The 72,089-nt window shown below is 32.7% G+C and overlaps 4 protein-coding genes and 2 long non-coding RNA genes across 8 annotated transcripts in view; 3 read left to right on the forward strand and 3 right to left on the reverse strand.

Annotated features, from left to right (window-relative positions):
• Positions 1 to 2,895, forward strand: part of LOC122604142 (aspartate aminotransferase, chloroplastic) — a 9,828-nt gene extending 6,933 nt beyond the window's left edge. For both annotated transcript variants that reach the window (XM_043777041.1, XM_043777048.1), the window contains exons 10-12: positions 1 to 35; positions 194 to 458; positions 2,496 to 2,895. The exon at positions 1 to 35 is cut by the window's left edge and continues 132 nt beyond it. In XM_043777041.1, coding sequence (XP_043632976.1) covers positions 1 to 35; positions 194 to 458; positions 2,496 to 2,627 — 432 coding nt within the window. In that variant the 3' untranslated portion in view covers positions 2,628 to 2,895. The remainder of the gene's footprint in view (positions 36 to 193; positions 459 to 2,495) is intronic.
• Positions 2,896 to 4,062: 1,167 nt separating this feature from the next.
• Positions 4,063 to 7,472, reverse strand: LOC122583420 (probable receptor-like protein kinase At1g80640). The gene is made up of 10 exons (XM_043755826.1): positions 7,112 to 7,472; positions 6,846 to 7,028; positions 6,511 to 6,764; positions 6,292 to 6,424; positions 6,118 to 6,181; positions 5,936 to 6,032; positions 5,746 to 5,845; positions 4,713 to 4,831; positions 4,526 to 4,615; positions 4,063 to 4,384 (listed from the first exon to the last, which is right to left on the reverse strand). Exons 1-10 carry the CDS (start codon positions 7,248 to 7,250, stop codon positions 4,229 to 4,231), a joined length of 1,335 nt encoding a protein of 444 aa, XP_043611761.1. The 5' UTR covers positions 7,251 to 7,472; the 3' UTR covers positions 4,063 to 4,228.
• Positions 7,473 to 24,858: 17,386 nt separating this feature from the next.
• LOC122585698 lies at positions 24,859 to 26,362 on the reverse strand. Its single transcript, XR_006321770.1, has 3 exons — positions 26,285 to 26,362; positions 25,093 to 25,151; positions 24,859 to 24,994 (listed from the first exon to the last, which is right to left on the reverse strand). It is a non-coding gene; the product is annotated as an uncharacterized LOC122585698 (long non-coding RNA).
• Positions 26,363 to 36,580: 10,218 nt separating this feature from the next.
• On the reverse strand, positions 36,581 to 38,810 carry LOC122585923. Of its 2 annotated transcripts, XR_006321822.1 has the most exons (7): positions 38,156 to 38,810; positions 37,982 to 38,077; positions 37,635 to 37,794; positions 37,426 to 37,546; positions 37,117 to 37,306; positions 36,954 to 37,021; positions 36,581 to 36,850 (listed from the first exon to the last, which is right to left on the reverse strand). It is a non-coding gene; the product is annotated as an uncharacterized LOC122585923 (long non-coding RNA). The 2 variants fall into 2 exon arrangements; XR_006321823.1 differs by lacking the exon at positions 36,954 to 37,021.
• Positions 38,811 to 45,298: 6,488 nt separating this feature from the next.
• Positions 45,299 to 46,323, forward strand: LOC122585223. Its single transcript, XM_043757338.1, has one exon. It carries the CDS (start codon positions 45,393 to 45,395, stop codon positions 45,966 to 45,968), a length of 576 nt encoding a protein of 191 aa, XP_043613273.1. The 5' UTR covers positions 45,299 to 45,392; the 3' UTR covers positions 45,969 to 46,323.
• A 21,848-nt stretch (positions 46,324 to 68,171) lies between these two features.
• LOC122581078 lies at positions 68,172 to 70,756 on the forward strand. The gene is made up of 5 exons (XM_043753226.1): positions 68,172 to 68,579; positions 69,728 to 69,778; positions 69,905 to 69,967; positions 70,087 to 70,155; positions 70,289 to 70,756. The coding sequence occupies exons 1-5, from the start codon at positions 68,283 to 68,285 to the stop codon at positions 70,487 to 70,489; spliced, it is 681 nt and encodes a 226-aa protein (XP_043609161.1). The 5' UTR covers positions 68,172 to 68,282; the 3' UTR covers positions 70,490 to 70,756.
• Positions 70,757 to 72,089: the final 1,333 nt, after the last annotated feature.

A 72,089-nucleotide genomic window follows, 5' to 3' on the forward strand; every position in this document is an offset into this window, starting at 1 on the left:
AATGTTTTATGCTCATCAGCTGATGCAGCTGTGAGGTATATATCTCAATTTTCTTCTGCATTTTATTTGGTTCCTTGTATAATACCAGATTTCATATAACATCCCTTGATCTTTATCCACATACAAAGTTAAATGTTAGAAACATGACTAGCATACAGCTACCTAACTTGTGTAAATGCAATTTGGTGTACAGGGTGAAGAGCCAATTGAAAAGAATTGCCAGGCCAATGTACTCAAATCCTCCCGTTCACGGGGCTCGTATTGTTGCTAATGTTGTAGGAAATCCAGATTTCTTTAACGAGTGGAAAGAGGAAATGGAAATGATGGCTGGAAGAATCAAAAGTGTGAGGCAAAAGTTGTACAATAATCTCTCTGCTAAGGACAAGAGCGGAAAGGACTGGTCTTTTGTTCTTAAGCAGATTGGCATGTTTTCTTTTACCGGTCTAAACAAAGCTCAGGTACAGTCTCTTAACCAAAATATTATTCCTCATGCGGTCAATCGGTCATGCCATATAAATATTTTCTGAATGTAGGATTTTAGACATGGCAGTATGAGCAGGTTGGGTAACATGTCAAAATTAGTTTAGGCTGTAATGCTTTTCAATTTATACTACAGGTCTTAGTTTGACCCAGCGAAAAGCTTTTTATCTTCATTTTTTATACTAACATAAATAAGTAAGTTGCTAGTGACAAAAACAAGAGAAAATTTCATTACATCACCTTGTGGTTTGCCATTTTATCAATTTTCTCCCCCGTACTTTTTTTTATTATTGCATCACCCTGTAGTGACTTTTTGCTTCATTAGGCACCCTTCACCCTAACAGACGTTAGTGACACTCCGTTAAGCCCCTCATGTGCAATGCACATGAGGGCATTTTCGTATGTTTATCACTTATCTTCTTCTTCCTCATTTGCTTTTCTTTTCATAATCTCAAAGAAAACTCATCAACTTAAGATTATGAAAACAAATCATTACAATTTTTATAAATTAAACAAGTCACTGAACAAAATCCCTAAAATATTAAATCCTTTTTGACACAAAATCTTTTGTTTCATTCAGATAAGATTTCAACAAAACTAATAACAATAACAATAACAATAACAATAACAATAACAATAACAATAACAATAACAATAAGTAAAAACTAAAGAAGCAACATATATCTGGTCGATTTCCAGATATATATATATATATTATATGATTTAATTTGATTTCGGAAAAACACATATACATATGTATACATCGACGGGCATGGGGTTTTTCCAAGGTGGGTTAGGCTCTAATGGTGGTGGTGGTGCTGTGGTGGTGTTTTGGAGGCGGTGGAGGGTTGTGACGGTGGTGGCAGGCGGTGGTAGTTCTGATGGTCCTTTGGGCTTGAAGCTAAACCTAAGAGGATTAAAAAAAAATGAGATTTGACGTGATTTAGACCAAAGTTTAGGATTGATTTAGTAGTTTGTAAATTTAATTTTTGTGAATGATAAATAGAGATATAGATGTATGTTTTTATTGTTGTATGAATTATGCATATTGAAGAAAAAAGTAGGTAAAGGGAGAGGAAGAAGAAAGTGGGTGGCAATAGACGTAAATACCCTCACGTGATATGCACATGAGAGGGGTAACGGAGAGATACAAACAGCATGTGGACGGAGGGTGATGTAATGATACAAAAAGTCATCATAGGGTGATGTAATAATAAAAAATAGTACAGGGGCGAAAATTGATAAAATGACAAACCATATGGTGATCTAGTGAAATTTTCTCCAAAATCCATAATATCACTGTTATGGAGTAAGACTTTGACCAACATATAACTCATTTGACCCCCTTCTTTGGAGCTATTTCAGATAATAACTGAAAATAAAGCCTGAATCAAGTCATTCATTAGTAAATGGGTCAGAGAATTTAACACCTTACGTATCTTGTCCATCAATTATGGGACAGGACAGTTGTAAAGTAAAATTAGCAATACCTTCAGAACTACTCCCTTCGCTAGAAAATGCAGCACTTTCTATTCTGCTTTCATAAAAAAATGTTGCATTTCCTTTGTTGGTAAGTTTTCGTTCACAATTTAGTTTTTTTTGTTACTAACAGTTTCTACAAGTTCATGGATCTTATTATTTATATCCATATTTAAGGTATTTTTGGACATGTTGATCTATAGTGAAACATTTTTATCATATCTTTCCTCTATGTCCAGTCAAACATTGCATGTTTTGGGGGGCATATGGAGTATCAGCGAGGGCATGTCAACTACATATATGCCCCACCGACATGCATTTTCCAGATAAAAATGTCTTTTCGAATATAGTCAACTATTATAACGTATATTCTGATGAGATGATTACAAATTTTTGGTCCATTGTTATATTGTAAACCTAATGCTCAGATTTTTGATGATCGGTTTATGGAAGTTGATATCGTTTCCTGATCTTGCTAGCAGTTTGTTTTGTTATTCTGGCCAAGCTCTTAACAGTTCAATTCTATTTGTTTCCAGAGCGATAATATGACTGATAAATGGCACATTTACATGACAAAAGACGGAAGAATATCATTGGCTGGGTTATCTGCTGCAAAATGCGAGTATCTGGCTGATGCCATCATCGATTCTTACCACAATGTCAGTTAGAAAATCACCACCAAAAGTTTAAGAAATAGCATCGATAATCGGCAGGGTATCCAATTTCATTCTGTCGCGATATAATTTTGCAGAAGCATTGTAATAATGTAACTTCTTCTTTTGAGAAAAACCCTTTGTAGTTGAAGTCATATACAGCCATACAGGTACTATCTATTCCCTTTGGGTTGGGGAAAAGTATGTTGGACTTTTTAGATGCAAGATGGACTGAGGTCTCTCGGAGTATTAATTGGAAATTTCCCAGGGTTTTATCCATTCATATCATTTTTTTGTATAAATTTATTCTTACTTTTTCTTTCATAAATACAGCGAGTAAACATATTGTATTGTTATCATGATGTCATCTATGGCTTCGAATATTGCGTCATCAACCGAATATTGGGTGTTCCAGTTAATTGACTTTTGTTACCGACACTTTAACCGAGTCATCTGGATGGTTTAGCGCTTAGTATCAACAACCGAAAAATACTTCAAGTAAGTATCGTAGTAAGAAAAGGGTAAACGGGTGAGAACCTTCTGGTCCCATGTACCGTTTTGGTACCCAGAGCGCACACTGGATAGTTATCATGCTCAGTAAATTATCATTTTCACACATGGGATCACAATAGTTTCTCCACTTGCCTTTGGCAAGTTTTGAACCTGTAACCGTCTTCATATGTGAGAAGTATCGTAGTAGTTAGGTGAATTTGGCACAACGTTTATGCATACATTATTAGTTCAACATTTTAGTGCATGTTTTAAAAGAATGGTATGTTTTGAATTATATGTACATGGTAGCCTTCAATAACCCGAGAAGCTTAAATGCATTGGTGGTGAAGCTAACAAACATTTCTTGATTAACCGTGGAGATCAAGGTATAAACTTGTTATGGATCGTTTACTTTTTGCAACTAAGATAATATTTCCGGACGATTTATGATTAGATATTTAAAATGAAATAGATGACGTCTAACTGATAAGATGTTGGAAGTAGTTGTGAAGAAACGGAAATCCATCAAGTAGGTCATCGGATAAATATTATCAAATGCCATGACATCCCATTACTAACTATACTAACTACTCTTGTAGATATGTTGTCGATATAGATAGATTTAAATAATCAAGTTGGGCAGCATAAAGTCTTAACATTATTCATATAGTTAACATGTGGTTTTCTCTTTGGTTTCTATGTCTATGTCTATCTATGTTTGGTCTTTTAGTTTTTATGTTTAAATTAAAATGCAACCAAAAACAATAAATGAATAGTTAATTCGTCGGTTCAAGTGTCACTTGAAATGAAATTGCTAGGTAAGGGTTAGATTCATCTGTCAACAAATACCAACTTCCAAATATTAAATTGTCATGAACCTTTTTTCTTTTGTATGGCTATGGATATGACGTTTCATCAAAGTTTAAACTATTCTAATGGCATTATTATATAACAGGTGTCAAAAACACCAAAAAGTATATTTATCATTGTTTGTTATATTAATTTAGTATTTAGCATGTTAACTAAATCCAAACAAAAATGATTTAACTGATATAATCACGAGATCACAACTATGTTAAATCAAGTTGTGAAGCTTGCTTAAATACGAAAACCAAAAACAAAATTTACGGTTCAAGTGTTGCAGCAACCTTGATTTCTCCTACTCGTAAAGTCCCCCCTAGTTCAATAGGCACCAGAGGAACTAGAGAATGTAAAACGTCAGTTATCAGTGGACGGTAGCTTGGTTCAGGTTGAACGCACAACACAGCCACAGCAGCTACCTACACACCACATTTCGACTTTCTTTAGTACAAAGAGCATATTGAAATTACTGTATTGAAACCAAATGGAATAGTTTGATTATAGTGCATTGGTGGTTTGTACTCATTCAATCATTCATGTATAAATTGCGGTTAACGTACTTGATAAAGGTGTTTGAGATCCATTGTATCCCTGATCACAGGATCAATGGCATTCGGAAGTTTTGATCTGTCTGTTAATTGTGGCATAGCCTGCAAGAAATTATGAACAATTATAGTTTCAAAAAATTTAGAGAATCGTATCATTTAGAGCCAATAAATCGTTTTATTAACAAGCAAAAAGACGAACCCATGTGACGATAGATTGACACTCGGATGATGTAAGTTTTTCAACAGGCCGTCTTCTGAGTAGAAGCTCTAAAAGTACTACTCCAAAAGCATAGACGTCACTTTTATCCGTCAGTTTTCCTGGCAACAAGTAATTAACTTTATAATCAAAAGAAAATAACACACTCGAGTTTGCGTTGTTTTAAGAATTTGTTTCAAAATTTGAAAACTGTAAAATATTTCTCAACATTATATAAACATGACCCAAAAATTAAACATTACTAGAAACTTTTTATGGTCACCATTTTATGATTTTTGGGTACTACAGCCATTGCTGCATTGTATTTCATGGACCATATCTATCTTTTTGACATTATAGAAACATGACCCAAGAAATAAATACACATAAAGAAATGTACATACAAAAAAGATGAGAAATAAATCCTGTTTTCATGAACTTTACAAGTTAAAGCATTGATGCACTTAAAGTAGTTACATGTGAATTAAAAAGACCACCCACTTTTGCAAAACCTTAGATTCTCAAAGCCAGAGCAAAAAGAAACTTGTAGCACATGTAAAAGGAGTTGTATGCTTATTCTGGAATTCAAAACTAGGCTCCACAGATATGGATTTTGCATTTAAAGGCAATATATAAATTATAAATAATTTTGGCTTCTTCTTTCCAACTAATTAGATGGAAAAAAAAATGAGGCATTATTCGGGCAATTGTGAAAATCTACCTTTTTCATTACAAAAGGCACATGAAGTACAACAGAAAAGTCATTCTTACGGTAGAAAGTGTAAGAAAGATTTTGAAAATGAAACTTGTCTGATACAACTTCTTTTCTTTCTAATTTTTCACTTTGGTGTGCCTTTATACAGATGCACCAAAAATAATTGGTTCATCAAGGTTTCAAAAAGGATGCATCAGACACTGTAAGCCTTCCTAAATTTGCTCACATAAAAAAGAAATTGCTTTTGTCTTAACCCTTCTCCTATAACACAGATTTATAACATAAGACATTAAGTCGTAGTTAAAGATTAGTTGAGTATACCGTCTAAAAGATACTCTGGAGCTACGTAACCCAATGTCCCTGAGAGCTTGATGTTTTTACTATTTGCCCCTTCTGTAACGGCAAGACCAAAGTCTGCAAGCTATATGGAAAATGACCAGAATCGAGTATAGTTAGAGAATGAGATAAAATGCATTATACACTCATGTTTATATATAGTGCAAACTAATACCTTAGCGTTGAATTTTGAATCGAGAAGGATATTAGATGTTTTTAAGTCTCTGTGAATTACAGATGGTTTGCAGTGTTCATGTAAATACTCCAATCCTCTGAGTAAAAACCCAAAAACAAGTTAATAAAAGAATGAAATCTCATTAATATAAGAACATTAAAAGCTTGAGAAAGGAGTCTAACCTTGCTGTATCTAGTGCAATTTTCATCCTGCAATGCCATGTTAAATTGGATCCACTCGCAGGCCCTATGAGGAAAACACTCAAATTAAATTCTCAAAACACACAAACTTCAATGCAAATTTGGTAAAAGTTATGGTTGCGAAAAGATTTAAATGGGGTCAAAAAAATGGCTTACCGTGTAACTGAGAGTCTAAAGAACCATTTTCCATTAGTTCATAAACAAGTAACTTGGTTTCATTATGAACACAATATCCCAATAAGTTAATTATGTTTGGATGTTGAACTCTACTCAATATATCAACTTCTGTCTGCAAAACCCCGAATCACAAACCATTAAAAATCGAACCTTGATGATCAAGTGATCACGAATTATCAAAGGGAAAACTAAAGTAACCTGAAACTCTTTAAGGGCATCTCGAGTCTGATTATCTAGTCGTTTAACAGCAACGAATGACTTATCATCCAGTTGACCTTTATACACACACCCGAATCCACCAGAGCCTAATATTTCACTTTCCTGGAAATCATTTGTTGCGGTTTTTAGTAACTCGTATTCCATAACATCTACTGATGGCCTTTGGCTATTGGGTTTGAAAGTACTATTAGTTCTGCTAATGAATGAACTCAATGGAAGCCCTCTTAATGAATCTTCAGAAACAAAACAAAAAATTATACAGTAATCAATAAACAAACCCCTTTACTTAAAATTTAGTGGGTAATGATAATTACCTAATTTTTTTGAGCCAAATTTTCTGGATTTGAATATTTTCTTTCTGCAGCATATTAACAAACAAGTTAAAGGCAATAAAATGAGACCCGTGAATGACGAAGCTGCAATGAGGCCTATAACAAGCTTTTTATTTGAATGTGATTGCTGTTGGCTTGGGGTTGGGCTATTACCAACTTGAGTTCCTGATAAAGTTTTCAACTTTGTTAACAAATCTTTACAAAGATCATAACCAAAAAATAATAACATAATAATAAAGAAAGTGTACCTTGAGAGATATTGGGCATTGAAGGGATTGGGGCAATTTCATGAAAAGATGTGTGAAAAAGATTTGTGGGTCTTGCATAAATGGTGGTAATTTGAAAATTTGAATTCAAGATTAGTAGAAAAGCCAAGAAAAGTTTCATGCTTTATCTGTATATCTATGTATGTATGTGTGTATATATATTTAATAAGAAGGCATGAGAAATTGAGAGGAATGGAAGTGTTGTAAAGGTGTTGGAAAATGAATACTGATTTTTTGGATTGAATATGTGAAAATTTCTTTTGGTGTTAAGTGGTTTGTTTTAGGTGATGAGGAGACAACAGCTATATAGCTAAATTTTAGTACTTCTCTTTTCAAGATAGAGAATTTTGATATACATAGCCAGAATAACGAAAGAAGAAGATGGCTATCAGCTATGGGCTAAACCTTTGATAAAGATATTTCTCTTACTCATCTTAAAAGGAAAGATTGTTAAAGTATAAATTTATTTCTGACAAGAAAAAAGTTTGATAACTGTGAACCGACCAATAGTTCTCAAACTTAAACCGACCCATCCAAAAATAACGACCATAATACTCGTGCATTGCGACGGATTGTTGTTTTAAGAATGAGATAGATTCGGGGATAGTTTAGTCTAACTGTAGAGGTGAGTATAGAAAGATGTATTAAGGTAAGGGACATTTTAGACTTATCAGGTTCTTAATGACTTATAGCTAATTTGCTTTATAAAGGAGTATAGATAATCGTAATCGGATTCAATAAACATCCTGATTTGACCCGTTATTAGTGAATATGAATAACACTAAATAGATAAATATTGGATGTAGAGTGAATTTAAATATTTAATGGAATAAATATCGATAAAAATTAATTTAATTTGAACAAATCTAAAAATCTTGTGAATCATGATTTTTATTACACATTTTTGTTATAAAAATAAGGGGAAATGCTAAATTTAGAGCTGTATTTAACATGCATAAAAAAACTTGTACCTTCCATATTAAAAGTCCGCTCCCTGATTTTCATGGTAAATGTACAAACAATTTATGCACTTTAAACACAACCCTTAAGCTGTATTTAGCAAACCCTAAAAATAAGTTAAAAAAATCCATTAGATACTCATTTTATTCCTTGAATATGGATATAAATAGATGCCATTTTTTAAATAAAAATATATTTAAATGTTTAAAAAAATAAATAGATGTAGATGGATATGACAGTATCTTATTCATATCCATGGTTAAATATATTGTAAAATAAGTAAACGGGTTGACAACTTGACTGTTTAAATCTAGGTCTCGGGTCAAATAAATCTTCAAGTATTCAGTTATGTCAGTATTGCCAAACATATAAAAGATCACAAACTATTTAATTTTAAGATTTTTTTTTTACTTTTCATTAATAATGACTTAAAAATGTAATCATAAACTTCAAGATGCGAAAATAAACTTGTTATTTTGCATAATACGAGTATTAAATAATGGCAACTGCCAATTGTCTGAATGAGTAAGCCTGAGTATATTTGTATGGATTTTCGTTACTTTATCATAACTTTTTGGTATACATAATCGACCTCATCCCCATTTTTATCATTGATCTTTATATCAAAGTGTTTGGGGGAGGAAGTGGGAGGCAGTAAACGAGTTTGCCAAGCGGCGTCACTCGGTAACACCGCCACCAGCTCTTTACCAGAAGAGAGAGAGAGAGAGTGTGTGTGAATTTCGGGGATGTTCACTGAGGGAAAGAGAAGTAGAAAGAGGATGGAGACGCGCGTTGATTGGCTAGAAAAGAAAGTGGGGCGGTGTAATACTCGTGACTTCTAACTCGTAGACTAATAAAAATTATTATTTGTTAAACTTGTAAGAAATTATGTTTAAGAAATAAATGTTTGAGGGCGTTAGTGTAATCTATGTCTTTACGCATTTACATTATACATTTATACTTGTGTCAAGGTAACTAGCTATTTGTGTGACTTTAGTGGACTAAAAATCCACTTATTTTCTTATCCCTAAAACCGGCCCCACATTCCTACATTACTATATTTTTGGCTCTCTCACTCCCACTCATTCCTTATCTTCTTATCTCCTTTCTCTCTTACATACTCATTTATCTCTCTAATCTTCTTTTTCTTCTATAGATTTTTGCAAGAACACCATTTTATTATCTTCATCTTCTTAACTTCTTTAATGTTTTCGGACTTAATCATTAGGGTGGTCAAGAAATCACCAAAATTTTGTTAATAAAAATAATCATCATCAAAAGTTTAAGTTTTTCTTCCACTTCAAGTGTTTATTTTTCCTCTTTGCTTCAGTTACGGATTTCTTGCTTCAAGGAGATTTTGGTAAGTGCTTTTACTTTATAAATACTTGATTTATGTTATTGTATGTCTTAGTTACTAGATATTTTGATATATTGGTCAAAATCCTTAAAAATATAGGGTTAGGATTAAAAACTTTAAATCAAAAGAGGGGTTTTCTCTTTGACAAGCATGTGGTTAGAAAATGGACATAATTTTCCTTGTTTTATGTTGTGTAACCAAAAATGATGTTTAATTAGTGTCTAGCTTGGGCAAATCATTAAGTTTTTGTAGGAGTCAATTTAAATTTAGGGTTTGAAAAAAAGGTTTTGCGATTTTGAAAGTGGGTTGAAATGAATTGATATTTTTCTTAATTATACTTGTAACAACCGTCTTAGAAATGTAGTAAATAAAACCCACAAATTTCATCAAAGTTCTAGACGTGCTTTAGACTTAAGATATATGCTCACATGTAGGTCAATTCGATCTTAAACCTTAGAATTATATGACGAGTTTATAATTTAATACGATAAAATACTAGATTTTGAGTCGTAAACGATCGTATTTAAGGAAGTTCTAGTCCAAAAGTGTTCACAAATAGTCCCTACATTTGTTAGGTTCATTTAATATTGGAAACCTATAAATAGAAGATCTTAGAGAGAGAAACTCATTCTTCCATCTTCTTCATCTCACCTCTCTCTCTCTAAAACACTCTTGCAGCCACCATTTTCACACACAAAATCCATCTCTTGATTTTGGGTTGTTAAACCAAAATTTCTTGTACTTTTAGCTTTCTTGTGATAATCAAAACATATTTCTAGCATCAAATTTCAGGTAACAACAACAAATTTTGAGTTTTTGATCAAAATAAAAGTGTACTTTTTCAAGTTTATGTTCTTGATGATTTGGTCCATTTTTGATATGAAAAACGTGTTAAAAGCTAATGGGTTTGTGTCTAAATGTGTTTAGTAACCTTTTTATGCACGAATTTGGGTCATAACATGCTTAAATCTACAAAACCCATTTTTGAAAATGAGGGAAAACTTGTTCATAATGTGCCACGTCTTATTTGTGTTATAGATGGTATTGAAATCGTTAAAAGTGTTAATGGTTAGTGTTATTATGTATATATGTACTAGTTTGATGTTCTAACAAGTCCCGGAATCGATCTGGATCTTCGTGTATTGATTAAGTGTTGTTTTCAGCCGTCCTGGAGACTAAGACGATCTCGTAAGACGATCTCTTAGGACGATCTTGTTAAGATCGTCCTAGCAGCCTTCTCAATTCTTGTTTCGTGCTCGTTTGTTCTTGTGTGATGTTGTGTTATGTTGGAATGTTTAATGGGTAACCGATCCTTTGGATTGGTTTAGCTCAAACACTTGATCGTGAAATGATCTTGTGACTTGTTCATGTCCTTAAAATGGGACGATCTTCATCCTTGGTGGCCAAAACGATCTTGAGAAACGATCTTGTGAAACGATCTTGACCCCCCCCCCCCTTGCACCTCAAACGATCTTGAGCAGACTCCTAGGACGATCCTGAGCAAACAGCTAGAACGATCTTGAGGCTTGACATCTAAGACGATCTTGACTTGAGAACAAAGACGATCTTGACTTCCAAACCCTAGAACGACTTTGTTCATTCCTTAAACAACTTGAGCTTATTCTATATCACACCACACTTGATCCTTAATCACCTAATCAGTTCATAACAACATTTTCACTTGATTAAACACCTCAAAGGCTGATCATTGACACCAAGGCTAGTTCATAATTCGATCTAAGACAACGTACAAAGTGCAAACCCTAATTAAAGTACAATTAAGACATGTTTTATCTGGATCATCAAAGTACGAGTTCTATGACTGATTGAATTGAGATCCTAAAGACTAAAGTTCATTACTAAAGGCACATACAACTTATTATTACGATAAGTACTTATGTGTGAGTTCAAAGATGTTCATTTCGAGTCTGGTTTATGTAAAACACTTTGGAGTCAAAACGTTCAAAGATCTTTAAATGACCAAATTATCAGTTCATCAAGGACCACTCAGTGAATAATTTATCACAAAAACTAATACATGTATTCATCTATGCTCAATAACTTGTGATTAGGTTGACGTCAAGACATACTTGGATTCAATAGATATATCTTACTTATATCTGTGCTCATACTCTGTGCTTGTAAACTACGCTTGTTGCAGATCACTGTGAGTCTTCGTAGCCCCCTTTTTCTTTACTTATTTTGGGGTGAAAGGAATACTACATACGCTTTTATATGTGCCGTAACTGCTTTTACTATTCTATGGCTATTTGACTACTTGTGACATTATTAGCCGGTCCTGTTGAGGATTGTGTGCGCTCGCTTATACATATTAGCCGGTCCTGTTGAGGATTGTGTGTGCTCGCTTTATACTATTAGCCGGTCCTGTTGAGGATTGTGTGTGCTCGCTTTATACTATTAGCCGGTCCTGTTGAGGATTGTGTGTGCTCGCTTACTTATGTGCAAGATGATCTTTAGCCACTACATACTACTTTATACTTGAATTCTAGTGACGACATAAAACGCTTTCATACAACTTGTTTATACACAAACCTACGAACTCACCAACCTTTGTGTTGACACGTTTAAGTATTCCTTTCAGGTAATCAAGCTAATCGTGGCTAGGATTGGTAGCATGGGACTCTTAGCAGACTGCAGACTAGGTTTTGATGTTTGCATGCTCTGGTTATGCTTGTTGGCAATATGCCTAACCGTTTCCCCTGCGTGGGAACTTATCGTACTTTTATTTGAATGCTTGGTTGAAATTGTGTGAGATGACTTCTATCTTGCTATTTGAACTATGTAATCGACTATTTATGCCTAATTTATGCACTCATTTAGTATTCCTATGTAACATCCATGTGCGCGTGTGCTATATCTTACATCCCGAGTTTTCCGCCGCTGTCGGGGTGTTACAATACTCGTATAAAGTTTTGTAAAAAGAATCGGGCTTTAATTTGGTGTGTTGAGTGGCCAATTTCGTGTCAATGAGCTTCACATCCATATTTCAGTTTCATATTCATATTTGCATTCTCATATGTATATTTATTCATTATATGCAAATCTCAAAAAGTTCATATACAAATCTCACATTTATATGCAAATCATATAAACTCATATGTAAAATCATCACAAGCATTCTTATGGGCATATATGGATGATAGCTAAAAAGTTAAACCTTATTGCTTGTGATACTTGGTAATGAATTGATGTCGTAGTAGGTGGTAATCGTTGAGCTTTGGTGTTGCGCTCACTTACCTTTGGAGGTTATATTTGCTCGTCACAGGTGATATTCATAGTCCTTGCTATATGTTGCATGTTTTGGGGTGGAAAAATACCCACTAATTGTTACCACTAAGTGTTATGACCATACCCATAATTCAGTTTCATATACTTTTATTTGTGTAACAAATTATATATATATATACTTTTTATCTACGTCATAACTTATATATATATACTTTTTATCTACGTAACAACTTATATATGTATATATATACTTATATAGATGTGGATCATTAGCCGATGTTTACTTTTTAGTCTTTAATGTATGTTTTATGTTTTAGTTTATATAGTTTTTGAAGTTAAATATAAATGAAAAAGAATTGATGAGGTGAAGATTTTAGGAAGTTGACGCAAGTGATTAGGAAAGTTTGGTAAAATTTGAAAAAAATTAAGGTTGAAAAGTTTTTATCAAATAAATGATGACAAAATTTAGTGAACTTTGGAGAAAGAATGACCGCTTCCCCCTTATTATTCTCCTATTTGCTTCGTGAGGCTACGATGTCAATGTTTTCCCAATGATTTAAATCTTTTGCTGGACTATTTTCACATTAATAATTGATTTATTCTATAAAAAGAAAAAGAAAAACACGTCACAAACCTAATTCGATATAAAAAAAACGTCGTGCTAATATTTATGCATCATATCATAAGGTATACTCGTCACTTGTGGTTGGCCAATTGTTGTCCGTTATACGCTGTTTAATTATTAAAATAATCCACGTGAAAGTATAGTCATCTAAAGAAATCCAAACATAATAAGAAATTGATACTTCAAATGAATAAGCTCATCCTTTTTACTTTGACTGGTTACGTGTCATGTGTCCGCATGATGCAATAGTATTGTGGTATCAATGATGGTGATAACGGTATATAACAATAACAGAGTGGTTATTAATGTAGAAATATTTGATATAGAAAGAGATTTATGTGATGTCAAAAATTTTGATATACCCAAACAATATTGCTATTGTTAAAAGTGACATTCAAAACCATTTTTATTTTATAAAAATGATTTTACAACATCCAGCTTCCAAAGTGTACAACTGTACATCTTATAATTAAATATATTTATATTAAAAAAAAATCCAATGTGAAATTTCTAAAAGGCCATATGATGGCAGAAATAATCCCAGACAAGCGAGGGACGTAAGTACATTCCTTAACCATATTTTTTTCTTTAGACATTCTTTCAAAGGAAAAAAAGAAAAAGAAAAAAGAAATACGACATTCTTTCTGGCTAATATTAATGTGAGCAAGATAAAGAAAGAGATACAAGGTGAGCAATTGAAATTCTGATATTCGTTTCGGGTTTTGGATGTACCTAGCTAATTATTAATTAGAATATAGCTAGTAGTTTTTATATGTATAAACCGGACATTCAATACATAAAAGCTATAATTATATATGTGCATCCTATAATTGTAAGGAACCCAAAAATGACATAACATATTAACATGCATGTTACAAAGCAAGAAAACCATTCTACATTACCCAATATATATAGGAATATTTATGGAACTAGGATACATATATAGTTGTACTATTTAATTAGCATTTAATCCACCAATTGCAAAATAATCAACATCAAGTAAGAAAAGAAGAGGTCGGTCATAACTAATACGTATTTAACAGGGATTTTTAAACATAATTCGTTATTGATAATCCTTGTGCGTCCTATCGTGCCAATGTGGGTTGAACGGTTGAAGTCAGTCGCATTGACGAATAAACTGTAAATATGTGTTATATATATATATATATATATATATATGGAAAAGTTCTAGCATGGTATCCGCGTTGGTCCAGGCTTCTCATGTTGTGATTACCAAAAAACGTAGGTGTGGACAATTAATTACGTAACATCATACAATAATGTGTATTTTGTTTATGGTAATTATTGTCAAACTATCAAAACAATGAAAAGATATTTTAAAAAAATCTGGTCGTTCATATATTGTTGCAAAAAATGGTTGTATTTACATGATTATGTGAAAGAAGAAAGATTTTGAGGAATTAAAGAATTGATAATTAATTAAAAAAAATAATTACTATATATGGATAATAATTTAATAAGAATTTAAGAGAAATAGGCATGCACAGGGTGTTAGTTCACATGGTATTTTGTTTTTTTTTTAACTTGTGTGAGGGCATTTCTGACATTTCCCCCTGTGTAACTTTCAACAGGGGGCTATAATTTTAAATATGTAATATAGATATATATGGATATATATATATGAAAAAGTTAAATTAGGGACTCCTTATTTTAAGGACCATTAGGACACTTCTCAATCATTCATTTTTCATCATCTCCGACCCACCACCACCACACCATCATCTCCGATCACCACCAGGATCCTCCGGCGACGACGACCACCGCCACCACGACTTACACATGTGTAAGTAGAACTTACATTGTACTTACACATGTGTAAGTTATACAACCACCATCACCACCACCACCACCACCATGATCCGTGATCCGTTGTCCATTTAGGGTTCTCGTTTAGTTACTTATGATCTTAGTTGTAATGCCTTGTTTTTAGTCTCATTCATGACTCCTTGTTCACCTTGCATTCTTGCACCTTAAATGTTGGTTTGGATTCCCCGAATCCTTTATTTTCATGTAGTATATATTCTACGATAATTCCACTGTGTGCTATATAATATCAGTGATATTTCGGGTTCTAGCCCGGGTGTTACACATCAACTTGGGGGGAAAAATGTTCAAAGTGATGAACCTCAAGTCGATGATGATGAAGCGATTCCACTTCGTATGCCTGATGGTAGAAGAAAACGTTTTAGGAGATCTCGATGAGCCTCCGCATTTCAAATCTGCATTATCAGATCCGGAATCTGACAAATGGCTTGAAGCTACAAAGGTGGAAATGAAATCCATGAAAGACAATCAAGTATGGAGCTTGGTTGATCTTCCACAAAATGCTCAAACTGTTGGGTGTAAGTGGATCTTCAAGAAGAAGACGGACATGGATGGAAATGTACACACCTATAAAGCTCATCTCGTGACGAAAGGTTATATTCAACGTTTCGGTGTTGACTATGATGAGACCTTTTCTCCAGTTGCGGACATTAGAGCTATTAGGATTCTCTTAGCCATAGTTGCGTACTATGACTTTGAGATATGGCAAATGGATGTTAAGACTGCCTTCTTAAATGGTTACTTGTATGAAGAAGTCTATATGGATCAACCTGAAGGTTTTATTGATCCAAAACATCCCAACAAAGTATGCAAGCTTCAAGGGTCCATTTATGGACTAAAGCAAGCATCAAGAAGTTGGAACAAACGGTTTGATGAAGAAATCAAAAAGTTTGGTTTCGTTCAAAATCCCGATTAGCCATATGTATATCGCAAAGCTAGTGGGAGTAATGTTACTTTCCTTGTCTTATATGTTGATGACATATTGATCATAGGAAAACACATTCCAATGTTGCAAGATGTTAAATCCCATCTTGGAAAGTGTTTTGCCATGAAAGATTTAGGAGAAGCAACATTTATTCTTGGAATCAAGATCTACCGAGATAGATCAAAGCGGTTAATTGGACTAAGTCAAAGTGCTTATATTGATAAGGTCACTCATGCAAGGACTTGACTTATCTAGCAAAGAACGGTGCTTCTACACCTATTGAGTTGGAGCGTATGCGAAAAATCCCTTATGCTTCAGTTGTGGGATCTATTATGTATGCGATAAGATGCACTAGACCTGATATTGCGTTCGCACAAAATATAGTTAGCTACTATCAGCAAAATCCTGGAGATGATCATTGAATTGCTGTAAAGAACATTCTTAAGTACATGTGTGCTACTAAAGAATTATTCTTGGTGTATGGTTGAAATTTCGATCAAAAATTCAAATAGTAATTGAATTTGTGATGTTGGATTTCAGACTGATAAATATGATTAAAAATATCAGTTGGGATACATCTTCATTATTTAAATGAAGGCACGGTGGAATGCTATGAGTTATAAACCACAGTTGCCATGTCTGTAACAGAGTCTGAGTACATTGCCGCCTCAGAAGCCGCAATGGAAGCAGTCTGGATAAGGAAGTTCATTAGCGGGCTTGACGTGATCCCTTCGAGTGACTTACCCACTCATATGTACTGTGATAACACTGGTGCATTAATAATTGCCAACGAGCCCGGAGCTTAGAAAGGTGCCGGACATTATGCTAAAAGATATCACTATGTTCGTGAGCAGATCGAACTAGGAGAGATCATATTACTCAAAGTTTACACAGATTTTAACTTAGATGATCCTTTCACAAAAGCTTTGGCTAGGCCCAAGCTTGAAAGGCATGCCGAGGGCATAGGACTTAAATTAGCTAGTTATTTCATGTAAATTTGTTGTTTCGGTATTTGGATAAGCGATGTTAAACAATTTATATTTTTCATAATGAAATAAAGTACTTGATATGTTTAATTTCATTTAATATTAATTGTATCCTATATTTGCATGTTTAATCCTTCAATATTTTATTAAATATTCTAAATTGACCATTGTCGATTACCATATAATTAAACTAAGACAAATCTGAGTGATTGGTTATATTCTTTGAATATATAATGGCTGGTCCCACCAAACTCACATGGTATCCATACGATGCATATCGGACTACCCCACTAACGAATTTATCACTTTATGGATTGACGTCATTAAGTAAAATTCATAAATGGTTACTTTATTGATCCTTTGACTTGAGATACAAGCAGGTCAGTATGTATGGTTTGCACTTACTTGATATAGTTCTAACTCTTTTGAATAAGGGAGTACATAAAGGGCTATTTTCGAAATATGTAATGAAGTATGATGACTGACACGTGTAGTCAATACAGGATTTGTTCCTCTAACTGATAGTTGCAGAATGATACCACTAGGCCCCTTATTTGGACTATTTAAGATGTTTACATGGTCATGTCCAAATGAATCCAGATGTGTCTCGATTATGTTTGGTAATCTTAAGTAGTGATTAAATGAGAAACATAATCGTTAAATCATGAAATGAAATTGATCCATATTCATGTTTAACACGGTATCTGAACAAAGGGATAATAAATGCCTCAAACATTTAAATATACTTTAAGAAACTATACTTAAATATTTATGGGAGCATTGGCGTGTTGCTATACGCTAACCAGTGTTATTACCTTCATTTATTACGAGCTCAAGTGGGAGCTGTTAGTATATGATCACATAAAATGAACGTATGTCCGGAAATGATTTAAGCCTACGGGGTCACACGAAATGACACGGTAACTCTATATTATTAATTAATATATTAAAGTAATATACTAATTAGTTTAATCACGAAATGATTAATTTAACTAAGTTTAAGGCCTTGGAAAGCCTTTGAAGTTACTTGCCCATCAAGTTTAAACCCTAATTAATTAGCCTATAAATAGAAGGCTAATTCTAATTACACAAGCAAAACTTTCCTCTCTTTTTTCTCTTATTTGGTTTGATCGAAACCCTCAAAGGGTATTCGGTTTTGTTCCATTCGACAATACATATGAACATTACATGTAATTAATGCTTGCATTAATTATGGTGTATTTTGGTTAGACAACAATTTTGTTTTCAGTTGAACAATTTTGTTTTCAAAGTTCATGGGTTTCGAATGAAAGGGAGATAAACAAAGGGTTGTTTGGACCGTGATTCGGGACTAGCATACGCTATAAGAGGTGTCTAGTGTGCGATCGTAGAGGGATTTACTTCAAATCCTTTAAAGTTTTTCACTTTATTCATCTACATTATAAGGTAATCCTTAATCCTATTTCAAGGTTAATTATTTGATTACATCGTTTTATTTGCTTCCGTTGCGTACTCGTATTTAATGATATTTGTTATATATTCCAACAGTATGTACATACATACATATAGTTCGTTTAGGTTTTAGGCCTACAATGATTAGACAAACACTATAAATGGACGGATGTATGTGTGTGTGTCTCTCTTGACTTTCAAGAGCTTCGTTTATAATGTTCCTTTTTGTCATTGGGTCAATGGGCCCAATATATTTCTCAATCATTCGTTAAAGTATATATGTGACATGTATGTATGTGTGTATAAGGTATGCATGCTTAATGTGTGTCTTTTGTTATCATATAGTGAGATTTTGTGCTTAAAATGAACCTTATCCTGGTACTACAATTAGATACACATTCACTCACCGCGTACAACATGATACCGGTACTAGGGATGAGATCGGTATCGGAACCATACCAAACCAGTACCGAACCGATTAGTACCGATACCGAAATCGACTCAAAGTGAGAACCGAATACCGTACCGATTACTTACGTACGGTACCGGTGGTATTTCGGTTTTGTACCGAATAGTACCGAATTTCAAGTGGATTTTCGGGTTTGACAAGTAACTATATGTAGATAAATCATATTTTGGATTTGGAATCATGTATATGATGTTATCTGGGAAAGTCGAAGTTGATTTGCTAATTTATTTCCTTGCTTACAGTAAATTAAAAAAGTTGAATGCATTATCATCATGTGAGGTTGTGATCCATAATAGTATTTTAAAGGTGTTAGATAGACTGCTGCCAAGTTGAAAATTATCCACATTGCACCTTGGCCCAGATGTTTTTGTTAAGGAACAATCGTCATTCACATATTAGTACTTCTATTGAGTAGATTAGTAGGATAGTTACTAGTTAGTACTTAGTAATTTGCAATTACATGTATCTATACAATTAAGTTGTCTATATATATGTCAACATTCAAAATGTAGTATAGTCCTTTGGGGTTGAAACTGATGTTCGCAGCTAGTAGAAAAGTTCTAGGTGGAGGGAGTTTAGGCGGAGGAGGAACAAATTTTGATACCATTAGTTACTCTTACTGAATTTCATAACTAGTGACTTGCTCTTATTGGAGGTGGAAACATAATTGTGTTTGAACTTTGGGTAATATATTATTATTATGTATATGTCTGCTAGTAATATGCAAAATTTGAAGGTAAGCCTTTAATGATTTTCGGTACAAATTTCGGTGTTCTTGTACCGAACCGCTGGGTACCGAAACTGGAAACCGAATCCCCATCGGTTTCGGTAAATTTGCCCACTCTGGACATCCAAAAGGATCAAACTCGCGTCTTTAGAACTTTATTTGTGGGTTTAAGCTTCATTAATAACGGGTACTTTAAAGAAATTATTTTTGTGGCAAACGAGGATCGAACCTGAGACCTTAAGGTCACTAAATGCTCCCCTTACCACTAGGCTAACTCTTTATTGGTGTGAGACTTTGCGTTTAAAATCATACTAAAAACAAATGAAGGTTAACATCAAGGGCTATCATAAATGAAGGTTAACGATATAACCTTCTGTTGTCATGTTGGATAGTTTATATATAAAGTGATTCACATGGACCTTTTATATATCAAAGACACCATAACCTTCTACATCTACGTTCTATTATAATGTTCTCATATTTATAGTAAAATTATACATACAATATTAGATAACCGTTAGATCTACATATATACAATATTGTGTATGTAAGATTATTATATACTCTATTGAAAATGGAATGAGGAATACGTGGCGAGTTACTATTCGTCACCGGTTAAACCTCATCTACTATTCGGATTTTGTCATATCGCATTCCGTTCGGATTTTCAACTATGAGTTAGTTATTGGTTTTTTCCATAGCTTTTTTCCTTTCAAGTTTCCAACTAGTACATTATAACTTTTTCGTGTCCATGTTCTGTACAATTCAAATTTTGTCATATCGCATCTTTTTCAAATTTTAAACTACAGGTTAATTATTGGTACTTTACACATTTTTTTCTTTAGGGTTTCCAACCAATTAATATATTGCAACTTTTGTGGTTATATCCTATACCATATGTAACGTTATTCGGTTATTTTCACACTAATCTCCTTTTTTAACTAATATATTGAAATCAAACTTTTTAACTAACATATAAAGTTATAAAGTGACTTATGATCAACAACAAAGTATAATCACAAAATTTGAAACCTTGCGACGGTTAGAATGAAACTAAAATGGTTTTGTCTTTTAATAAATATATATTTGAAACAAACCTATTAATGACTATAACTTTTTAACTAAGTCGGAGCAAAATACACTAAAATAAGCAATCGTTTTAACACGACAATTGAAGCCCGGATCATAATACGGGGCCGAAGCTTACTAGTTACAATACGTGTTTATTTAATAATAAATCTTTATTGTATTCTTAAATATTGTTTTAGCGTTATATTTATTATTTCATCAAAGAAATAAATTTAATTATCATTAAGTTATTTGTTATTAACCTAAAAGTTATTAAATAAACATATTTATCTAAAGAATTATTAAATAACTAATATTTTGAAAAATAATATTTTGAGGTATATATACGTGATGTACGATCTATCATGTATGTATGTATCATTCCACAATATACGTTTATAATAATTTAAGAAATCGATTAATTTATTTATTAGCTATCATTTGAATTATTATTATTTATCGTTTAATTAAAGTTTTATAAAATTTTATACATTATTCTTATTTATCAAAAGATAATTAGTAGTAAATTTAATTACTAATTAGTAGATACACTACAAGAAAACTGTCGTTTAAAGACAAATTTAACGACTCGCACTTAAAAGTCGCAATTTTGCGATGTAAGTAGAGACTTATTTAATAACTTAGACTTACTAAAAAATACAAATGATTAATTTTGAATACTAATAAATATTAAATAGTTATTTTTATATTCTGAAATTTTTAATTTATCATTTAACTAAATTTTTTTTAAATAATAACTTTTTATAAATACTTTAAAATTAACAATTATTTATTATATAAAGAAAGTCACAAAGTCGATTTTCTTTTTTGCAACCAGAATTGCAAACTAGTTTCGTCACCCGGGCGTTGCCCGGTTTCGGATGATGGCTGTTAACACTACCTATAGATGATGGCTGCTCTCACTCTCACTGTTTACTCTGAATCGCAACCTCAGTTCCAGATCGCTTTGTTATTTTCCACCCCGCTAATTACAACTATATATGATCATCAGGTGTTTCTCTATTCTATTCTATATATATATATTGAGATTGAGTTGTATATACGGAGATCGAGTACGTATAGTAATGAAACTGGAAGATATGTATGTGAGAGGGAATAACATTTCGAAAGTCGATATAGCTGATGATCGAGCTAGGGGAATCATATATGAACCAAATAGAGACGCGCGTGGTAATGCTTCGATAATTGAGCCGACTGTATATTACGAGTGCTAGCTTTCTGTTATTTTTGATAAAGACCAAGTGTAGTAATAATTAACTCCTAATTCTTCTAGTCACAACCTATTTCTGTTAATTACGAGTGCCTAAGCCTACGTAGTGCTCACAAGTGATGGTACATATCTTTGAATAGCAGCCAACATTGGCCCACTTGAGTGATCTATGCATCAGAAATCATGGTTTAGGTGTATCTTCAACATTAGAGAGAATGACCAATAAAGGCAAATATGTCTTCTCTCCTGTTTTGTTTTAGCTTTTAATCACAGATTAACGAAGATATGATGCGCACATGTTTAAATTGCAACTATAGTATTAGAAGATGGGAAGATGATTTTATTATATGTATTAAGTCCGGTAAATAACTAGTTAGCACTGTTAAGGTATATTGTCTAATCAACAAGAAACAAAATCAGTCGATCTGAACTTGCTTTGGGTAAACTTGCTTATGGACCTTTCAATGATATTGTCTTTCTCGTCAGCCTTGACCAGCTGAATCCCTTTAATTAGAATAATTGGCAGGATCACTAGTCATTTTGATATCCTCCTATACGCAAATGAAGGGAACCGATAATTATAAATTATGAAATTATATCAAACCGGACACAAAAACAGATCACTTCAGAATTTGTAGGTTAACAATGATATTATTGTGAGCAAGGAAACAACCCCTAAAAAGACTCATGTTGGTTATTTATTATAACTAACATAATTTTAGTGATATTGGATTGACTTGTTGATCGACCAAGTGAATTTTACAGTTTAATTAACGAGTTGAGAGATGCGGAGTGTATGCTTAATTAATTATAATAAAATTCAATATAGATTATTCAAGTTATGTACATAATATGCGGTTTATATTTATATAAACGTTAGTTATATAAATTGGTTTAAGTCGAATGTGGCAAAACATGTCAGACAACATGTGCATGACTTTTTGGTCAACATAAAAAGAAAAGAGGAAAATAATGTTGTCAAGGGAATATGAATAAAAGAATGGAACGGTTCTATGGACGGTTTTAGTTCTAGACGTACAGTCACAACTATTCCCACTTTTATGAGTTTTATCTATATAGATATCCCTTGTACAAAAAGATGTACCGGTTCTTTCTTTCTCTTGTATTCTCAATACGAAAATTTCCAAGTTCTGTTCTTGAACATTTCACATCTAATCCGATTAAATCATTTGTGTATAGTACCCACAAATAGGTTTAATTTGACAATGACTACACGATTTGTAAAATAATCCAAGCAATATCATCTTTGTTCGTTATTTATTTTCCTATTCTAAACTTGTATATCACGTCCATATTCGATCAACAACTCGGAGAACAGGAGGAAATAGTTACTACGCAAACAGATCTTATTAATCTTCTAAACTCCACAAATACCCTAAACCATAATGCGACCGAAAACTGCACGCGCACATCATCTGATCATCTCATTCTTATCCAACCACCCTTTATATACATAGCGGAGGTGATTTAAACCTACTTTAATCAAAGCGGGTTATTCAGATTGTGTTTAATAACAATGAGTCAAACAGGTTAGAAATTTAAAAATACTAGCTACACCTGAAACGGGTTTAAATGGTTAGAAGTCAGTAAACATGTATTGAAATGTTTAGGGCGTTTAATTAACAAATATATGTGCCGGCTCTAGCCAACATACTTTGACACACATGCGGACATTAAAGTTACCTGGTTTAACCCAATCCCATTATGACCCACCCTGAGGTCCCAAATGCGAATCCTAGGAGAAAAAGATACACCCCCTTGTGGCCACGGAGGTTCACCAGTGAGTCAGCGACGACTCCGGGAAACCCGTAAATCAGGTGGTAGCCTTGGGATTAGTTGGCTCGCAAAACGGGTCAAATGCCTAAATTAACCAAACAAACCCTGCTTTTTTTGCCGCCTTACATTTATGATCTGACATTTAACAGTCCATAAGCCTTCTCTTTCAGGGACCATGCTCTTAAGGAACTGAGAATATAAACTACTAACAAGGTTTAAAGTACAATAACAAGAGAACCTCTTCATTCTCAGAGCATTTTGCACTTCTTTAGACTCGCCTTTCAAGTTGTTTCTTAATAATTCAAACCGCTGGATCTCATTTAAATCCAGTACACTTGTATAGTTGTATCATCCTGCAGGAACGTGATTAATTTAGATTTTCAACTGACAGATATGTGCAATATAAAAGATAACATAATCAGGCTTGTATAAACCAAAATGGCTCGAGCAAAAAGAAATGTGGGGAAAAAAAAACATGAGAACTTCTTTCGATGTTTGGAAGTATATCTATTTGCCATCTAGACCACATACCCTTAGGCCTAAACAAATACAAGGTTCAAAAGAGAATGGAGAAACACATAAAGGTTAGATATCGCAAAAGTTGGTTCAAAAATGATCAAGTCCATCAACAAGTGAAAAGAGCGAGGGGTTCACATGAGAATAAAAAAAAAAGATGAAAACATGATAGTTGATATGTGAATGGATCTAAGCGCGTGTTAAAAAGTAATTTCTCGGGTTTCAATATTATTTAAGTCATTTGAACATCTATCATTTATCACATGTGAAAGAACTTGATCCCATGAGAATTCACAAGCAACTAGTAGTTCTCATTCCCCTCTCTGGCAGATAATAAGAGCTGAAACAAAGTGAACCTTGTCGCTAACATGAACTTTATAGGACATATAGCCATATTATCACTAGTTGCCCAAAACAATGTCTTTTCATTCATTTAAATTTATTCACAAAATCCAACTCGGAAGTCAACTATCAGATAAGCTTTTTCCATCAAGAAGAAACAATCATATAACAGAAGGGATTGACCTACACAAGACGTGCAGACAAACCTTTATATATGTATATAATCTTAAAAAGGTAATGATAAGACATACACTTCTGTAGGCAGTTTCTGACTGGAGGTCGGCAGATGGGATTGGACGGGGTAGCAGAAAGTTCCACAAGCCATCAGAGTTACGTACTACAGAAAATAAAAAGAAAAGGACACATTCAAAGTTTAGAAAGAGACATGAACAAGCCAAAACATTGTGCTTGAACCTACTTGGTAAAGAACAATACCCGCTATCAGATTTCCTTTTGATCCTAACAGGAGATTCCACGCGACCATCATCAGTTCCCTGGATACAAACAAGATAAAGTCAGATGCAAACCAAAATCTTAATTTAGATAACAAACTTGAGTCTCAAGCATTTCATTGAACACCTTTAGTGTAACCTCCAATTACCAATGAGGCTGCAAATTAGAAACTGCGATAGTACAATTCAAATAAAAAAAATCATATCAATAAAAATATTATCAACCAAAAGTGGTTGAATAAAAAACTCATCAAATAGATGAATAAATCAAGGAGAAGAAATAGATGAATAAGAAAAGATAGAAAGAATAAATCTCTGGAAAACCTAAAAGGCTAAAGGAAATAAATAGATAAAAAGGCTCACTTTCATGGTAAACCCTTCATACATAGCTGAAAGCAGATGATGAAGAAAAAGGAGTATAGCTGGAAATGCCAACTTTTATGTAGATAGATAGATAGATAGATAAGATATAGATGGAAATGCCAACATTAAAAGAATATGAACTCTTAATCTCTTATTGCTGGCAATGACTAGAAGACCCAAACACCATGAGTACATACTACATGTAACAGATTCAAAAGCTAGTACGATGACAAGTCATTCAAACACTTGTCGCCAAGTGACAAATACATAGAGGGACACGATAAACATAAACAAACATAAACCATCCGACAACATAGACATGCATTAAAACAATTAAACAGCCTTCCGCTTGCCCAACTTCACCCCTTCATTCTCAAGAGGTACTGCTTCGGATCCGACATGTTTATTATCCCCAGCAGCAGGACTCTTCCCTTTTTCTTTTTCATGATGATTTGTCTTACTGGAGGGACTGAAAATAGACTTGGATAGAACCTCGCAAATAGATGGAGATACAGGTTTCACGGCATTAGGTTCAACATGTTTAATGTGGCTGTTGCCAGAGTTAGCAGCACCAGACAATACATCAAGCTCCATTATCCCACACTGCTTATTAATGAACGGATTATTGAGATAAAAGGTGACAATATCAACAGCTATAGAGGCGTCTCTCAACATCAATCCATCCATCTTCATTTGCACACTAGTCGTATATACAGGACTGGCACCAAAGAAACACACGTAATTGATTAGCGCCCGCACATATACATATAATACACGTATACACACATTTTAAGCATAGAAGTATTACATACCTTCCAACAAGAAAAAGTATCCTATTTTGCTTATTTGGGGGACATTGGGAAATACATATGTCAACGGCATCGAGTAGTACTTCTTCAAATCGCACGGAGCCTGCTCTAGGATGGATCTCTGGAAAACAAGCATATACGCATATATTTATAATTAAATTGTGCACTAAAATAAACATTAAAAAAATACATGTACAAATATATACATAAATGAAAAGATAATATGATATAAAATTTATATAGCAAAATAAAGAATCAGAAAGAAGGCAACATATCTATATATATATATATATATAGGGTAACACTCCGGTGAGAACACTCTTAAAATAAGAACGGTGAGAACACCTTAAAAACATCATTTTGATGCATTAAAAGTCCATAAAACTAACATAGTGCATAACTAATTATCATTATTTAAGTGTTTAACAACACATTGATTCATTAAAATCGAAAATATCATGTTTTTTGTATATATATATATATATGAAAGATTTGATATAGGAAGACAATAATTTTAAAAAAATAAATAATAATAAAAGGAACAATATAAATAGATAGATACCTCCCCATCAGCATGATTGGAGGGACTGAAAATAGACTCGGATAGAACCTCGTGAATAGATAAAGGGCAAGGTTTCACGTCTTTACCTTCAACATGTTTAATGTGGCTGTTGCGACAGTTGACTTCACCAAACAATGCATCAAGCTCCTTTGTCACATATTTGTTAATGATCGTACTTTCACGCTTTCCCCCTAGATAGAAGCTGACAATATCAACAGCTATATTGTTGATTTTCAATTTCTCTCCATACGACTTCATTTGCTCAACATTCGAATCTATATCACTGGAAGCAAAGTAACACAGATAACTGATTAGCGCCCACATACATACATATACATTGTAACGCCCCAATTTTTAAACGGTAATATTTTAACTATGATATTATATTTTATAGTTAGTAAGGATAAATGAGTCATTTCCTTATAAATATGTTTGTGCCTAAATAAAATGTTAGATAAACAATAGGGGATAAAGTGTAACTAATAGTATAAAATACCTTTAGTTAAATCAAAACTTAATTAAATACATAAAATATTCTTGTGAATTAGAAGGGTGTGGGTGTGTGTGGTGCGACGTGAAAGAAAGAAAGAAATAGAACAGACCAGAGATGCAAATCATGAAGGAAAAAGTCCACCAAAATCAAATGGGGATTTAATTCTTTTTAATCTAAATCAAGTTTCTTAACTAATAATAATAACAATATTCCTTTATAGTGTATTTGGGATTATTAGAGAAGTTATAACTAGGGTTCATCAAGAGGAGATTTGGGGATTTCAAGTTTAAGAGTAGTGATTTCTAGTAATTCAAATAAAGGTAATATTTTAGTTGTTATTGTTATTTTCTATAACTTTATTGCTAATAATACTATGGAATTAGATGAAATTTGTATGATGAATATTTATCATCATCAGTTTTAAGTAATTTTTTATGAAAACCCATATTGTTATAATTGTTATTGTTGTTGTTTGGCTAACTAGAATTGAAATTGAGATAACAAAGAAATATTGTTAAAAGATGGTATAGTAAAGTTGTATTATGTACTTGAGAATTTTATAAGAAAAGTGTATTATGTAGTTAGCCAAACACAACAATATATGTATGTTATGGGTTAGTTGGAAAGTTAAGTAAGCTATATAAGTAATCATATATTTTGCAATTTTAATAGGTTTTGAGTTCGAGTTATCTTAAGGATTATTTGCAAGTTGTTGTTAATAAGGTTAGTACAAAGTATCTTTATGTTAGTAGTTAGACTACAAGAATTGGCATTGTCCATTCTTGTAGGTAGTTAGATTACAAGAGTTGACTTTTGGTTTAACTCTTGTAGGTAGAGTTAATAGTAACTATGGATCCATATGCTTGTTAGTTGGCTAGTACAAGTAGTTCAAGTAATATGATAAAGTGTTATGATAGTGCTAGCCTAAGATAATTGATATGATGAAAACTTGCATAATTGTATTTTGTACTCACTAAGCAAAATTGCTTATCTTTTAGTTGTTTATATTTTATAGGTTCATGTGGATCAAAGGATAAAGCCAAGTTGGAGTAATTAGTTAGAGATTTTGAGGTGAAGGTAGTGTAATTTTGGTGATAGTAAATCCCTTTTGCGAACCAAGCTCTTGAACAAATGTTTGAAAGTGTTATTTTTTGTGTTGTGAAATGATCAAATATAGTTTGTAAAGATGTAGTATGTAATATGTTTTAGTTATGATCATTTGACTAGTTTATATGATAGGTCAAATGATAGTTGGCAAGTAAAATTATGTTTTAGTTATGTTTGGTAAGTTGGAGGTAAATTTTAGTTTGAAAAAGCTTGAGTTGGTCTTGCACAAGGATTTTTGGAAAATTTTTACAGGTTGGGTTGTTGAATTTACGATAAGGTCATGGCGAAATTTTTTAAAATATAATAGAGTTTGTCGTTTTGTATTTGAGTCGTTTCATACATATACGAGAGAAAGTACCCGCACGTTGCGGCGGTGAGATGGTGGGGGTGATAGGTCATAGAGAGTAATAGGTCATAAGAGGTGATATGTCATAGAGTGTGATAGCCAAATGCCTTGGCTCCTTGGATTTAAAAATTCGTCGAAAGTATATCGAATGACATCTCTAATGAAAGAACATAGAATTTTAATAAACCCATATAAATTTTATAATGATTTATAGAAATAAAATTATCTATAATGGAGAGAGAAAAACAAGTGGTTGATATTTATGGAGAGAGAAAAAAATGAGTGGTTGAGATTTCTTATAAGAGTATTATGAATAAATGATATAAGTATTTTGGGGTTTTCAATTACTTAAAGTTGAAAAACTCGATGGAACAAATACATATATAAGCATATACATATAATACACACATACATATACCCATATTTTAATAGTTAAATTGTGCCCTAAAATAAACATAAAAAAAAAATCATGTACAAATATATATAAATGAAAGAATAATATGCTATAAAATTTATATAGCAAACTAACTAATCAGAAAAAAAGCAACATATATATATATATATATATATATATATATCAAACTAACTAATGAGAAAAAGCAACATATATATATATATATATATATATATATATCAAACTAACTAATGAGAAAGAAGGCAACATATATATATATATATATATATATAGAATACATACTTGATAAGTAAAGCTTGATTGCTTCATAATTAGTTTCAGGAATCGGCATCTTACTGAAAGTATGTGAAGCCATAGATAAAACGGTAACCACAGTGTTAGGCTTACCCTGCAGTAACACATTACATTAAGTATACTGATAGAGCTGTAAAAATTTAAATAATATTTTTAATTTTTATGGGGAAAAGAAGCACATACAGCCAATTTAGTTTGGCAATAATGTTTAAGAGCAACAATTTGAGCATCATAGGTACCACGAACATATGCCTCCGTTGAATTGTTGATACAGGCAGCTATATACTGTATGTCATCAAATCAAATCAAATAAAAATTAGTTATTGAGAAATTGATATATAATATATATACAAGATTTAATATAGGAAGACAATAATTTTTTAAAAATAAAAGAAACAATATAAAATAGATAGATACCTCGCCATTCGCCATGGGGATGATTCTGCAGGATAAATGTAACAGGTGAATTTGAGAAATGAGAGAAAATCGGAGAAGAAGAAGTGATTACACCAAAATTTATGTATTTCTATATATTGAATGAATATATATACAATAGACAAAAGAACGGCTAGTAACCGTCTTCAACTAAACAAGTTTCCTTTTTAACACTTCTAGTCCCTGACCTTTCTATTTTACAAATTGTCATATTCAGTCCTTGGACTTATTATTCGAATATTATTTCTATTTACATAAGCTATGTAACAATACCTTCCCCTCAATTGAGATTTTTGCCCCAAAAATCAAAATCAAGGAAACGTTTTTGCAAGTCTTCTGCATCTTCCCATGATGCCTCTTCCAATGGCAGACCCTGCCAATGAACCAACAATTTAACACCAGAAGATTTGCCCTTTTTAATCAACTGCCTATCCACAATGGACCTTGGATATAAAAGAGTCGAAACAACTTCCGGCAATGGAGTAGGAACAACAGCTGGGCCAGAAGCTTTCTTGAGCAAAGAAACATGGAAAGTGGAATGAATCTGTGATTCTGCAGGCAATTCCAACTTGTATGCAACTTCACCAATTTTCTGCAGTATTTTGAAAGGGCCAAAATACCTTGCAGACAATTTCCTGGAATGGTGAGCTTTAAGAGAACTCTGAGTAAAAGGATGCAGCTTGACAAGCACCCAATCACCTTCCTCAAACACCCTTTCAGACCTGTGTTGGTCTGCCATTTGCTTCATTCTGTTCCTGGCCAATTCCAAGTTCTTTTTAAGTTGGGCAATCATAGCTTCTCTATCCCTGTGGATTTCTTCTACTGCAGCATTTGTTGTGTCACCAGGAATATAAGGGATATGGATATTTGGTTTAATCCCAAATAATGCTTCATAAGGTGACATCTTAATGGTTGAGTGCCATGTTGAGTTATACCACCATTGGGCCAGTGGCACCCATTTTACCCATTGACCAGGAGAATCCATACACATGCTTCTAAAATAGGATTCCAAACATTTGTTGAGTGCTTCAGTTTGACCATCAGACTGGGGATGGTAAGCAGTAGACATTGCCAAATCAATGCCCTGTAATTGCATAAATTCCCTCCAAAAATGACTCAAAAATATTGGGTCTCTGTCAGATACAATTGTAGAGGGGCATCCATGGAGCTTGTAGACATTATCCATAAAAGCTTGAGCAACAGTCATAGCAGTGTAAGGATGACTTAGCAAAATAAAGTGTCCAAATTTAGTCAACCTGTCTACCACTACAAAAATAGTGTCTTTTCCATGAATTCTGGGCAACCCAGAAATAAAATCCATTGAAATATCACTAAAAATGGTTTGTGGGACTGGCAAAGGCTGCAATAAACGAGGATATGCCACAGTTTCATATTTAGATTTCTGGTAGACTGTGCAATTTTTCACAAAAGCTTGAACCTCCTTATGACTCCTTTTCCAATAAAAAAAACTCCTTCAATCTAACCCAAGTAGGTACAATGCCAGAATGCCCACCACTTGCAAAAGCATGACACATAGCCAAAATCAAATCTCTTAATTCCTTATCCTTAGGAATGAACAATTTCCCTTTTTTCCTTAAAAAACTTCCATCCCATGTAATATTAGGAATGAGATGCCCTTGCTCTAATTTAGCAATCATTTCCTTAGTTTCATCACAATGCTGCCAAGCAGCTTTAATTTTTTCCCACAACACACCATTAAGGGAACTTAGACCTATCTGTAACAATGTAGACCCTTGAACCCTAGACAAAGCATCTGCCACAATATTTTCAGCTCCCTTCTTGTACCCAATATCATAATCATACCCAAGCAGTTTAGATAGCCATTTGTGTTGTAATGGAGTGACAACCTTTTGATCAAGCAGATACTTCAAACTCTGGTGATCAGTCTTGATAGGGAAGTGATGATTGGCCAAATAATGATGCCACTGTTTGACTGCCAATATGATTGCCAGTAATTCTTTTTCATAAACTGACCAAGCCAATTGTCTTTTAGACAATGCCTTGCTAATAAAAGCCAATGGATGACCTTCCTGCATTAATACTGCCCCAATACCAGTGGATGAAGCATCAGTTTCCACTACAAATTCCTTGTCAAAATTGGGTAGTTGTAGGACAGGAGGAGTACTGAGGACATGTTTAAGTTCCTCAAAAGATTGTTGAGCTCCAGGGGACCATAGGAAGTTATCTTTCTTCAACAATTCAGTTAATGGCTTAGCTATCACTCCAAAATTTCTGATAAATCTTCTATAATATCCTGCTAAACCTAAAAACCCCCTCAATTGCTTCACATTCATAGGTATAGGCCACTCTTGAATAGCTTTGATCTTGGAAGGATCAATAGAAACTCCTTCTTTAGTAATAATGTGACCCAAATATTCAACTATATCCCCTGCAAATGAACACTTTGATTTTTTTGCTTTCAAATTTTCTGTCATAATGGACAAAACAATATCCAAGTCCTTTAAGTGTTGATCCCAACTGCCACTATATACCAGGATATCATCAAAGAAGACCAAAGCACACTTCCTTAGAACAGACTTGAATGTTGTATTCATCAATGCTTGAAAAGTTGCAGGTGCATTAGTCAGACCAAATGGTAACACCAAAAACTCAAAATGCCCTTGATGTGTCTTGAAAGCTGTTTTGTACACATTAGATTCATACATTCTTACTTGGTGGTACCCTGACCTCAAATCCAACTTAGAAAATACTACTGCCCCATGTAATTCATCCAACAGATCTTCTATTAAGGGAATGGGGAATACATCCTTGACTGTGGCTTCATTTAAATGTCTATAATCAATGCACATCCTCCATGAACCATCTTTCTTCTTAACCAACACCACTGGGGCAGCAAATGGACTGGTACTATCCCTAATGACACCACTATCCAATAACTCTTGAGTCATCTGTTCAATTACATCTTTTTGAGCTTTGGGGTACCTATAAGGTTTGATATTAAGATTGTGTTGTCCCTCCTTTAGCACTATCTTATGGTCAACTTCTCTAACAGGGGGCAATCCTTTTGGTAATTCAAAAACTTCCTCATATTTCATCAAAACAGATTCTAAATCTTGTGCACCCTTACTTGCATTCACCATTGGGGCATATGTACCTTTTGGTTGGCTAGAATCCTGAATAGCAAATAATTGTGCTTGAACTAAACTGGTTTGGTTAGCCAAATAACTACCCATTTCTCCATTGAACAAATGCTTATTTGTTGTTTATTTCCCCTCAATATACATTCCTTTCCATCCACCTGAAAACTCATGGTCAGGGTCTCAAAATTCCACATAATATTCTCTAATTTAGCCAACCATTGAACCCCCAAAACTAAATCATAGTTAGATAGATCTATAACCAACATATCATCTGCAAATTTGTTTCCCTGCATTGACCACAAGAAATTCTTGCATAAGGTGGCACACTCCATACTATTTCCATCTGCCACAGTCACTTGTACATATGGAATCTTAAAGATGGCACCCTGCAGTCTATTAGAAAGCCTGCTACTCAAGAAATTGTGTGTTGAGCCACTGTCAATCAAAATATGCAGGTCTCTTGTCCCCATAGTGCCTACTACTTGCATGGTAGTATATGAAGGGATTCCCACAATTGCATTTAATGAGATTTGAGGGGCTCCTTGTACTGCAACATCTAAATTCTGCACTGCTGCATCTAATACTTGTTCTATCTCTTCCACTTCCTCATAAGTATCCTCTACTTCTACTAAAAACAACTGTTTCTTCCCCTTACACACTCTTTGATGCCCAACTACAAACTTCTCATTGCAATAAAAGCATTCTCCCTTAGCCCTCTTATCCTCCATGAACTTATTGGTAACTCGAGTAGGTTGAATATTATTTTTGGGAGGTGCAGGGAGTGGTAACAGTGGTTGTTTGGCAATACTAGTGAGAGTATTGGTTCTAGGAGGAATATTTCTATTATTGTATTGAGAAGTATAACCAAAACCCTTTCCTACAATCTTATTGGCTTGATTTTGCATTTTTGCCAGTGAATATGTGTCCCTTAGTGTCTTAGGCTTGAACATTCTAACCACACACTTAATTTCAGGCTTGAGACCTTCTATAAACAGGCTAATAGCATATTCTTCACATATGGAGACCTTATTAAGCAAAGCATCAAATGAGTCACAATAAGGATCGAGTTCACCTGTTTGATGCAAAGCCTTCAATGCTCTCATAGCATCTTCAATCATTGTTTGAGCAAATCTAGCAGTAATGGATCTGGAGTATTCATCCCAATCTATTTCTTCAATACTTTTGCCACTAGATTTCATATAAGCCAAATGCCATGACGAAGCCCTGCCTTCCATATGTAATGCAACATATCTCACTTTTTTATAATCTAGAGTATTGTCAATAGTGAAGAAATGCTCACATCGGTAGTTCCAACCTTCTACATCATCTACTTCAAATTTAGGAAAATCAAGCTTTGCCAGACGATGAGTTTGACTGCGTTCATCCTCTCCATTAATGAGTGGATTTTTTGACTTCTTTAGATCCGCCATTTCCGCTGTGAGGAGCATGATTGCATCTTGAGTTGTTGCCAACTCTCTCGCCATTCTCTCCACGTCATGTTCTGGTGTTGGAGGTTGTGTTTAAGCTTGTGATTGATTCCGAGTCATCATGAGGAAATTAGGTCAAAAATCCCCAAATTGTGATGAATTAGTGATGATTTCAGTGAATTAGAAGAATTAATTGAATATACGAAGTGGATTATTGTTGAATTGAAGGAATTTGTGAACAAATTTTCGAAAAATTAGGGTTTTGAGGTATTTTTGTTTATTATTATTATTATTATTTATTTATATTTTTTCAATGAACAGATTATTCACCGGAGAAGACAGCCTTAACAAGAGCACACCGGAGAAGAGGCGCGTTTTGGCTCTGATACCACTGTAACAGGTGAATTTGAGAAATGAGAGAAAATCGGAGAAGAAGAAGTGATTACACTAAAATCTATGTATTTCTATATATTGAACGAATATATATACAACAGACAAAAGAACGGCTAGTAACCGTCTTCAACTAAACAAGTTTCCTTTTTAACACTTCTAGTCCCTGACCTTTCTATTTTACAAATTGTCATATGCAGTCCTTGGACTTATTATTCGAATATTATTTCTATTTACATAAGCTATGTAACAATAAATAATCACAAACAAATGAAAACACGATTAAGAAAGCGAAAAAATCAAGATGAGATCAATTTTATAAAAACTTACAGTGAGCAAGCCGGTCCAGAACACGAATTGAGGATCAGCGATTCAAGATCAACCTACAATTTCTCTGCAAGAAATTAACGAATGAAATCAACAATTTGTCGGCCATCGAATCGAATACTAATTGATGATAAAACCACATACCGACTGATTAATTGTTAAAAGCCAACGAACAAAAACAATTAAGAGGGTTATTATTATTTTATTTTTTTTACGCCAATGAAACCCTAGGTGATGATGATAATAAGCGGATCTTGTTGGTAGACCGCAAGCAAGAGGATAATTCATGATTTAGGTGGAGGTGAAAGGCGAAGAAGGCCTCTTTCCAGAGGCCCAAGCGAGATACAATCTTTGGGTTGTACCAAGTCTAAAACCAATTGGAATTTTTTTTTTTTGTCTCACGAGCATGGTACTCGCGTAATGCGACGGCGATGGCGAAAAAGACGATCTAATGATGTCGGTAAGTTGATGTCGGTAGTGGTGGCGGTGTCAAGTGGTGTAAGTTGATGTAATTGCGATAATAGAATTTTTTAAAAGATAAGGGCTTAAAATTAATTATTAAAATAAAAGTTTTGGGTAGTTACGTAAAAAAGAAAAAAATCCAAGGGCAAATAAGGTATTTCAAAGACAGAAATATTTAATGGGGAGGTTTGCTTTATTAGGGAGTAGAGATATTTCCCCACAAGCAAACTTTTGCTTATTTCGAAGAAACTCTCAAACCATTTGAGTGTTTTTCTGAACAAGCAAACTTTTGATTGTTCTCAATAATTCTCAAATGACACTTTGCTTGTTCCCAAGAACTTTCAAATGACACTTAGGAATATTTGAGTTAATGTTTCTACTGCTGTAAAACGCAGAAACAACATTGTTTATATTACCTATTGGAAGTGTATATTAAGTTAATGTTTCTCCTGTTGTTAAACGCAGAAACAACATTAACTTATCTTCCCTTTGGAAGTACATTAAGTTAATATTTCTATTGTTGTTAAACACAGAAACAATATTAACTTAATTATTCTTTACATGTCAAGTACCTGCAAAACATAAATAATAAACAAACACATAGACATATATAAATGGATCCCAATATGATCACAATATATGCCAAGGTAATATCATTGACAAACGGTAATTTACAAGAAAAATTACAAGGCTTGAATATAAAAACATGACACATCTAAAATGCTCTTGTCACTGAGAAACATGCACCAACAGTTTATGATATTTTTAACAAACAATGGGTTTTTCTTATTCATAATACTAGCTAATCAACCTGGATGATTATCCGGGTATAAGAAGTAAAATACCAAAAACAATTATTTAACCAACCACCAACATTGTTAAATATAAGCTATAACGAAGAAACAATAGTTTTGTGCGTCGTTTGAAGATTCATCAAAAACAACAAAGAATGAAAAAAAATAACAATAGCCAAACAATCTCACCCTGACATGTAAAGTCAAAACATATAAAAATTCTCAATTAAACATGAAAACATGAAACATGATATTTGTGGTAATGAGAAGTATTTAAAACTTCTCTAGCTTTGGGATTTCCATTTTATGAACATCTAGGTCTATATCATCACATTCAGTCACTTTCTTTGAACTTGCACTTGAGGCATTACTTTTAATTGCTTCAACATAATATCCTGTGTACGTTGAAAACCAAAGCTCAGTAAAATAGAGATATAATAATTTCCTAGTATAGATATAAGGTTGAATATAGAAATCTTGGCATGTCAAAAAAGATACCTTTACAACAAGGCCAGTATGACATGGTTGTTCATTCAATACTTAGTGATCAACATTAGATGGATCGTCTATATTAAAATGTTATAAGTAAAAATATGTGAAGATTATTTAACTCAAGGTAAGTTATTTTCAACTTGAATGGGGTACTATATTTGATGAATACCTTACGTTTGGCTGCCTTTTTAAGGATAGCCTTAATAACATTATCATCACCAGAGAACTTATTCACCGTGTGTGCATCGGAGTTGTTCTCGATGTTGTATCTTGATACCTTGATTCTCCAAGCAAACCTCTTGGCTCTTGCCGACAAAGAAAAAGTTAAATTCAGCTGGGTATATCTGAGAGTGTTCACCCTATACATGGAATATAAATGAAGCTCAGTCATTGTAAGCAAGTGCAAACTCATCCTATCATGATAATATATACATCAATAAGTTTTTCTGAGAATAATGTGCAAAAAGGTGTTACATACATTGATAGCATTATTCACCAGCACGAAAGCCGGCTTGTTGACATAACGTGTTACATGACTCTCAAATATAACACATAAGATGCATCCCGTATCATCTTGAACACAAACCCGAACTTGAATTCTAAGTTTTAAGAAAGTAACATTAAATTTTATCCATTGTGGAATAGATGGAAATTAAATGAAATAATAAGACAAATAATAAGACTTACTTAGGGTACATATCGGTTACCACACCACATTTACCACATACAAACCTTGCATTTGTGTGAGATTCGGTATCGTCCTCCAGTTGACGGTTAAACTTCTTTGAGCATTTGCTACAAGCATGGTAGAACCAACCATTTTCAGTGTCAATCTTCATAGCAGTTGCTACAACAATGCATCCAATTATCCACCGTAATAGTAGGTCAGTAGCAAAATTAGAACTAAAACACGTAAATTTATTTTTTAATGTACGTATAATATGGCGAGTTGTGCCCATTTTTTAATCCATCTGCTTTGAGTCTTTGCCAAAACTTAAGTAATAAAGGTAAATAAAATAATGCATTTTACTTACTCTTCAGTATGAAACAACACGACTTTGAAACGTACTTCTCTTTCTTTGACAATCATAAGATCGGTATTTGACAATGGATTACCTCACCAATGGCATCTACAATTAAAGGTAGTTATTTATTAGTGTTTATTAAAAATTAAAGGAGTACATAGTTGTGTATATGTTTGTACATACCAAAAGAATGTAGAGAATCAAAGTCCATAGCCAGAATCATGTCAACAGGAACGTACCTTCGTTCTCCAGTATATAAGCAACAAATGTTTAAAACGTATGGTTGAAGAATTCTTCAATTAAATAGCCTTGCTTAAAGGTGCTACGTAATTGATACTGCCGCATTAGGCTACATAATTGATACTGCCGCCAGGAATATTTTGGACTTTAAGGTGCTAAAAGTTGGTTATTTTTAAGAGTAATTAAGTCAACAGGGTTAGTAAAACAATATATGCGAAAGAGGTTACCATACCTTATCAACCGCATCAGTCAAAGTTCTAAATTAGTGTTTCCAATACTATATCCCTTTTATCAGCGTCTATGTCACCGATAGCAGCTACTTCGCAAAATTTATACGAGTATCATCTCAAAATTTAGGGTTTTTTTAACCTCCCAATCAAATCATTACCCTATACCTATTTCATCCATAATCATCCATAAAACTAAATCATATAGATAAATACAAATAGATTGACTTACATTACCGTATAAAACCTGTAATTTTACTTTCGGTCATCACTGATCGATATCCGAATAGTGTGTGAAAATAGAGCTTTGAGTCTTTGTACAACATCGATGATAATAAAGATTGATCCAAGATAAATATTAAATATGCATAAAAAATTGTTTAATGTCATGTTGAAATTAAAAAATCTGGAAAAAAAGAAATTAAGAGAAAAAAATGAAATAGGAAATAAGAAAAAGAACATAAAAAAGAAAAGAAATAAGTGAAAAGAAACGTAGGTGTGGGCAAGGTTTGTGTGGGGTACTTTGGAAAGATATGGGTCAGCTGCCACATGGCAAGCTGTTGAAGGTTTTCTTATTTGGGATCTTGTTTTATTAGAAAAAAATGATGTACGGGATTTTTAAAATTTTTTTTATAATATGTTTGATTTTGTTAAATATAAAATATTGTTAAAAAAGTTTGAAGATGCCACATAAAATAAATCATACGTGCCAATTTTTTAGTCTAGTATTAAGTTCAAAGAGTGTTTTAAATGTTTAGGATTACTATTCTTTTTTAATATATATATATATATATATATATATATATATATATATATATATAGGGGTGAGTTATTTTAAGACCACCTTCTATTTTAAGACCAATTAGGACATGTGTTTTTTTGTAACTTACACACTACCATCATCATCTACTACGATATACAAGATTTTTTTGTAAAAACACTAAGACTTTCTGGCGACGGGCCCACCGGAAAATCATATGTAAGTTAACTTACACATGTTAACTTACATATGATTTTCCGGCGACGCGGTGGCCGGAAAATCATGGTGATGGTCGGAGATGATCATGGTGGTGTAGTTAAAAAAAACACATGTCCTAAAATTGGTCCTAAAATAAGTGGTTCTAAAATAACTTGCACCTATATATATAGATATCCAAATGATTTAGTGTTGTTATTTTGGGTCAATACAAACAATATCTATTAACTTCAATGGCACTAACTAAAATTTTAAAATAAAAATGGTTAATAGATTATATATAGTTTTTATAATTGATATATCATAACTTGGTTTAGAGATATTAAGTTAGCTAACATAATATATATGTATGGGTATTTATTGCATTAACAAAACATAAAAAAGAAGTTCACAATCAAAAAGTAAGAATTTAAATTAAACATTTAGTAAGCTAGCTATTTATCTTTAAATATATTACAATATTAAATATGACATATGATATCATAAATAAAATAAAACTTTTTGGAAAAAAAATATAGACTTGTCACATAATATTTTTTCTAAAAATAGTTTTAGAATACTATTTAATAATTCAAAATATATCGCCATATAAAAACTATATATAGACAACATTCGTATAATAATAGCTCATACCAAAAATGATAAATTATTATTATCTCATAAGTTTGTTATTAAAAAACTACTTAGAGGGTGTTTGGGATTGAGTTATAAAGTGAGTATCTGATTATTGCGTTTGTAGTAGAAAAGTGCTTGTATGAAAAAGTGATAATCGGCTATGAAAACGCAGTTTTGAAGAAACATGTATCTATTTAACATATATAAAGATATGTTAAATTTTTTAATTGATTAATAATTAGTTAGTAAATTGTATTTTAACATATATAAAGATAGAAATATATTTAATTGATTGTGGTCATTGTAGAAACATCGAACCAATGTGTAGTTTTGGGATAACATTGCAACAAACGATGACCTATTTATATTGTATATGTTTCGTTTATTTGGATTAACACAAGTTGTAACTTTTTTTTTCTTGAACTGTGTAGCAAATTAACCTGAGTCATATGACGTAGTTTTCTCTTACTCGGGTGTTTTGCCAGAATATTTAGTAACAAATTTAGCTGTTTGAACAGAATTTATTTAAAATGGATACCCTTGTCATTTTAACATCTCTTATTTATCTATGTCATAATATTAGTTTATCACATATTAACATTTTGGTAGACTTATAAAGATTTCTCGATAATCTAGTTAATTTGATTTTATCTTATCTTCTTTTTGCAACCAAATCTTTTTTAAATCTTCAACTAATCTAGATCTTCAAATATATTATATTCATATGAACATACTAATACTAATATTAATACTAATAATAGTATAAATATATAATAATCAAATGTTATTTTTACGTTTGTTGATTTTGATATATAAGCACTAAAAAATAAAGTCTCATAAAAAATTCATATATAATTTTTAGAATTTAACAGCTACACTTAAATCTCTATAAATTATTTAATTACTTTTCTTTTTTTAGTCAAAAATATAATTCAACATCTATATATATATATATATATATATACTAGGTCTTTTACCCGCAAGATGTGCGGATTTTTTAAAAGCAGTATAATAATAAACTATATTATGAAACATGAAAAATATAGTGATCTCTAATCCTTAGATGATAGATTATGTAATGTGAACTCCATGCATAATGTTTTAACATACAAATAAACCTAAATTCAGGTTGAAATTTGGCATTGAGGACTTTGGCTATACTTTAAAGAATTGTTATAGTTAGTCGAATACCCACAACATACAATTAGGTCAACAAAACAAAACAATGAAGTGTAGTGTAGACCTACATAACAAACAGTGGCGAAGCCAGGTTTTTAGGTCAGGGTGTGCCAAATTATCAATCAAACACAAACAAATGCCAACAAGGTCGGTCCTGAAAACCCACATGCCTTGGGCGAGATGGTCAAAAATATATTTATATCAAACGGTTTAATTAACGATATGGTATTCATAAGAATTTGAAACCAGGTAAAAAAAAAACACTATAAGAATTCATTAACTTTAAATGTAATAATATCGACATATTTCAAAGATCACCAATTAAAAAGCTTAATAAAGTAAACCTTGAAAGCTCTATTTAATTCTAAATTGTAGATAGTTTCATTAAAAGTTAAATGACCTGTAACTAAGTATTAAACGCTTAAAAGATACGTAGTAAATTGATTTGCATAAACAAAATAGATTTTTGATTACCCAAAAAAAATATAAAAAAAATACTGAACCATGTCAACAAAAAGTTATAAGAGCAATGGTAATTCAAATCATATTTGTGTAAGGATTAAATATACATCATTACATCAACGCAGTTTATGATTCAAAATAAATATGGTTATAAAAGTGCTTTTCGTAAAACTTACCAAGATTTCATTTAGAAGTCACAATAGCTAATCGATTACTATTATTAGTGCTTCTGTGCTTGACATAGTTACTTTTTAGTTTTTACCTTTTTCTCCTTTAAGAGTTTTGTTAATCAGGATGAGTCATAGTCATTTCCCTTTTACTACATAGATACATTTAAAAAGTAAAACACACTGGTACAAAGATTTTCAGGGTGGGCCTTGGCCCATCTAAGTCTCAACGTGGCTCCGCCACTGATAACAAATGAATTTGTAATCGTACGTACAATTCTAACAAATATAAGGATTTAGTAATATAGAATTTGTAATCGTACGTACAAAGTAACGATTTTATGAAAAATAAAAATAAATAATAATAATAATAACAACAATAATAATAATAAAGGGTGTATAAGAATTTGTGGATTTGTAATATTATTGCCAAATTAATGTTGATCAATCCCATAAATATATTGTTTTTCATATACGATATATCCAATTTTATAGTTTCTATATTCTAATTTATACTATATTTTCTATAAAAAGATTGATAATTTAAAAAAAAATATATGGAGATGCCACATAGGATAAATTTTATGTGGAAACATTTAAGCATAGCTTTGATTTAGGAAGAATGGCTTATAAGGCTAGGATTCTTATTGTTTTAATATTTATATATATATATATATATATATATTTCTATTCTTTATTATTTATTATTTACTAATTCTTCATTGCGGTATGCTTTTTAAAAATTTATCATTCATTAAAAAGTAGTTTTTTTATAAGTGAATTATATATGTTAAATTTTTATAATACTAAAATAATTATTAAGTTAAAGTTTAGAAAATCCAATAATTTTCCTTATTTGTTGATGGTTAACAATTAGATGAATCATATACGATTTGCTTTTATGTTTAAAAATTATTAAATCATATATGATTTGCTTTTATGTTTAAAAAAATTATTAGATGAATCATCTATGGGATCTATTATTATTATTATTATTATTATTATTATTATTATTATTATTATTATAATTATTATTATTATTTATTAGAAACATCATTATATTAGAAATTTATAGAAATTATAAGAAACTAGTGGGAAGCCGAGATACTATTTGGGCCCCCACTCCTCTAGCTATAGCAAAACCAATCCTACTAAATATATGAGCAGTCGCACGTGCTCCAATGTCTTGAGTCACGGAGAACATTCGGATTCGCTTCAGTATCGTCACGACGTCCTTTTCAAGTTCCCCAAAAGAAGAGAATAAGAAGGGGAGAACTCCATATCCAATATCCGCACACTTAGTCTTATATTTGTCGCGTTTACATTGTGCAACATCAATCACCGCGCTACCAGGCACAAAGTCAGCCATACTGGTTTGTGTCAAGGGTGATGAACCTATCAAATCAACACATACATCAAGTCCACCATGCATCCCACGAGTACAACATTATATCAGCGGGGCGTAAGGGGTTGTCTCTGTCTCCAGTAAGGCCGATATCAACTTCTTTACGAGCTGAAACCCCAGACTGAGAACAAATGTCAACCAGGGTATCACGCACCAAGTTATGCCGATGTTTAATACCAATAACACTAGTGCATGAATAGAAAATAGAGGAACACCTAGTCGATAACACAAAACACACCGGTAAGTCCTAGCATTCATAGTTTGTCCTAATCCAGATATCGGAACCACCCTCAGCCAGTTCGAAGTGTAGTCCTCCATTTGAGATTTCCACAATGCTATCTGTCGAGGAGATAGAGAAAAGGTGGATTCCGTCATTTTGGTAACACGTGTGAAATATATATCTGTCAGTTTCTTCATGAGTTTGGGGGCAACGATCTCACTTGGATTACTCAAAAGGCCAGTCTCCATTTTCTCATTAAAAGCACACAAAGCACCATTAAAGGAAGGCCCGGGGGTAACAATACCAGATTGTTGAAACAGCTTAGTCTGCATGCTAGCAGATTGGAGTCTAGAAGCAAGAAATGCATAGTTCAAGACATCACTTGCAGAATAAACACCCAGCCCCGCAAAAGCAAAGGGTAATGTGGCAACCCGCCATTGCCAATCACCAAAACCAGGTCCAGAAGCAGTGACAATACGCTCCAGAGAAGAGCTTAGTGCCACATCATATGAACACTGAGCACGCTGAAAGACCTGTGGGGGACATGTGCGCATAGCGAAATATAACTTGGAAATACTAGCACAAGCACGAAGGAGCAACAACTCACACTAAGGGTCATTAATCTTAGCAACAACACCCATGAGCTCAATAGTTTTACAAACCCTCTTCACACTGAGGGTCATTAATCTTAGCAACAACTCACACTTATTATTATTATTACTAGTTAATCAGCCCGACTTCGACCCGTACATTTTTAATAAAATTTTAAAAGCAATAAAAATCTAAAAAAATGTATATAACTTTTGTTATTGATATATTATAACTCAGCTTAAAGATATTAAATTATTTAAAACAATAATTATATATTTTAGTACCTATTGCATTAATAAAATACTAGCATGGTGCCCGCGCGATGCGGTGGTGGCAACGGCAATGCGGTGATCACAGGTGGCGGCGACGAATGGTGGTGGTGGTGACAACTAATAGTGTAAGTTATTGATATAAATCTAATTGATTATAATTAGTGTATATATTTCAAGAGTTAAGGTACGTGTATTTATTTCATTAAAAGTATTTTTAGTATATTAGTAAAGGTAATTAAATTAGTAACTAAAGAATAAGGTGATTTAGAAAATAAGTAAGGTTATTTCTGTTATATCGCATAAAGTAACTTTCAACATTTTCAAAAATAAAAAGGGCTATTTTTTTTATAATATAGTATAGATATAGATAAAAAGACATTTATGTTTATGATATTATATAAAAAAGTATTTATTTTGTTTTCTAATAAAAGAATAAATTTGTAAACTCATAAATAAAATAAAACATTTTGAAAATATTTAATGGGCTATTTATCTTTAAAATTTTATTAATTAGATATGACATCATAAATAAAATAAAAACATTTTGAAAAAATTTGTATACATGCCACATCATAATTGTTTCTAAAAATAGTTTAAAAAACAATCATTTTTTATTATATATAAAGATTATTATTATTATTATTATTATTATTATTATTATTATTATTATTATTATTATTATTATTAGGCGGTCAATCAATAAAATAGATTTATAGAAGTTACCTTTTACAACACAGAAAGTTTGCCTGTATATAAATATCATATGAATCTTTTCTAGACTATCAAATAAAGGTGTGTCATCTAATTAATTCAATTCTTCGGATACACGTTACACGCCAAGGAAAAATCGAATACTCCGCAAAGTTGCCGACATTATTCCCACCGCCCTAATTAAACCGCCCTTAGTTTCCCTTCTCCATATAAATCCACATACTGCCCCACTCTTTTTGTACGCACGTACTACGTAGTCATATATTTTCTTAACAACTTCTTATTTTTATTATTATCTAATTTAATTTAATTTAATTTAATTTTTATTTTTGTTTTTGTGTAAAAGTTAAGTTATATGGGTGAGGTGGAGATTCTTCATCCCAATTCGTGTCTCAAAAAACATCTAACAACAATGAAATCTCGTCGTACCATTCGATTTGCTCATAATTCCACCAATCCATCAACCCAAATCCATAGTTTCACCTTACCCGACACCCGACAAAAAACACCAACAAAAGGGATCCTCAAAAACCCAAACACAAACAGTAGTGTCGTCACACAAAATAAAAGCCTCGTCATGGGTCAAGTCAAGATATTGAAGCGGGGCGAGGCGTTACAAGAAACCTCAAAGGTTTTGAAAGATGTCAATTATGTTAAAAAGGCGGTTGGATTAGTCTCAAAGCGCCCCGAAAATTTTGAAGCTAAAGGTCATCATAAGGTTCTGACCGAGAATAAAAAGATATCAAATAGTGAAGATTATGATGTTGTGGTTTCTTCAACAAATCGAATAGGACCAGATCCTAAAATCGTGTCGAAACAGATAATGAAAAAGAAGATGACTGAATGTTTTTCAGGGACTGTTTTTTCGGATTCGCCTCATCCTAGCTCGGTTCCCTTGCCTAGTTTTTTCATGAAGAATCGATCTAGTTAATAAAATGATGAATTCGTAGTCTGGGAGTTTTTGAGGCCAGACGATGAATTCGGCATTTGTTTTGAAATTGATACAAGTGTGTGTAGCAACATATAAATCTAGCAACTAGCATAGCCAGGAGGTTTATCTAAATCTAGTGTAGTGATATATTTACAGGTATATATGGTTTAGCTGTAATCATGGTTTTGTATGTATTGATAATCCGTACATACATAGGTTTTGGTGTGGTTAGAATTAGGGTGGTGTTGATGGTATACTTGTGACTTCACTTTTGTTAGTTGTAAGATTCTATGTGTTCAATTATATTGTACATGTATCAGTTATGAAGGAATTAGCTAGAATGGATTTTATTTTATTGTTAAGGCTTACTTCTAATTGCTGAAGTTTTTCTCATTAAAGACCGAATCAACTGATATCAGATTTCCGTTGTAAATAATATTACTAAGGGTTGTTATAAATATTATTAGTATAGATATTTAAGTTAGTTTGAGTAAAATAGACGGTGTTTAGGTAAATCTAAGTTTTTTTTTTATGAGAAAACTGGAAGAGGTCAACTGCGTTCAGAATTGGGCGAAACAATTGCTGTTAAATTATAAGTCTAATTTTCCCAATTTCATTTCATTCAAATAACCAAAACTTCATCAATTCTGCTTCCATCTGTTAACTATTTGTTCTGCTGAAGATATTGTCCTCTCTTTCGGGACTTAATTAAATAATCTACATAGGTCCGAAAAAGAAAGCTATGGACTAGTGGTTGTTAACTTGTTATCGATCCCCCAAAACGTCATTTAAACTCAATCCTTCCAATCATGATGAAAAGCACCCAAAAGGATATACCTTTGAATAACGACCCGAGTGAACCTTCAACCGCCACGGCTTCTCAAAGCCTCATCGCATCAGCTATTGAAACTTGTTGCAGGCATCTTCAAAAAATACTCTTTCCATGTGTGAGCGAATTTAGAGATTCTGTCAAACCAAGTAAGAGTAATATATATCGCATTACAATCGTTTCACTTTGGCACGTACACCGTGTGGCTAAACAAGGTAGTATAACGCGCAACAAATAAGTTGAAACAAGGAAGGAAAAAGAGAGTGGGCTAGGACTTTGTCAAAATCGTCGGTATGCACGTAAGGTCAATATTGGCGTTGCTTTTCTAACCTTTCCGTTAGTGCACATGCCATTATATCAAACAAATACAAACTTACATTTCTTTTTTTCTTTTTTTTAACTTTTGAATTATTTATTATGGGTGAGCTTATGAAAGTTATCGTTAACAAGAAGAACCTAATGGAAATTACCATTTGAATAACATTGAAAGGTTTAAGTCAACTACTCGTATTAACCTTTAAACATAATATGTATACAACGGAGAGGGATTTATGTACCTTTTTTTTGTTTATTCATAATATGGTTACACACGGGCCACGTCTTTTTTATAACCTTTAGTTAGACTTTTTAAATCATTATATTCTCTCCATAAGATTTTAAATCATTTAGTTAAACTTTTTAATAAATATATTTTTTTTAAAGGAAAGTGATATTTCCACAACACACTTTAACCATCTACAACAATTATTGAATGATCCAGTTGTACACTGCGTAATAGATTTTGTACAGGTGGCTAAAACTTGTTATATGGATATCATTTCCCTTTTTTAAAATTTTGACAGTAAATATTATTTTTTCAATCATATACTAGTTAATAAAAATTATATTTACATTTTAAACACGATTTATTCATGAAAAAGCAATTGTAAACAAAACAAAACCCATATGAACAATTGTAAACTGAAACAATACTTTCTTTTTATACAAAATACCAAAAAAATATAGGAACCAATTATTTGGTTTCCAAATTCAAACAAAGTGAAAACCCAAATGAACAATTGTAACTGAAATTAGTTACATAATTAACACACGAAAAGTGTTGTTTTTCTTTTTTACCTTCTAAGTGCAGTAGACAATATACAAGCTCCAATAAATCCTACCTTTCCTTTCAATTTAGAACCATATCCCCCCCTTAACTTGATGTTAAAAGCAAAATATATATGTAACATCATCACAATTGACATATATATAATATGTATGTAACTATGTATGGAATTCATCCTAGCTAGCTAGCTAATTAGACAAAGTCAAACCAAGGATTCGTCTAAGCTCTGTGGTCGGGTCATCATCTTTCATCATCATATTCTTTGCTGTGAAAAAACCAGGCAAAGGAACCGAACTAGGAGGAGGTGACTCAACAAACGCAAATCCAGCAAAGAATTCATTATTTGACTGCTTATTTGTCTTCGAAGTGTTTCTGTTACTAGTACTATTCTTTCCCTTTGGTTGCTGTGCTCTTGTTCTGTTATCAGGATGCTGGTTAAACTTGATGTTTCTATGAGACTTTTTTGGTGTGTTGAACATGTTGTCAACAACAACAACAACATGATTGTTGTATGAATCTTGAGGATGAAGAATAGCAACACCACCCATGGATTTCATTTCTGATCTATATCTATCTATAGAAAAAAATATACTATAGTAAGATAAGAAATGAATTAGTGGTTGAAGTTAATACCTACTAAAACTAATACTACTAAATAATTACAATAATAATTAAAGTTATATAGAGAGAGAATATAGATGTGTGAATTAATTTGAGATGAAGAAATATGTGACAAGGGGGTGGATGTTTTTATAGGAAATGAACATGTTGGTGGGGTACATTTGTGGACACACAGGAAGGTGTTAAAAAACACGTACTGGGGGCTGGTCTTACTTGACCTGACCGGCTGACCCAATCATCTCCATCCTTTGTGGTTTGACCCTTCCTTTATTTTTGAACTCCTTTATTGGTTTTCAATTCCTCCAAAGCTTTTGATCCGATAAATACGATTACTCAAGTAATAAGTTTTACCACTTTGTATTAATACAATTCGGTTAGTAATCGTGAGACAAGACAATTAGGATTAATGTTACTCTCTAGTTGTTACTGATAATTTGCAGAATTTAATACAAATTTATATTTACTTGGCATATATTCGTTAACCATTATAAAAAGTAATGATATATGCTAACATGATTTTTGATACATTTATCAATACTAAATTACTAATACGCATAATTTAAATTATTATATAATATGGCAGATATAATATGATAATCCAATATTATAAAAGATTCAATGTATTCGTTGGATTATATTAAAGTAGGAATCCTAAACGTCGATAATACCGGTGACTTTGACGTAATGGTAGGTCATTTATAAGTATAGGTAGGCTATCGTTTTCTTCCTTTCCCCTACTTGTTTATTTATGATTGTCACATTTGGCTTTCAATCATTAAGTTTACAGCAATTCAAATCTTAGATAAATAAATAAATAGGATAAACCACATTTCTTTTTCTTTTTCTAATACATCACTTAAAGATTTTAATAACATACCCAGCAATATTATACTTGACATTATCCTTCATTTATGGAGTCAAGAAGTTAAGCTTATTCTAGTCATTGATTAAAAACTAAAATTATGATCGAAGTTGCAAACATTTTTCCAATAAAAAATAATATTCTTTTAAAGTAAACGCAACTTTGGATTTGTCATGCAAACCAATTACAATGTTTATTAGTGGCAAATTATTTGGTTTGGTGGTCATTATGTCCTCATTGATAATTGTATATTAAAGGTCATGGTTTTAAGTCCGTTTTTATTTGTCCTAATTGATAATTAATGTATATAATATGTCTATCAATAAGAAATACTGAAAATATCTGTAAATAAAGTAGATGCAAAAACTTTACTTGAAACGGTCAAACAATGTCTTACATCATTAATATTGAATGCACACTTGTTATTTGTTAATTACATACTGTATATTATATTGATATGATATTAACTATAAGTACATGTATTTATATGCAACAATTTCCCTCAGTAATTCCACAGTGATAAGTTGATCAAAAAGTTTTTTATGTTAATAGGTATTTATTGAGAAGCTTTTTATAATTCGGAAAGATAGTTCTTTGTATCAAAAGGTTAACGATCCTTAATTTATTTGATGAAATACTTTTTTTTCAAAGACTTTTTCACCAACTTATAAATACATATAATTTATTTAACATTTTGAATTTAGTATTTATAAATTGATGGTGTTAAAATAATAAAAGGTCATTGATAGATAAATGTCATTGGAAATGCCCTAATTGTCCGTCTAACCCAACCATTCTTAGTACCAGGGACGGCTCCATCTTGGGGCAGTTGGGCATTCAAATTTTGATACAATGTAATTTTTTAGAGATATATTTGAAATAAATAAATAAATAAATAGAAAATACAACAAATGTCATTGTCATAAGCTTATTTTTTAGAAGTACATTACTTATGTTGGAATCATTAGTTTTGAGATAGAGTTAAAATCTTGAATTGTTTTAATTTTTAATAGAGTTAAAAAAGAGAGTTTGAAAAGGCGTGAAAATTAGTTAAAGATTATTTGAGGGGTAAGGCTCAAGGGTTAATGGAGAAAGTGTTTTCTTTGTTTGGATAAATGTATGTATGAAAATGTTATTTTTTTTAAAATTATTAATAAATTATTTATTCTTCCTAACAAAATAGCCTAAAAATCCTCCTAATTATTGGATAATGACATGTGGAAAAATCAAGGGGTAAGATTAAGAAAGAGAATTAGTGGATACTACATGTCACCTTCTTAGGGTGTTAGGAGGATTTTTAGGCTATTTTGTTAGGAGGATTAGTAATTTTCCTTAATAGAATAGTCATCACAATAGGCATGTAGAAAATATATATCTACAAGATAAAATGTATATCATTATCCAAATTTGAAAAGACCAATGTCAATGTAAAAAATAGATATTTTCATAACTGACACTCACTTGTGTTAAACTCTTCTCAACACCGATCCTTGATAATCAGACTAAACCTGACGTTAACGAAATTCTTTTGGGAGTCCATTTTATCTACCTACGGGTCAAGGCTCATTTTTAAAATTGTTTTTCCCTGGATGTAATAAATATAATAAACGACTATTAAATTTGCCCCTCACTGAAAAAATTCTGGCTCCGTCCCTGTTTAGTACCGAGGTTAACTCGACTCTGAACCTTATTGTACGTGTATTTGCCTGCTTCAATGATGAAAGGAGAATTTTGGTACAAAGCTTTATAATCGTTAGTTGAGGGTTATTGATGGAAAACTATAGTATTTGTATTATCAACGGATAACACTAGTCTTAAAAACTTAAAATATTAATATTGAGAATTTTGTATTTACTTTTTCATTACTTTAGACATTTAATAAAAATAATACTTTATAGAATTCCAGATATCACTTATTTTACAAAATCTAAGTACCAAATTCCTTTTGTAAAGCGCGCAGTGTACATCTTTAGAGAAAACATTGTTACACGTTTATATTCTCTAACTAAATAAATAAATTAGAAAGTGTGATGCAGCCGACAACCAATCATAAAAACAGCCCAGAACCTTACATGATTAATTTGATTCTCAAACATGTTGCTTTTGCTTTTCAAACTACAGTCGACATCTTTTATGCCTTTCGCCGAAAGAAGCACTATATATGTAAGGCATGGTTATATCGCGTGTATACGGTTATGGTATATAGATGGTGAGTTAATCATATACTATAACTCTTTATACCTTTAATTAAATATTTTAAGTTCTAATCAAGGACACGTTAAATACTCGTATGATATTTCATATCCTCGTTAGAATCGCTGATCACTAGTTTCCTCTTTTTTCTTATGTTGTATTAGCATTATGAATACATGTCAAATCTTTGTTCATTATTTACAACAAAATCAAAATCAAAATCATGGGAATTTTCAATAGGTTAATGCTAGCTTTGTATGAATAAGCGCATAAGCTCAACAAAACAAGCTAGTTAAGTTAAGAGACCAATGATGTAATGAATAACCCATTGGGTCCAGTAGTCTAGAGCATAATGGCTATGACCATGTCGAATTGTGTATAGTGTGTCGACTTGTTTTGTGAAATTTTGAATCGTGACTCGTATCGTAAAAGACATTAAAATAATATAATATAACAAAATAAAATAATATATATGTATGAACATACATATATCCATAATTTTGTTATCTTTATTAACAATTTAGGCTTTTTAATTGTTTTAAGATATATTATATATAGAATGTAATGTAAAATTAAGCATAAATATTGAAACGTGGAAAAAGAAATCAAAACAAAAAAAATGATAATGATCGCAATTAACTAATTAAGTAACAATATATCAAAAATAATAACGGAGAATACAAAATAGAGTGTACCTATACAGCTGTATTTGAATAATACGAGCTTGAGTAATAAAAAAAGATATAAACTCACCCTCACTCACACTACCAACCTCTCTATTTCTCTTTTCTGTCACCGCTTCTTTTTCTATCTTACAATTTGCTATATGGATTTTTGAAAACACACCCAACCTTCAATATTCTCTGAATGGGGCTTCTTGGAATTCAAACATCATATTAATATCTTCTTCTATTTCACAATCTGATAAAAGTAAAGCCCAGGTTATCATTGCTTTTAGAAGATTCAAAAATCGCAAACAACTATTGGTAGCTGATGGTGGCCGGATGATGGTGGTCGCAACAGAGGGTTGTTTGGGAATCGCACGTTACATGAGACGTACCGTATCGGACGTCTCGTTACAAGAATCACACGAGACAATACGAGTCAAAACCTTGTCCGAACCGATTCGTTACTTTTGCCTTGAGTATTGTCTTGACTCGTACGAGATTATTAAGTAGATTATTAAGTAGATTATCGGGGATATTGGACCACTCAAAATTATTCTCATTACATCTTGTTTAGGAGCTGTACTTGGAAATGCTTTTTGGAACTTACAATTCAATATCTGATTTAAACTTTTTAGAACCAGTGAATACATATGGAATATTAATGTCACGTCAGATTCAAGGAATAGAAGTATATTTTGGCTTTATCACTAGAGACAAAGGTCAAATGTTGACCATTATGTATATATGTGAATCTGGTCATCCTATTTCTCATCAAGACAAAACCTGGTATCAACTCATATATACGAGTATCAGCCCAAACAATAATTATGTGGATCGATGTTGTGTTCATGTCTCTTAGCGACAACAATTATATATCAAAACGAACGAGTTTGACTTATGGATATTACCAGAAATGAGGGTACCACAAGAAGCCGGTGACAAAACCCAAGATCGAGCAGCAAAGAATTTATATAGTAGCAACCGCAATTCCAAGAATCCGACATTCATCTACCACCATTACGCAAAACAACTCGCTTAGGATAATTTGGAGGTCGAAAAAGTTAGGAACAACAAGCTTCCACCCTGATAATTTTCAATCATTTGAGTTTAATTTGAATCTCGTAGATCTAGCTCCTCATACTGAGCGTCTGAGCCAAATCTCTAAGAAATGTTCTCAAGAATATAACAAGAACTACCGCGGCAAGAAACTAAATCACCATATAATGAATTCATGATTGAAAACAATGAACTATGTGTGACCCATGTCCCTGATCACAATCACACCAACAACATTAATTATCAACATTCAACTCAATTAGCTTGATATTCTATACATGTCATAGATTCTTTTGTTGGAACCATGTTAGTGTGACCGTCACTGATCATGTATCATTCCTGATATGATAATTGACAATAACTGAAATCCCTATGTCTAGGTAAATATATGATGGGCGTATTTACTCTTAGAGACGTAGTATAGGGTTTCCCATTAGGTGATTGTAAATAAGAGGACTAATGGTATACACATTAAACACCACAGGGGTTGAATGTGTAATTACTAAAGGGTGGTAAGTGTAATTACTATCATTATAAATAGAGGGTAATTAACCCTAAGTTAAGGTTAATCACACACACATAATCCCACACAACTTCGTGTGTTTACTCCTCTCAAATTCGTGTATCATGTTCCAGCCGAATTACTCATCCCATTATTACTCAATCACCTTGTTATGGGAACCCGAAATCAATAGCAATTATGCTTTATGCTCTTACAGGTTCCACAGGACGATTGGGGATGTTTTATCACTCGAATCGAATCATGTTTATTCCAACATGTGGTATCAGAGCCTCGTTACGAACAATAAGTCGTGATTCGGTTCGAATTTGATGAATTTCGTGAACTAAAAATCTGCAGAATAAGAACTTCGTGCTGACGTCACACGAACTTCGTGCTGACGTCATCACAGACTAATGTTCAATTCGCACTGACGTCACACGAACTTTGTGCTGACGTCATCACGAATTAAAGCCCACCTCGCGCTGACGTCATCTTTGTCCTGACGTCATCATGCCTTCTGCTCATTTTCGCGCTTACGTCATCTCTAACTCGCGCTTACGTCATCGCGAACTTATGCTTATGTGATCACACGAACTTCAGCTTATCTCTATACACGAATTAACTGCATGCTCGTGCTTACTTCATCACGAGTGTATGACATCTTCGTGCTGATATCATCATGACTTTATGATATCTTCGTGCTTATGTCCTCACGACTTAATGATATTTTCATTCCAATGTCAACACGACTTATGATGACTTCATGCTTATGTTATCACGAACTATTACCTAAGTTTGTGCTTAATTGATCACAAGTTATTACTTAAGTTCGTATTATATTGAAGATGATCTTAGCTGATGAATGTGTTCGTGCTTACTATTTTACCCTATAATTTTGTGGCTGAATTTGTCTCTGATTTTTCAAAAAATAATTTTTTCTAAGACATTTTTGCCATAGGACTTTAAGGGTAAAAATTTCTGGTCGCGCTGCCCCTTGGACCCCGCTTCCAGGGGCGCTGCCCCCGGACCCCCATAATGTGTGGGGGCTTCGCACTAATGTACATGGTTTCATCATTTGTGCCCAAAGGTCAAATATGATTCTCATGGTGCGTTCTTTTCCTTTTGGATAATGAACACTAAGTATATTGATTATGCCCAAAGGTGATTTAATACACTTTGTGTGCTAAAAGGAATATTTTTTCATGCATAAGATACACGATTCTTAATTTTGTGCCCAAAGGTCAAAAGATAAGCGTTGTGCCGCATGACCCTAATGCTCATGTGTACTTAGATATTAGTTACTTCTGCCCAAAGGTGATGTAAATCTAAGTAGAGCCTTATGTCAACTTATTGTTTTGGTGTTTACAATAGGTTACCTATCACTGGCTTCATTAGTATAATGGCCTTAGTCTCATTACTTTTAGGAACATTACTTTAGCCTCTTACGTATTTAGGCATTACGTTAGTTCCATTACTTTTAGAGACATTACTTAATAAGCCTTAGATATCTAATTATGAGGAACATTATTATTAGCCCTTAGTTAAGTTTAGGCATTACTTTAGTTCCCTTACTTTATAGATATTGCTTAGTCTGCCTTAGATAGCTAATTATGTCACTATAACCTTATTGCCCTTAGTTTTAGGCATTACTTTAATAATCTTCTATTACTTGTATCATAAATTGTTATCCTCTTTATTTCCACTGTAGTACCTAACTTAGGCATTAAGCCGCTTATTGATGCAAACTTTGCTTTATGAAAGGATTAATTACCTCTAACTCTAAAGATGCTAGACTTTGACTATGTCATTTGCCATAATGAACCCACTGCTATTACTGCTAACTTTTTCACAGCTCAGAAAGCAAATTTTAAAAAATGGGATAAGGCGAATCACTAGTCACTAATGATGGTCAGGAACTTCATCAATTAAAGTATCTGAGGGAATGTTTACAAGTAGCTTAAGTATAAAGGAAATAGCAGTATTTGTGAACACATAATGAATATGACTGACATGACTCATAAGTTTAAGAGTCCTAAAATGGAAGTCTTTGACAATTTTCTTGTGCATTTTATGATAACCTCATTGCTTGCTCATTCCGACACCTTCAAAATTAGATGTAATGCTATGAAGGATAAATGGTTGATGAGTGAACGAATAGCAATGTGTGTACAAGAAAATGGTCGCCTTAAGTTGGGCCAACCTATATTTGTTCACCTTACTACCACTGCTAATTCCATTAAGAGGAAAGATATAACAGTAATAAGACTGCAAATAAAGTTCAAAAGGATAATCATGGTGCTATTGCCTCTAGCTTTAAGTCCTTGACTAGCAATCCTAACTGCAAATTCTCATTGTGCCCAGATTGCCTTAATTTCAAGGAACTGCTAGCTAAGAAAGCTTATTTCTTTCATGTAATATTTGATTCTTTTATGTTTAATGTATCTTCTAATACATGTGTGAGTGATTCTAGTTCTATGGTTCATGTGATTAACTCAACATAAGCATTCCACACAATCCAGAAGCTATCAAATGACCAAAGAAAGCTTAGAGTTCGAAGGGCTGATCTCTTATATGTAAAAACCATGGAGACTTATGATTTACATATAAACACTTGAAAGTGTATTAGACTAGTGGATACCTTATGTGTACCGAGAATTTCTCAGAACCTTGTATCTATTTCTCTAGTTTAAGACCTTGAAAGTTATGTAATAATTCATGGTTACGACGAGATTGCCATTACTCATAATAATGAATTCCTTGGTCCTAGTTTCTTGAATGGATTGTTGTATAAGTTAGAACTAGATCATAATTTCTCACAGTCTTTGTTGTCTCCTGATATTGATGACATAACTAAAAGAAAGACAAAATCACCTAACTAATTAAGAGAATTACTCCATGTAGTGGCATAAATACGTTAGCCACATCTTACGAGTTTGCATGATACGACTCATAAAGGATGCAATATTACATTCTCTTGACTTTTATGATTTTGAAACATGTATTCAATGGCTTAAGGGATCAAGAAAGGAGTCACTAGAAGTTCCAACTTGCTGGAAATAATTCACTCTGATGTTAGTGGCCCCTATCCCGCATCCATGCATCATTTATTAGAATCATTAACGATTATTCACATTATATGCACCTATATTTGATCTGAACCCTTAGAGACTTTTATTGATCTTGTAATTTTGGTTTTAAATCAATTTGATCATAAAATAAAAGTTGTGAGATCAGATAGAGGAGGTGAGTATTATGGTTGACATATTGATATTGGTTAAGCTCTTAATCCTTTCCATAACTTTTGAAAGGAACAAGACATAAGTAACCAATATACCATGTTTGGTTATCCTCAACGAATTATGTTGCTAAAAGGAGAAATAGAACCTTAATGGACATGGTGAAAAGTATGTTTGTCAACACTAACTTACCTACTTTCATTTGGACTGAGGCCTTACGCACAGCTGTTCATATACTCAATAAGAGTTCCATTAGAATCTGTCCTTAAGACTCATGGACAGAAAGGAAACTGAGTCTGAGTTATATGAACGTATGAGGTTGTACTGCCAAAGCATAACTCTATAACCCTAACTTAAAGAAACTGGATCCTAAATCCCTTACCCGTTTCTTTATCGGTTATAATTTTTATTGTCTTTCCTACACTACTAGTATTATTGACACGCAGTATGTCACATTTCATGAGAACTAAGATATCAGTGGGAGCACGACAAATCATAACTTAAGATTTGCAGGAAGTACAAGAAGCGGGGGGAACCACTCGTCGGTTATTATTACTCCTCCGATAACTCCTTTTGTACCCAACGCTGCACCTAATATCACTAATCCACCTTCTCTATCAGAATTCTAAACCTCCTAATTATAATACTACTAATGTTAAAGCATTTTATTAGTAATGCTAAAGCAAAGCATCTTACTACTAATGCTAAAGCATCTTCCTTATTGAACCTGAAAATCAACTCAGGAGATCATCTCGGTCACTCATGACCATAACTTTGATGATTTCATTATTTAACTGAAGTTGAGGACATTGGAAAGCTTACTGATCCTACCTCTTATTAAGAAGCCATTAATAGCGATCAGGTCACTTAGTGGAATGAAGCCATGATTTAATAGCTTAATTCTGTGTAGCATAATGACGTTTGGGACTTGGTTGAATTTCTTGAAGAATCCAAATCTATAAGTTGTAAGTAGATCTTCAAAACCAAATTAGACCCGAATAGAAACGTCAAACGCTATAAGGCCATAACCATTTGCGAAGGGCTTTACTCAAACGGAAGGAATTGATTATCAAGAGACCTTATCTCATGTCTCATAAAGATTCCTTAAGGATCATCATGGCATTCGTAACTTATTATGATTTAGAGTTACATTAGATGGATGTCAAGACCACTTTCCTAATGGAAACTTGTATTAAGACGGATACATGTGAACATGAAGTTCCATAAAGTAAATAGCACATGATCTGCAAGTTGAATAAGTCCATATATGGGTTGAAGCGAGCATCACTAAAATGGTACGTTAAGTTTAATGAAGTCATAAGAGGACAAGACTTCCTAAGAAAATCAAGTGGATTAATGCACATATCTCAAGATTAGTGGGAGTAAATTTACAATCCTTGTTTTGCACGTGGATGATATACTTGCAAATAACAAGTTGGATATGTTGCATGAGTTGAAGCGTTTACTTTTCGCAGAATGTCGACATAAAAGATCTCGGTGATGCCTTTAATGTCACAGGTATCGAAATACATCGGGATAGGCGTAATGATGTTCTAGTTCTTTCTCAAAAGACTTATATTGAACATATCTTAGAACGCCATAACATGCAACACTACACACTCACTATAGATCTATTAGTAAAAAGGAAACGTATGTGATTGTTTCCAAAGTCTGAACATTGAGATTAAAGAAAGGGCAAATGAGGATGATACCTTACTCATAAGTAGTTAAGAGCATTGCGTACGCTCAGGTCTGTACTCGTCTAGATATCGCTCATATTGCCGGTATGTTTGGGATTTAAGTATATCATCCCGGATTAGCATATTGGAAAATGGCTAAAAAGGTTCTACGATATCTGCAAAGGACCAAAGACTACATATTAACTTATAGGAGAGGTGACAACTTAGAAGTAGTGGGATGTTCTAATTCCAATAAGAAATCTACTTCTGGATGTATATTTATGATTAGCTGGCAAACCTATCTTTTGACGGAGTCATAAGTAGAAACTGACTGCAACGTCTACCATGATGTCTGAACGTTCATAATTTCATGTCATGAGATGTTGTTAAAGAACCTGGTCAGTGGACTCGAAAGTCGTCAACTTTATTATTAGACCATTGAAGTTTTACTGTGATAACTCAGCTACCGTAACTTGCTTGAACAGTAACAGTTCAACTGGTGCTGAGATGTATCTTGATACAAAGTATCTGTTTGTAAACGGATTGAGGAAAATGTTCTTTGTATTGAGTACATAAGTACACATAATATGCTAATGGATCCAATGACCGAAGGTCTTCCTCCTAAAATCTTCGTAGGATACGTATCGAAGATGAGGCTTACTTAAAGACATATTATGATAGCATGTTGTACTTATTGGTCATTATTGTTATGTTAATGAAAAATTTTCCTCCTTATTCAGATTTTGTTTGTCTATTAGTTACACTTCGAGCTCATAACAGTGTAAAGACATTACATAACAAAATTTGTCTTAGTCAATTGATCATTGCTTATTAGTTTTAAATTTGAGTCATAGTTTGACTAGTGGGGGTCCTGAGCTGATGTTCTTCTCTACGACTGTACTTATTGGCTATGATTTCAGTTTAAAACAAAATGAGTATTATTCCGGAACTTATTTGAATACTCATAGATAAATGATCGCTTGGTCAAGTGGGAGAATGTTGGAACCACGTTGTGTGACCGTCACTGATCATGTATCATTCCTGATATGATAATTGACAATAACTGAAATCCCTATGTCTAGGTAAATATATGATGGGCGTATTACTCTTAGAGACGTAGTATAGGGTTTTCCATTAGGTGATTGTAAATAAGAGGACTAATGGTATACACATAAACACCACAGGGGTTGAATGTGTAATTACTAAAGGGTGGTAAGTGTAATTACTATCATTATAAATAGAGGGTAATTAACCCTAAGTTAAGGTTAATCACACACACATAATCCCACACAACTTCGTGTGTTTACTCCTCTCAAATTCGTGTATCATGTTCCAGCCGAATTACTCATCCCATTATTACTCAATCACCTTGTTATGGGAACCCGAAATCAATAGCAATTATGCTTTATGCTCTTACAGGTTCCACAAGACGATTGGGGATGTTTTATCACTCGAATCGAATCATGTTTATTCCAACATCTTTTTCTCGATGTCTTGAACTCATCTTTTGATGACAATGAATTCGATCTACACACAACTATCTCACTCTAGCTCATATCCTAAACGACACCCGGATGTGGTGAGTTTCAATTGTATGTCCCATGAGCTCAACTATTTTATGCCTTCAAGAGGCAAGCAAAAGAGTAAAAGATTGTGTAGCTAGTACCCATATGGAAGTTCTCTGTATCTACTATCTATATGTACATGTCAATGAATTCACTTATATTATAGAAAATCTATCACCAAACTATTTATGTCGCACACTAGCTACCTGAGAGATGATAAGACCCAAAAACTATATCAAAAAAAAATTAAGACCCGAGAAAAAGCCCATCAAGCTTCACCAAGATATTGGACACAAATTAATGTAGTATATATGGATCTGATTTGTCGAAAGTTTGAAACTTTAATTACCATATATACGATTTGAATTGGTTGTTTTGTTAACAACAACATGCTCAATATATCCTTGAGAGGGGTATTGAGAAGTGAGCCGTAGCCAGTTTTACCTACCTAAAGTTAAAGAGACTGCTTTCATAAAGACTTCCGGTCACAAAGAGATTGAAAGTCGAAAAGTGTAAAGAGTTTAGTTATCTAGGCCGAAAATAACATAGATGTAATCGTTCAAATTAGAGCAAAAAAGATCAGATCTTTGATTGGAAGAGAACTACAAAATAGATCACGTGTCATATTATTCATTATCTAGAAAGCCCACGTATAATTTGCCTGTTCCCTTATCAACCCAATTGAATTTCAAATCGATCGAATCCACTGTATTTGGTTTTTGGTCCGTTTACTCGTTTAGAATACCTCATGGGAAAACATCATATATACCCTTATACTAAACTCCAAATTATTCTTTAGTAAGATGAGATCTATACTTTTCTACTTACGCAGCCACATGCGCCATCTTTCCTTGAACCTGCCTCAACACGAAGCTCAAAAGATGTGTTTGGTTTGTTGGAATGAATATGAAAAAATGAGTTTCATTTCATTCAGATTGTTTGGTTCGTAGGATTGGATCTAGTAAAAAAAAGAAGCTTAAAGGGGATGTTTGAAACAAAAAAGTACACATAATTAACCCCGTTTGATTAAAAGATATCGTATTACAATATGCTTCATTATTTATGCAACTTTAGGTTTAAAGTTAAAACTTTTTTTTGTTTTTGTTTTCATAGTGTAATATTTGTGTCGAAGTATCTTTATTGTATCTTTTGGTTATGTATGTACGGATATATCTAAAGAATTTTATCTCATTTCATTGCATTTCTAATTCCCAAATTGTCAAGAAGAAAAATACCTAGCGGGTTTGCCCCCCTCCCTGCCTCCCCTGTATTATATATGCGTGACAATCTTCTTATCATGTCCGATGGCATATGAGAATATAGTTCAGAAGGTATCACATAACCATATTGTAAAATCTTGGATCATGTTTGGCCGTTAATCATAGTGAAGGTTTCTAAGAGCCAACAATAAAAATAAAACAAAATTTTAAAACGATTATAACTTAATTGTATGAGGTTTAACTTAAAACAATAATAATAACAAGTCCCAATCTTTAGATGAAGGGTATGAAGGGAATGAAGTTGAGTGTAGATAGTCTTGTCTCCATTCATAGATAAAAGAGAAAACTATATTTTTGGTCTCTCAACTTGACAAGATTCACAGTTTTTGCCTTTAAGTGAATTAATTATAGAAAAAACCTTGAAGTTGGTCAATTTTTTCAGTTTTTACTCTGCATCCAAACGTCGTCTATTTGGTCCGTCAAGTGAGAGGCAAATTCGTCATTTCATCATGTTTATCTTTTCTTCATCATTCATTCATTACCTCATCATAATATCATTTTTCATCACATGATGATACAAACAAAAAACAACAAGGCAACATATCCATTTCTGATCCTAACTACAACATCAAACAATTTATATCCCAAACTAGCTATTTAACTAACTCTATAAACGTATATAAAAGTTATCATCAACAGTGAAAATTACACCCATGAAGTTATGTGTTAGTCGGCACCATCAAGACAGATAGAAGCACCGTTTCCATATCCATCCAACCCTTTAGATCTAACAACCACCATTGTCGGCGTTATCACCACATATTCAACCACCGTCGCCAGATCTGGCTTCCGCTTTAGATCCGACAACCGTTGTCGCACCACCACCACAGATTCAACCACCCACCACCAGATGAGTCCCATCAGAACTTATGTTTGGGATGAAGAAATAGATGTAGATAGGTATATGGAGAAATATACGTTTGCTTTTTAGGTTATAATTTTTCGTGTTTTGGTATATGGACATATAGATACAGATAGGTATAGATATAGATGGATATATGTACTATTGCTTCCTTCTTGTTTTTAATTTGGAGCAGTCATCATCACTCTTGCTCTATAGATGTAAGATATATGTGTATATATGTGTGTATAGATTGAATATAAAGATTTAAACTTAGGTTTTTCCAATTTCGTATTATGGAAGAAGCAGAAGAAGAAGAAGAAGAAGAAGAAGAAGAAGAAGAAGAAGAAGAAGAAGAAGATGATGATGACGAATTTGCCCCCCACTTAACAGACCAAATAGATGGCGTTTGATTGTGGAGTAAAAACAGAAAAAATTGACCAACTTCAGGGTTTTTTTTGTAATTAATTCACTTAAGGGCAAAAACTGTGAATCTTGCAAAGTTGAGGGACGAAAAATGTAATTTTCTCTAGATAAAAAGATATAGTTTCTATAAAGACTTCTGGCTAAACGAAGAAATAACAGGAGAGTGTAAGAGTTTAAAAATAATACATGTCGAACGATCGAGTTATACCTAACTACATTAAAATGAGGCATAATTTGATAGTCGGATCAGGCTTTCTTTTTAAAATGAAAACTTGATTTAGAATTTGATCGAAACATAATTTGGTTCGGGACCAACACTTTTTCAAAGCTCCATGCCTCTACATCTAAAGTCTTCAATCATCAATATAAAAAATGCCATCTAATCTAAATCACGTGACATCTCACATAGAACGCTCCAGATGAAAACACATTTACACAATACCTTACTACATTTTCAAACCACCAAACTTCCCAAAGTTTGTAACTTTACAGATTTGCTCCAATTTCAATATGTTTACTTTCGTAATCTCTCCCCAAATCCGATATTATCTACCATGTTGACTATGTACTAAACTTGACCTTTCATGTAAAATTTTCACAAGTTAACACCCTTGAAAGTTTAAAGTATAAACGTTGAGAGGATCCAACTACGATAGATTAATAAGGAGCTTTTCAAAAAAAATTTAGTTTTATCCCAAAAAATATATACTTTACTTTTTAAAATTATTATAGAACACACTAATCATTTGAGAGATATAATTATATAAAAGAAATTCGTCAACGTTGAATTATTATTTAATTACAAATTATTAAAATAACCTAAATTGAAAATTGAAAGGGGAAACCTTACTATAAACATCAAATAAACTTATTGTTAAATACAAGATATATCAAATTTTATCATAAATATTATCCTTTCCACCTCGCAGTAATTGTTTATAGACAATTAGACATAGATATAAATGGTTTGTTTCATGACAGGTAAAATTAATAAATAATTTGATAAAATATTTGTTTGTCCTTATATCTAAGATATAACTTTTGATGTGATCAACTAGCATGCTCGAGATAGAAAAAAGTTAGTGTGACACTGAACATAAGGTCAAGTGTTTGAATTTCATGTCGAGGTTTCTCAAAGTAACTAAGTTTTTTCTAGTTGTTGTGTTCGAATATGATCGACTAATATCATTGTTGACATAATGCCAGTGATGGAAAAGTTTGTAATTTAGAAAAGCCAATACAATGTTAACCTAAAAAATAGACTAATAATAAAAATTGATTTAGAATTTAAATAAGATTAATAACTTAGTAAAAATTGAATTTTTTTTAATACAAAATGGACTGATTTGGAAAAAACAAAAGATAAAAACAATTGACAATATAATTGATACGAGAGAGTAATAATTTTAGTTAATGACATGGTTAAAAGGTAGATCAGAAATAAAAATCTGACAAGTGACAATATCATCTTAACATAAATTACCAAATGGGGCGTACTATTGACACCAAGGAATTTGGCTATTGACACCATACCTCAAAAGGGGCGAAATTCGCCCCTTCTGACTTGAAAATTCGCCCCTTCTGCTAGTGACGGTCAACCTTTATTCAACGTCATTAATTAATTTTGACTTTTACCTTGGGCAGAAGGGGCGAAATATCTTGGGCAGAAGGGGCGAAATTCGCCCCTTTTGAATATATATTTAAATTCCTAATCCATACATACTAGAGGTGCGCAAAAACCGATCCGAAAAACCAAAAAACAGAAATAAAGATAAAACCGAACCAAGAAACCGAAAACCAAATAAAGGATTGGTTTGGTTTTGGTCTTCTAGAAACCGAAAGGATCGGTTCGGGTTTTGGTTTTATATATAAAACCGAAACGAACGGAAATCATATATGACTTAACTTATTATATATTTGTGTTCTAGTGTTAATATTTAGTACATGGTCTTATGGTTCATTCAAATATTAAAGAAAAAGATGTGCAAGTATCAATATACTCACTGATGATATACCCACACAGAGCTTTAGCTCCGTACCCGAAGATGACTACTTCGTACAGGTAAAAACACTTATACCCATAACGGAGCTTGATCTCCGCTTAACATGACTACCCGGAGCCCCAAAGGTAACGAATACCCAGCTCCGAGGAGATATACAAGAAAGATCGGATAAAGATCTTTCCCATGATAATCTTATAAAACATATATCGAAGCTCCGATATACTCGGACACAATTTGGTAACAAGATTACCACAAATCTCCTCAAGAAGGAAACAAGATATTCACAAAGGAGGAAAAGATTTACCCTAATTCTCTTACCATCCTCTCCAAGTTATTTACTCTCTATATAAATAGAGGACGAAGCCTCACGGCAAAAATATAATCAACAATACATTCGATATACAAAACCCTACAAATCATTCATAGTTTATTCGACCTTTGTATAAACCCTAAACAAAACCCACAAACCCTAATTCGAACATAACAACTTAGGACCAATAAATCATAGGCGTAAAGCGGTCTCCGACCCTCTGACCGTAAGGGAATCGCCGATAAACACCAACAACCACACTCACACATCCGGTTGGACCATAGTGCAATTATTTGATCAAACACTCATTATGTTTGATAACGAGAACCTGATTGTAATAATCTTATTCATGCAATCTTCTTTCACTATTGTTAATATCTTTGAAAGTATATTCTGGTTGTTTAGATTAGCGTAGCCATTATGGTTTTTTCATCATCAATACTTTTATTTCTACTATCTCCGATTTGAAAAACCAAAAACTAAATCAACGGATTGGTTTGGTTTTAGTCTTTTAGAAACCAAATGGATCGGTTCCGCTTCAATTTCATATATAAAAACCAATGGTAAAAACCGAATCAACTTAAGTAATACTATGTCCTTACGTGTTCTTCAACCGGAGATAAACGTCTAGCAAACGCATGACCATACACATCATCTGTGTCATATATATCACATTTACTCTCCAATCATATACCTTTGAATAATGACCATGCAACTTGAAAGGACAATTACATTTTCTCAATAAAACTTTTTTTGATGCTCGTCCTCCTCTTACGGTATACTCTACCACCATCACACATGAATAATACCATAGAAATATCATCGGCTGCTTCTTTGTTTGATCTACCCTTGACTAGGAAATAAAACAACATTTTATATAGTTATGAGTTATGATACTATTACACAAATGTAAATAGGACACCCTAAATAAAATCCGTTATTCTTATTGACTGGAACATATTAAGGCCACCTAAATAGAACCCTCCCAAATGGAGCCCGCTATCCTTATTAATTAGGTCATATTAGGGCCACCTAAATAGAACACCCTAAATAGAACCGGTTTTTCTTATTAACCGGGACATATTAAAAGCACCTAAACAATAACCCTAAATAAAACCTTCTTTTTTCAACACCGGTCATATTAAAACCACTTTTAGGAATCCTAATGAAACTCCAAGTTAAATAGAATTTGATTTTTGGTGTAAGACCATGGCCAACGTCCCGCCCTATTTCTTCTTAACATTTTTAAACATTGGTCTTTCCCTCCCTCAAATTAGATTTTCTCAAAATCAAAATCATACCCTTAAAAAAATCAAAATCATACAGACTAGCTATCTCTATCTTCTTTGACTCCTTTTAACCCCATTGAATTAAAATGTCTCGTTAAGCGTTCTCTCACAATCATGTATGTCTTTTTTTATCTTTTTCAAATTAGCCTCCACTTATTATTAGGGCTGATATTATCAGATAAAAGGGGCAAATCTGTGAATGTCTTTCGTTCTTTTTGCCCTTACATTGTCGGATAAAAGTGACATACAGGTAATAGGGGTATGAGAAAATTGTTGAAATTGTGTGAAATTTCGTTGACCCGATTAACCATATGTCTTCGGATCTTTGAGCCTGTAGGGTCATACACAATTGAACATATATAATATTTAACCATAAAGCTACAGAATGATATTTGATCATTTACGCATTTAATTAAATAGTTTTAATTAATTTATACGTTTATAAATTAACGCGAGTTAATTGAGGATAAACGGATAAAACGACAACCGTTATTTATAGGAGTCGATTAAAGTTGGTTTTAATTGATTGATAAATAACTTATTAATTAAATGAGTTTAATTAATTAATTGAGTTAACAGGTTGGATAATTAATAAATGTCCATATTTAATTAATAATTAATTAATAGTTAATTAATTAAATAAGGAAAGTCCGGTCCGACCCACATATCCCCATGGGGGGGGGGGGGGGTTCTAGATCAATTCTAGGAGGGGGAGGATGAAATTTACAAGGGATTTTTAGGGTTTTTGGTTTCATAATTTGATTAAAAGACTTCCCTATAAATACCTTAAGAAATCCCTAATTAATTCATTTATTCATAAATCCCTAACACACACATAAAGGTGAAAATCTTATTTCTCCATTTTGTGTGTGTCAAACAAAACATCCCAAAATAAGCACAACCCCAAAATTGTTTTAGCTATAGAGGTTCGAATTCCACTAGGTGGAATTGTAAGGGTTTCGTTTGTTGCGGTCGTAAGCTTCAAGGTGTCTAGCAGATCCTTCGTTAAGACATTGTTCGTGTATGCACTTACGGAGGGTTCTACACTTGGAATCTCGTTTCCGAAATCTTCCGCATCATGAGGGATCTTATCTACGCAACGAGGTCAGTTTTGTATGTATTAAGTTACTTATATTGCATTGCATGGTGATCTTGGTCCGAGATGTTAGAACTATTAAATGTCTCTTAAAATATAACCACACGTTTTTAATAGTTGCTAACAGTTTATTAACACGCTTCCGCTTAGCAATTTGATTTGTATTTTAAAATTTGTTTTAAAACTGGATCGTTACCCGACCCCTTATATGTTAGCCGGTTAATGAAATCCCAACAAAAGTGTGGGGTCAGATGGAGCAAATTTCGCCCCTTCTGCTCAAAATTTTGCCCATTCTACTGTGACATATCGGGTTGAAGTGATGCAAAGTTGACAACATTATAATAAAAAATGTCAGGTCAGATGGAGCGAAATTCGCCCCTTCTGCTCCTAAAATTCGCCCTTTCTGATGGGTGTCAATAGACAAAAAAGGGTGTCAATAGGAAACCCCTTACCAAATATATAAACTTCTACTCTGACAATAATATTCGATTAAGATCAAGATCCATATCAATTTAAAACCCTCCCACTACATAAATCCATAAATTACCAAAAATAAATACTCGTATGTACACACATACATACAAATATATATCGACGCCTATGACTATAGATACAACAATTTAACCCGTATTCATTCATTCATTCATTCCAAACAGCTTTCTTATTCTTATATAAACCTTTTTTCTCTCCACTCCCCCACTTTCCTAAATCCCATCGCTCTCTATTTTCTCTCTCTGGCCAACAATTTTTCCGATGACGACTGACGGCTGGGTGGAGGCGGCGGCGACAGATGACGTACTAGTGGCTGAGCTCTTGTTACGAATGAAACATTCTAATCCGACAATCACTCATCGAAAACCAACATCATCAAAGATTACTTCAGCTGTTGCTCCGATTCGGTGGGGTCACCGGAGGAGCCGATCAAAACCACCCACCGGAAAATATAAAGAACAAGGTGGCAGCCCCACCACACATCTTTCTTGGAGCGGCGGCGGTGGGTCTACTAGTGATGGTCTTTCAGATCTTGAATCCGCTCACAAATCTTTCAAGGTTTGTATCTATTCTTAATTTCTTATATATATATATATGTATGTATATATTTCTGTATCTATCTTCCTCATCGGAAACCCATTCCGATGACCTTTTTTATTCAACATTTTTTCATCAACACTTGTTTAATTTTCCGATTTCATATGTGCCACGTCAGATTTTTCCGGGCATCTGTTTAAACATTGAATTTAGGTGTATCGTGTAATGAATATATATACATATAATTTCTGTATCTATCTTCCTCATCCCTATTAAAAGATTTGATCTTTTTATTCAACATTCTTGTCTCGCCTTTTCTTTTGGGTTTTTCAATCAAATCATGGTTTTCCGATTTTGATCCGTGCCACGTCAGATTTTCCGAGTTAACACAGAACAAATTTTATAAGGTCTATCTTCAATTTACCTTATGCGGATTTTGACTTTTGTTTTTTTTTCTACGAGTAATATATAAAGAAAATAATAGTATGTTTTGTTCTGTTTTCTGTTGTCTTTATTAAATTTACAAAGAATATGGGTTTGTATTGGGAAGAGATGGCTCATAGTTTTACTTTCACCTTTTTCTTGTTTTCTGTGAGGTGATTTTGAAACTGTAAAAAAAAGGACAGGTTGGAGGTTGTTTTAGTTTTGTAACCTTTTTTTACTGACCAAAAACACATTCAAGATCCAAGATTATGAAAGTTTCTTTTACTAGATTTCAATTAATTATTTTGATGGACAATATTGCCCTTTTGTAACTTGTTGGGGATACTAGGATAGTGTGTCTGGTATTGGGGTTGGGAAAGTAGCAGCTCTACACGCGGAGGGCAATTTTGTCTTTTTTATTCTTTTGTTGTTTTTGTCAATCTGGATCCTGTTCCGGATCGGGTCTCTTACATACGAGTATTTTTTAAGTTTAATTTATTTTTTTACATTTTATATATTTTATGATAATTATTTAAGGGAATAAATGATAATTACAAGTTTTAGGATGTGTTTTGGTGGATACATATCTTTTTGACTTTATTTTTTTTTGGGTGCTTTTTGATTGTGTGAAAATGCAAATAAAACCAAAATTAAAATTAAATAAAGACCTTTTTAACAAAATGGTGTTGATAAAGTACTCGTAATATTTATGTAAGTTTCTAATGTATCTTTATTTAATTTTCCAGCCAAATGAGGGTGCATCAACTTCTAGCTGCAATAAATCTCTTGAAAGAAAGGTTAGTCCTGTTTCTGTTACTTGACTATGTATTAGGTAATTTAATTCATCCACGGTACATATAACTTAATTATTGATATTGAACTAACATTATTTATTGACTACCCTTCTTTTTTTCCTTATGCAGTCTTTTTCTGAGCTTCAAAATGTAGAAAATTCATTACTGAAGACAAAAACACATATAAACAAGGTATGTTATATGCATCTTATATATAAAAACTGTTACAACCATAGATACATTGTATACTTTCGATCGTTATTATTTTGAATATTGAATGTCGACTCTAACCGGATTCTCTAAATGACCAGGAATTAATGTCGATGCGTGTGACGATGAATGAAGAAATGGCGTCAAGTCAGAATTTGAAGAGAGTCAAGGTATAAACCTAAACTGTTCATATTTTGATTACCATCTTGTATGTATAGTGTACTACCATATTTTGGATAGAGTAAAAAAAGTTCAAATAAAGGATGTGTAATTTACTTCATTGTTTTATTTTGCTATTATTAGATTAATTTAGATGAAAGTTCAAGAAACAGAAAGGGGAAGATGGTTGTGGACGAACAACAGATGGAACTACAGTCTCTGGATAACAAATCTCTTCAGATTTCATGTAGAGTAGAAGCAGAAAGGGAGGGTTCACAAAGAGGTTTTCTTTTGCCGGATTTAAACATGGCGTTGAGCGAGGATGATTTAATGATGATGAGCTGAGGTCGAAAAATAAAAGATTAGGAAAGATTTCTAATGTTTCTTGATCTTCACTTGGTATATTATATATTTATTGACATTGTATATATACCTGTCCACAAGGACAAGGAATGCCAGTGGGGAGGAGAAGGTTCTTTAGTGTAGTTTAATGTAGGTTTTGGTATAAGATCAGATGATAAAAATGTAAAGAATTTTGGTAACCCTTTGCAGGTTTTGATTTGCAATTCTAAAATTTATTAGATTTATTGATTGATACAGAGTTTCTGAGTATGTTTACCTGTTTAAGTCCTCGTTTTCTCTATCCAGTCATGAGCTATAAGCCTACAAGTCGTTCTCCCGTTGAAGCACTTTTACGTATGGATGAGCATTTCTTATGCAGCTCGGTCGGTAATCACCCAACTTGCAAAACAGTTCCTGTGGATTCATTCACACAAACAACCTGCATAACATATATAAGTAGTAACATCGATGCGCCAAATTGACTACTTGCTCCGGTAACAAACTCCTAATCAACAAGTATTGCTACCCTTGGCTTTTATGGTGAATAGTCTGACGTTGTGACATCTACCAACATACTAAAACATAATTGTAGAGTTTTTATATGACATGTGACACAATCTTAAAACGACACATATCCTTTTTTAAAGTATATCAAACTCTATTATATCAAAATCTTTTTTTTTTATGATAATTAATCATTATTTATTTAGTTTCCATAATCCATTAGAAATCTAAACCTAAATATAAATATACTCATTCCGTTTCTTTTTTGTTCCATGTCGTCAAAACAAAGCAGAAGTTTGTTTTGTTCTTTTATCCCTATTTCCATCTTTACAAAGAAACTAAAACAATACTATTAGTCAATCAAGAATTGAAAGGAAAAGTTGATTTTAGTTACTTCCATTCGAGCAAAGAATAACAGAAGTCAAGCTTCAATTCAACTTTCTAAAATAATTTTATTGTCAATAAAACTCTCTAATATTGTCATCATTAACAAATTGTCTCTTTTTTTTTTCTTAATTATTCAACTCCTAATACTTATATTAATTATCTTTTATTATACTAAATCACAGTTGTTCTAATAACTTATTGACCAATCATGGCTCTCGATTTCTTAATGTTGACTTTTGTTTTCAATTTTGACTTTAATTTACACTTTTTTGTTTTCCATCACAAATTTATACTTTTTACCCAATAATTTTAATATAATAAATAAATAATAATAGCTTATATATCCAATAGAATAATAGCTAATATTTATCCAATAAAATAATAACTAATATATATCCAATAATATGATCTATCATATATATAAATTTTACGATTTCTTAATGTTAACTTTTGTTTTCAATTTTGACTTTAATTTACACTTTTTTGTTTTCCATCACAAATTTACACTTTTTACCCAATAATTTGAATATAATAAATAAATAATAATAGCTTATATATATCCAATAAAATAATAGCTAATATCTATTCAATAAAATAATAACTAATATATATCGTTCTATCATATGTAAAAAAATAAATTAAATTTATTGTAAATATATTAAGATTTTAGTAGTGGTTGTATTTGAATTGAACACTCAGTATTTACTTCTAT

This window comes from Erigeron canadensis, chromosome 1 (genome assembly GCF_010389155.1).
Source record: "Erigeron canadensis isolate Cc75 chromosome 1, C_canadensis_v1, whole genome shotgun sequence".
Lineage (NCBI taxonomy): Eukaryota > Viridiplantae > Streptophyta > Magnoliopsida > Asterales > Asteraceae > Erigeron > Erigeron canadensis.

Coding starts and splice junctions, on each gene's coding strand:
- LOC122583420 (XM_043755826.1), bottom strand. CDS start 7,250: ATGAAACTTTTCTTGGCTTTTCTACTAATCTTGAATTCAAATTTTCAA. Junction 6,182..6,291: donor TTTAGACTCTCAGTTACACG/GTAAGCCATTTT, acceptor TTTTCCTCATAG/GGCCTGCGAGTGGATCCAAT. Junction 5,846..5,935: donor ATTCAAAATTCAACGCTAAG/GTATTAGTTTGC, acceptor TTTTCCATATAG/CTTGCAGACTTTGGTCTTGC.
- LOC122581078 (XM_043753226.1), top strand. CDS start 68,283: ATGACGACTGACGGCTGGGTGGAGGCGGCGGCGACAGATGACGTACTA. Junction 68,580..69,727: donor CCGCTCACAAATCTTTCAAG/GTTTGTATCTAT, acceptor TTAATTTTCCAG/CCAAATGAGGGTGCATCAAC. Junction 70,156..70,288: donor AGAATTTGAAGAGAGTCAAG/GTATAAACCTAA, acceptor TGCTATTATTAG/ATTAATTTAGATGAAAGTTC.
- LOC122585223 (XM_043757338.1), top strand. CDS start 45,393: ATGGGTGAGGTGGAGATTCTTCATCCCAATTCGTGTCTCAAAAAACAT.